This window comes from Amborella trichopoda, chromosome 8 (genome assembly GCF_054954075.1).
Source record: "Amborella trichopoda isolate Santa Cruz 75 chromosome 8, AtrichopodaSantaCruz75HAP2 v2.0, whole genome shotgun sequence".
Taxonomy (NCBI): domain Eukaryota; kingdom Viridiplantae; phylum Streptophyta; class Magnoliopsida; order Amborellales; family Amborellaceae; genus Amborella; species Amborella trichopoda.
In genome coordinates this window covers 32057054-32118298 of record NC_142343.1, presented here as the reverse complement: position 1 = coordinate 32118298, position 61245 = coordinate 32057054, and the positions used below count along the sequence as shown (strand labels likewise).

The following is a 61245-nucleotide window of genomic DNA, read 5'->3' as shown; positions in this document are numbered from 1 at the left end:
TAAATTTTAATACGTGTATTTATAGATGCACAAAGTTTGTTATACTTTTGCTTATAAAGTGCAGTACTTGCCCTTGTCTCAAATTTTTGGCATTAATTCTTTTGATAGCTTGTATTTATTTGCAGCAGTATAGGATTGCTCACAATGAGGCAAGATGCTTATAAATCCGGTACATACAAATATTTAGATGTGAGCATCAATGAAGACAACATAGATGGACCTATTGAAATTAATATCGAAAATATAGTGCCTAATGAACTAGTTTAAAAAACAATGGATCTATAGAGGGTGCAAGGGGTAATGTTTATATGATTTTAGATAAATATATTAGGACCCTATTCAAAAAAGGGTGCCATATTTTGAATTTATTAGCTAACAATTTTAACTTTTTCCATGTTGTTGTGACGCAACCCTAGATTAGAATATGATAAATTTTTTATGAATAAAATAAAGATTCACAAAGTAACACATTTTGTATTATTAATTTAATTTATGTTTTTACATTTTACTATTGTTGTGACGTATGAATGATTGAATATGTAAATTCATATGTAAACTAAAAATAAATTTCCATATATGTATTCATAAATGTGTGCATATATGTGAACACCTATATATTTTACGGATGTGTCGTGTCTACATGGCATTTTTTGGGGTTAGCATTTTTTACGCACATATGTTCTACAAATAGGCATACGTACCCATTTCTATGTAATATATCTTCCAAGTGAAAAAATGACATTTAAAACACTGTTTATCTTTGCTATTGTCAAAATTACAACAACTATCTTTTATGTTTTTTTACCCCCATCGTATAAATAGAATTTGAATACCTCCTTCAACCAACTTGTGAGATTTACTTGACGAGTGAGAGATATGAGGGTCTAAGGGGAGGTTGCAAAAGAGAGAGGTACGGAGAGGTTCGCGGGTGAGAAAGAAAGAGAAGGAATGGATAAGGTTTTATAGGGCTTTCATGAAATAGTCATTAGAAAAATAAAAATGATAAATGTTGTAACTTCGATGATGGAAAATGTACATAATGGGTTTAAACGTGATTCATTTTAACATGTAAGGGAACTATGGTCCTTCCATGAACCTGAGGGTTATTTGGGATTTTTATTTTCGATAGGCATATGCGTATATGGGTATATGTGTTATTGTATCTCTTTGGCAGTTATCAAAGATAAAAGGGAAACAATGCAACGTATGGTAGAAGTATGGTGCATCTTAAAACACTAGTATGGTGCGCCTTAATAAATTACTTTTTAACCCACTTGAAAAAGTTCATTATGATGTCGAAAAACTCTCTAATTGATCATTTTGAATGTATAAATACGAGAGAGAGAGGGAGAGGGGGGATATATATATATATATATATATATATATATATATATATATATATATATATATATATATATATATATATATATATATATATATATATATATATATATATATATATATATATATATATATAAAGAGAGAGAGAGAGGAAAAAAAAGTTTTAAAGTCATAAATACATTATTAGGACCATCCATTTCCAAGATTCCGAAGTGTTTATGATCTACTTGATGTGCATCCTTTTATGAACTTTACATTATATAGTTAGGCATAGAAATATATTTTTAGGTCGTCATAAGAGTTTTGGCTTTGGAACTGTATCTTCTGGTAGAGTTTGTAAGTGTGCCTTATTTTTGTTATTCAAGTTGGATGCCTTAAATAAACCTCACCCCTAACAAAAATACGAAGAATTTATCTACAAATTTTTGAAAATTATTTTACGTATTATCGCTTTATCCAATTTATAACTAATTTTGCACTAGGGTCTTATTTTCTTGTAGTGTTGTATCTTAAGTTTGCCCCTAATTTGATGTTAGCAATATTGAATCACAATTATTTTTATTCATTTTTTCATAATTTATTATTAATATGGCAATATGAAACCATTATAACTGAATCATTGCATGTCTAGGGCGGTGCAACTAGCAATTTCGAACCACCCCCACAAGTAATTTTGGGCCGATAATGGAATGCTTCTATGTTAGAAACATCGAAGTGCTCCACGGAATAACGTTAGCAACTTTGAAATGTTCCATACTTAGAAATCTTAATATGGACTTTCTCTACATTAGCATCTTCCAACCACTCCCCTACTCCATTTTACTTTAGATAAGTTTGATAAATATGGACCTATTCTATGATAGCATAGCATATTTGAACCGTTCCATACTTCACATTATCTATACTACATTTTTAAGCTAGAGTTAAGGGTTGGACGATGTCACAATAATAGGAGGGGACCCTATTGAAATAGATTGTAGAATAGGCAACTTTATTGTGTATGTCTTTAGGAGGAGAGAGGTATACCTATTGTTAGGTGGGAGAGAAAGATACAAGGGGAAGAGAGAGAGTAGATACGAGAGAAAGTGAATAATATGATGGAGGAATTTTTGGAGGATAATTTATGGATAGAGAAGTGTGTCTTAATTCACCCAAAAAAAGAAGAAGAAATTTTATTTGAGAGATTTGGATGTCCATCTATGTAGATAAGAGAGTGAGAGATACGTTGGGGGGGGGGACACACACAGAGAGAGGGATAGGAGAATATAAAAGAGAGAGTGATTGATATAAGGGAGAGATTTTTGGAGGAGAATTTATAGATAGAGAAGATAGTCATAATTCACTCAAAAAAAGAAAAGGAAATTTTATTTGAGAAATATATCCACAATTCTTTTCTTCTCTTTAAATCCTACCATCTTTATCCAAATTACAATAGAGATAATCATTAGAGACAAAATTGATTTTTTTTTTTTTTTTCCCTCTATACAAATTAGGAAATCAAAAAAATAAAAAATATAATTTTTAGAAAGAGATTGAGTTAGATATACACGTGTAACATGGAGAGAGAGAGAGAGGGAGAGAGATATATGGGATGAGAGTGGTAGACAGAGAGAGAGAGACAGAGAGAATGATAAGTGGGAGAGATTTTTAGAAGTGAATTTATGGATAGAGAAGGAAATTTTATAGATAGTGAAGGCAAGAGGTTTTAGAGAATTAGCCTGAAATAAAATAAAATGTTGGAAAAATTCTCTTTCTCTTTCCTTTTCCCCATTTTTAGGCAATTTTTTAGGTAAGATAAGGAGAAGTTAGTATACCTTTTCTTCCTACCTTCTCTCATATCTCTCTTATTAGTATTTTTTATTTTGATAAATACTTGTGTGTATTTCAAAATAACAATGTGGTTTTTATGGTTTTTTCTAAATAATATTTTATAGAGGGAGAAAGTTGTGGGTTTTTAGCCCCACATTCAAGAGGAGAGTATAGATTGAGTGATATTTAAGTCTAAGCATTATCATGCCTTATAAACACTTAGAATAATAAAGAGAATGATGATGCTTGTGCGGAGCACGCGAAACATGCGAGGTGCACGCGCATGAGTGCTTGGGGCAAGGGCACTTAATTGCGCACTTCCAATGTACTCGCATCAGCACATGAAACGACCCCCACTCGGGCACATGTACGGGTAGGGCTTGAGGCTCAATATCTTTTTGTGAGAGTGACATGTGTGTGTCATCCAACAGTCACTAGCCGTTAAAGAAATAGATGCTAGAAATGGAGGCTTGTAACAATAGACATCGAGCTAAGGGCATGCATAGAACTTATGACTGTTGGCAAGGCATCTAACCACTCCTACAATAATAAAATGAGTCATTTTTTCCATACAAAATACAATTGAACAACTCTTTTCTCATACCATTCTCTGTGAAATTCTAGAGAGCATAATTGATTGTTCCGAAAATGCATTAGGGGAATATGCTTAAGACATTATGACTCCATATCAGAGAAATAACCAGATGACTATCACAAACAGGGCCAAAGATGCCCTTAAATTTCATATCATGGAAACAACAAGGGTTTTTTACATATATGTTAGGTACGTGGGGAGTTTCAGGAACTTACAATTCTTGTTACAGTTTGCATCAACCCTCTATATGGGATTGAACACCCTTGATTCGAGTCTTTAAGCTTATACATTCACAGTTCTAAAAAGACAAATATACAAGAAAGTGGATAAAACATCAATACCAAGGGCGTGTGGTATCATTATACTAACTATGTGCAGGGTATTGTCCATGAGTCTGCTCCTCTTCGAGCTATGGCTTCAAGTGAATCTACATCAACAAATTTCTCTCTCTAAATAATTTTTACACCACATAACAGAAGATGATGATATCAAGAGCCTATCTCTTGACAGACGTTGCAATGAAGAATCGCTCTTCTTGTCTCTCTATCTCTCTATCACTCACAAAAATAGAAATGGGTGTATATCAATTTGTTTAAGCCAAATCCGAGAGAGTTTCCAATCGAGAGACCCTCTTTAATCTGAGCTCCGAATTAGTAAAAATATTAAAGTTAGTAGAGATTGCAGAGTCAGACAAATTACAATCTAAAAAAGAAAAGTCATTCTTAATAGATTGAGAAAAGTTATTCTTGATAGATCAATTTCCTCCTCAGATTGCTGGTAGCACCAATTGATTTTCTATACCAAATAAACTTCTAAACTAATGTAAACCGATATAAAAATAACTGAAAACCAAAAGAGAGAGGGAGATGGAGAACTCACTTGCCCAGGCCAGTCACCCTGGATCACCTGAAACCCGGAATTGGGACCGGTATCAAGACATCGAGTTGTTTACATCATTGCCTTCTCTCTTCACATTTGAAATTAGCTGAAATTTGATACTTGAAATTAACTTAAATTTGACTAAGAAATGTTTAATTTTGATATTGGCTTTTCTAGGGATTAATGGCCCAGATCTTGGGATTAGTGTATATGCTACTAGATTTCTAAGGTTGAAGGACTTGGGACTAGGGTTTAAGGTTTTCCTAAACTACGGTTTGCCGGAATTAAGATTTTTCTGATTTTTTTTTGGAATTTTCGGATTTATTTTTAAGTACATTTTATGAGATGACTTGAGATTTGCTAAGGGTGTTTAAATAGAAGTAAGTTAAGGATAATTAAAAAAAAAATCTAAAAAATGGTTATATTTGTCCTAAACATATTTTTACTTGTCCTAGGTAAATTTAGGTCAAAATCATGCTTATTAAAAAGCCAAAACCTGTCACAACAGCTTCCAGAAGATTCCATAAGATTCTAGGTGGTTCTGGAATTTCTATAAGGACCATTCTGAAATTTATGGTAAACAATTTTATTCGGATCATAACTTTCAACTCATAAATTGGATTCAGGCATGACTTGAACCAATGGAAAGATCTTGATATCCTATTCAATTAAAAATCAAATTTGGGCCAATTTGTATGAAATTTACGTACCGATTTCAAGTTTTAGGGGGGGATTGATGTTAAAGTTGGTTTCCTGTATTTATTAGGCTCAAAACTATCTAGCAAGACTACCCCAAAGCTTAAAGTTCAGGTTTTAAGTCTACTAGTTTGATGTGGTTCCTAGGATTGAAGAACTTAAGAAAAGTTGTCAATTTCAAAATTGGGCGTCTACAATTGCCCTCTGTGGCACTCATTGTCCTTCGAAGGATAGGCGGGCGGCAAAGAAGTAAATACTTGCAGACAATCTCTCTTAATCTCTTCACCTAATATTAACTGGTCAGAAGGCATACCAATCTATTTAGTAGAGCTATAACACGCGAAGTCGCATCGGGTATTTTGATATTAGTATTTTTAGATGAGGTTTTCTTAAGATGCTTTCTCACGCTAGTCCGAACTCCTGAGCTGGATTTTCGAATCATGACACTCGGTCTTAGACTTGACAATCTTTCGATTGTTGAACTTTTAAATTATGAAATTTGAATTTGGTTATTCTTCCATATTTTATTCTCCCTTTCCGGGTTTTCCTATAACTATTTTCCTATAACTATGTGTTTGGCTTAAGGTTTGGAATGGCTTAAGGCTAGGAAGGTTATCCTAAATTTCAGGTCACTTCTTGAAAAGATTTCAACTTATTTCCAAGAGAATAGAAAAGGTGACTAATGTGATAACATTATTTATGGGCATCCAACTCCTTTGTTTTAGAAAATATTTTAGAAGTTTTGTAAATAAAGAAATTTTTTGGAAATAGAACTAGGAATCGAGTGTACGATTTTGATAAAGAAATTAAAGTTTTTGAAAAAACAAAATACAATTGAAATTTTCTTTTATCAAAAAATATTTAAAAATTTTCAAAAATAGGTTTTGAAAGAAATTTTAGAAAAGATTTTAAAATTGTGGGGTCCTGACAGTTTAACCACTTGTGACCCCATTGGTGAACCCTATATGAGCTTATCGGATCCTTGTTGGGATCCTCTGGATGAGGAATCATCAAGTATATTTTCATCTTGTAATCTCGGCTCTTATGTTGCAATTTGAAGAGAGTTCTCTAAAGTTTTCAAGTAAACTGGAGGCTTAGAAAATACGAAATACTGCCCTTGGGTGCTCGGAATCTCCTTGGAATTCCAATTTTGTTCCTCCCCCACCAATCTTTCGAATGTCTTTAACTATGATCCATCACGCTAATACTCATTGACTTTTCTTTTGATACCATAATGACTAAGGAAAACGAAGGAGAAGATATTTAGAGAGAAAAGACTTTAGAGAAGAAACAGAAAGGAGAGATAACTTCTTTTATTCTATCGACTTGGGTCCCTTTTGAGTGTTCAGCCTAGTGGTATTTTTTTAACTTTCAGGGTTTTTTTCGAATTTTCTGCCCAACATATATCTTTTTTTCTTCTCTTTCTTTTTTATCCCTTTTTTTCAAAGTTTTTCCTTTGTCTCTCTTCTTTTTTGAAAAAGAAGAAGAAGAAGATGACGAAGAAGGATGAGGAGAAGATGCAGAGTCAGTGATGCTTATTGTGTTTTTTTTTTTTTTCTTTTCTTTTTTGCCCTCAGAACGAGATTGATACTCAATTATTCTCCCATTCTCTAGGTGGCAAGGAGACTATAATTTTTTTTAAGGTTGATATCCAATATCTCTTTGATAATGCTTGTCGAATTCCCATTGTACTTTTCCTTTGAATTACTCCACTTGAACCCTTGATAAGCTCATTAGGTTTTTCTCGTCAATGAGATAACTTATGTTATTCATTAGGTTATAATGTTTTTTGAAGTATGAGGCGTAAATGCCCTACTTGGTTTTTGCAAGGGGTGAGTGATCACCATACATTTCAATTGTCTTTTTCAGTTAAGATTTTGTGTTGCTCTTCGAGAGTTAATTCCGTAGTCGGCTTTCTCTCTCTTAGTGCTTAAATTCAGGTGATACGCTCACATAAGAAGGGTAACTAGGTTAACATTTGATGACCTTATGGCAGGTTGGGAGTTAATAAATAGGGGTTCAATTTCGTCAATTGCACCTATAATGCTTTCAGCACCGGGAGAGGGTGCCCTCATTGACTGGTTTGATGGGATTACCCCCATAGGGTCTTCTGCATCAGCACCAACTTTTTCTTCTTTAAATGAAGTTTCTTAACTTGGGGGTGCCCTAGTAATTAGGATCAAGCCCTTGTTGTTAAAAACTTTTAAAAACATTTCCTTTTGATGATGTAACATGGATTGATTTTGAATGTCTAGCTCTTTATCCCAAATAGGTGGATCATCTAAGAAATCTTGCGAAGGTGGCTCAGGAGCTCCCCATGGAATTTCTAGAGGAGTGAGTTCTTCGACCTCTTCTCGAGAGAAGTTATCTTCTTTTAGGCTCACGTTTCTTTCCCATTCTTTCATATGCGCTTTCATTAATTGATCATGAGAGAGAGAGATACGTCAAAATCCTATGGATTGGGTTCACTTTCTACCACATCCACCTGGAAAATCGAGCCCTTCACATTTGTGGTGTTCTGTATAATGAGGAGTGCTTGGATCCCCTGTAGGCATACATCTTTAACCTCAATTGGGATTTTTTATAAGGCATTCATTTCTTGGGTTTCGATACCTGAGCTAGGGCAATCTTGTGGAGGGGACTATGACACAAATTTTTAAGAAATTCAGGCTCAAGTTTTTCCATATCTTGGGAACAATCATCTGGCGGTGGTCAAACTCTCACACAGTTTTCATAGCCACTGTTGTAGAGCTTGCCACTTTCTTATGCACTAATGATACGATGTCGCATTATCATGACTGATAGGGCATTTAGTAAAAAATCCAATGGTTTAGGTCCCATGAGAAAATCCTTATAGATTGAGAGAAATCTCAATTTTAGTGATCAGAGGTCATCATAGTAATCTGCCTGGCATACGACTCATCAAAATCTGACTGCCAATTAATCCAGATGATGGGTTAAGCCATCTTCGAATGACCTAAAGCTTTTGAATAAGGAATGCAGAGCTTCAAATATGACTTTCGAAGAGTTTCAAATCAATCCCAATAAAATCAAGTTCGGGCTGTCGATCAGGGCATATCTTGTCCGTTGGTGAATCAAGGCCAGAGTGCCAATTGATGCGTAACTTGTATGATTCTTGGACTAGAGGCATATAAGGTCTCATTGAACACATTTGCAAGGACACGCCTCATTTTTATATCATAAAATGAGGTTTCCTTGTGCTCCATCTATCAAATACTCCTTTAACAGACGATGGATCCAAAAGACACATCGTACCACATCAAACTCTTCCAATATTATGTGGAGAGGCATATCATGGCTTCAGGAGCATATGTCCCATAGCTTTTCTCGAATTGAGATGGTTTAATGGTCTTTTAGAATCGATCATTAGCCAAAGATGCACATATTTGACCACCAACATATTTGAAAGTGTATCGTGTCGTATCATATCCAAGTTCTTCTGATATTATGTGGGGAGACGTATCCCAGAGCTTGTCTAGAATTGAAATAGCTTAATACCTTTTTATGATTAGTCGTTAACCAAGATATATATATTTGATCGACAACGGACTTGAAAGTGTATAGTATTGTACCCAAACTTTTCGATAATACGTATCATGGCCTCAGGAGTATATGTCTTAGATTTTGTCTGGAATTGAGATGGTTTGATACCTTTTGCTATCATTGGTCGCTAGCTAGGATGTATGAGTTGACCAATGACCAAAACTCTTAAGGCATATTAGGGCCTTCACATAATGAGTGTCAGGTACATCATACTCTATTTCTCATATCATAAGTATGTCTTGCAAATGTCTTCAAGAATCATATCCATTGGATTTGCTTAATTATCCACCGGCTGACAAGATGTATCAAATTAGTGTACATTCAATACTTTTCTCATGATCACGCCTTTAGACTCATCAACGCATTTTTTCAAGTGTATTTAGTCTTGTATCATGACAAAAATACACCCAATAATAACACAACACTCATCTCTCTCTCTCTCTCTCTCTATTCTCGTTTTTCTCTCTTGCCCTCTCTTATCAACTCAAGACTCTAATATCAGGATTCAAGCATGGGTGCATAGAGCTTTGGAGTAACAAAAAATACCTTTTTATTTTTCTGTATCGCAAGGACGAGTTATCCTTCTTATGTACGCCTTTTACAATATCAGAGGGGGGCAAATATCGTATTGAGATAGCACTTCTGCGTGGCCGAAAACAAGAAAGATTCAATTTTTTATTTTCTTACTTTATACTATCTTTTTGCCTCCTTTTCACCTAATTGATTTCCCAACATCTCTATATGTCCTTCCTTTCTCTCTCTGTCTCTCTCTCTCTCTCACAGTACCTCTCTCTCCCTCCCTACCTTTCCCTTTATCTCTTCGATGATATCCTCTCTCTATCTTTTCTTCGTAACTCCTTTTCTGTACCACCTTTCTCTCTCTCTCCGAGTCCCTCTCTCTCCCTCCCTCCCTTCCCCCTTTCTCTCTTCGATGACATCCTCTCTCTCTATTTTTTCTTCGCAACCCCCTTTCTCTACTACCTTTCTCTATTATCTCTTTATTTTCTTTAAATTTCTCCATTTGTTTGTTACTATATGATTTTGTATTTTTGATTGATGAGTGATTTTTAATTTATTGTAGATATTTAAGCATGTGTGGAAATGTGTAAGAAGACTATAACAAGGTATGTTCCAACTCCGTGCGCAACATATGTTTATTGTTTGTCTATTTTGATTTTTTATCTTCTAATTTTTTTTAATAATATTGGTAATGATTAATTATGATTGTAGATTCGTAACATAATGGTTTATTATTTACATCCCATATTATGATTTAATTATATGTTTTTTGAGCTTTTTCCTATAGATTTTAGAAGTTTTAAATAAATAACACTGTCTTTGATATAAGATTCATCACTAAAAACTAAAATTCTTTGAAAATGTAAATTTTGAATTTCTATTCTCATTAATTTCATTTGTGACCAATCATTTAAAGAATTTTTAAAGTTATCAAAAGAAAATTTTCCACAATAAATAAATTTTTATTAACCTTTCCAGAAATAGCTTTGTTTGTAATTTAGTAATTTTAATTTTCTTAAAAAGTAAGCTTTTTTGTGTTGCTATGCTTTCTAAAATTATAGTAACTTTTAAATTTTATTATAAAATTTTAAATATTTGAAATTAAATACACCCCATAAAAAAAAGGGAAAATTACGTAAATATCCGTTTTATTTTTTTTATTACTAAAATACTGAAAACTTTCATTTATTACATATACATCCATTTTTTCCACTTTGTAATGTTTTTTTTAAAAAGGACCACCACTAATTTTTGGATTTTTAAAAATCGAAATTTTAATTATTGTGATTGTTCAAAAACCCGTATTCTGCATTCCAATAACTAGATGTATTATGTCTGAATTAACCATGATTTTCGGTTTTTTGAAAAACCGTATTCTGCATTCTAGTAATTTGGTGTGTTTTGTTTGAATTAACCTTGAAAAACCAAAAATCTTATATTTTTGATTTCTGAAAAACCAAAATTCGAATGTTTTTGGTTTTTTAAAACTAGTATTCTACATTCAAATAAGACATCACAAATTTGTGCGCTGTTTGAATGTTTTTGCCTGTATTCTCCTAGAAGTTTCGGGGCTAGGATATTTATGACTGGGTTTATTGAGCTGGAGTTCTACCTTGGTTTCAATGTTTGTGCTTCTAAGTTGGGTACCCTGTGCGGCTTTGGGCATTGTCAACATGAGGGAAGTAGACATCACAAATTCTCTCAAGGAATATCGCAGTTCACCCTCTGAATTGATGCTGGAGAAAATCACGTCTATGTATTCTACTGAGAAGGGTTGAGGGTAGTTGCTAACATGCAATTTTTTCTTCTTTTCTAATACCACCTTCATACTATGCACTCTTTTTTTGAACCCTCAACCATCCGAAATGGGAGGCCTGACGAGAGACAACATCCGCAAATGTGTCATAGATCATGACGATAAAACCAGCAAAGAAACATAGTTTAAAGTGAAGAATCAAAGCAATACTATAACAGTCTTCTTAAATCCGTCAAATGCTTCAAAAAATATGTCAAAAACCTTCACTTCAAATATAAAGCAACACTATAACAACCTTCTTAAATCTGTCAAATACCTTAAAAAATCCTTCAAATGCCGTTAAAATCCGTCAAAAACCTTCACGCCAAATATAATCCAAAGCTATAGAATGGGGTTTCTTGTGAGAGAGGTACGAGAGAGAAAAAATTGCAGAGAGAAGAGAGATGAGCCACAAAAGTTCGTGGTGAGAGACAAGCATAGTTCAAAGCAGTTAAACGGATGGGCCCGAAAACAGAAATTCAGCTCATTTTGGTTTTTGAAAAACCAAAATTCATCAATTTGGTCTTTAAAAAAAAAAAAGCGTTACAGAGTGGAAAAAGTAGACATATGTGTAATAACAAAAAGTTTTGGATATTTTGGTAATAACAAAAAATGAACGAATATTTACATAATTTTTTCCAAAAGAAAAGTATAAATTTCTTGGATTTTATAGTAATTTGCAAATTTGAAGTAAAAAGTTTTATATTGTATTTATTACAAAAGTAGACATTTGTATTTATATATTTTTACATTATTACTTTAAACCTTGGTTTACACATTTTCCCACTTTAAGAGCCATAAAAATTGAGTTCATCATTTAGCGAATTGTCCATGTTTTAAAAATAGTTTATTATCTATTCTCCCGATTATAATGATGTTGTGGCTTCTCTCTGGGTTACTTTTCTCTCATTCTCTTTTATAGTTGTATAATTGTAAGCTTTTTGTTATTAGTATGGTTTGTTTGTCGTTGATATCGTATGCATGTAATATGCTTTTGACAGAGGAAAACACAAAACATATTAATCATATGGTGTTGACTATTACAAAGTTGTTTGTTATGGTATTGCTTGTTTTCGTTTAATACCTATGAAGTATCATCCTTATACTTATGGTACAATGCTATGTTTATCATTCAAAAATTGATTAGGTCACAAGAGGTTAATAGCAAATAAAAAATAAAAAAATTACAGTCAGTTGAAATAAAGTCATTGCCTTTTTTCATAGAATATACATGCATATTGATGGATTGTGAGATGACTCGGAAAGCATATATAGATATGTATATGAAAGAATTGTGATTGCTTAATCTATTATTACGTGCAATACATATAATCCAACTAGTACATACACAAATATATATTTATTTTGGGCATTGAAACAGTTTCTTTTAGTGAATTTTTGAGGTGCGCTTTAGTTGATAGTTTAGCGCCTCGCCCTTATATAAAAATTTGCGATATATATATATATATATAATGCATTACGACTATTTTCTTTTAAAAATTTCTGAAAAGGTATATAAAAATTAAAGTTGCACACCAGCGATTGAAAAGTCGTCGAGTCAAACCTGAGTCGCTCGGTTCGACACGGTTTTTGAACACTCCGTGTCGCTTCACATAAAAGACGTAGAGGCACCCGCGTCTAGAGAGAGTCGCCTAGTTTTAAGTGAATCTAGAGAGAGTCGCCGAGTTTTAAGCGAAAACACGCCCATCCTACGGTAACACGGGTGGTTTCAATGGGTTCACTAGCAATTTCGTGCTACGGTAACACGGGTGGTAGTAATTCCGTGCTACGGTAACACTGGGTGGTTTCAATGGGTTCACTAGCAATTCCGTGCTACGATAACACGGGTGGTTTCAATGGGTTCACTAACAATTCCGTGCTACGGTAACACGGTTGGTAGCAATTCCCTGCTACGGTAACATGGGTGGTTTCAATGGGTTCACTAGCAATTCCATCCTACGGTAACACGGGTGGTTTCAATGGGTTCACTAACAATTTCGTGATACGGTAACATGGGTGATAGCAATTCCCTGCTACGGTAACACGGGTGATTTCAATGGGTTCACTAGCAATTCCATACTATGGTAACACGAGTGGTTTCAATGGGTTCACTAGCAATTCCATGTTACGGTAACACCGGTGGTTTCAATGGGTTCACTAGTGACTTTTCAACCGGTTCTCGCATATCACACATCATTACTTCCCAACTTTCCATCCTCATCATTCAAACCTGAGTCGCCCAGTTCGACACGGTTTTTGAACACTCTGTGTCGGTTCACATAAAAGACGTAGAGGCACCCGTGTCTAGAGAGAGTCGCCTAGTTTTAAGTGAATCTAAAGAGAGTCGTCGAGTTTTAAGCGAAAACACGCCCATCCTACAGTAACACGGGTGGTTTCAATGGGTTCACTAGCAATTCTGTGCTACGGTAACACTGGGTGGTTTCAATGGGTTCACTAGCAATTCCGTGCTACGGTAACACGGGTGGTTTCAATGGGTTCACTAACAATTCCGTGCTACGGTAACACGGGTGGTAGCAATTCCGTGCTACGGTAACACGGGTGGTTTCAATGGGTTCACTAGCAATTCCATCCTACGGTAACACGGGTGGTTTCAATGGGTTCACTAACAATTCCGTGATACGGTAACACGGGTGATAGCAATTCCGTGCTACGGTAAATTCACTAGCAAATTCCATACCCATCCTACGGTAACACGGGTGGTTTCAATGGGTTCACTAGCAATTCCGTGCTACGGTAACACGGGTGGTTTCAATGAGTTCACTAGCAATTCCGTGCTACGGTAACACGGGTGGTTTCAATGGGTTCACTAGCAATTCCGTGCTACGGTAACACGGGTGGTTTCAATGGGTTCACTAGTGAATTTTCAACCGGTTCTCGCATATCACACGTCATTACTTCCCAACTTTCCATCCTCATCATTCACTTTCTAACTTAGCAACATTCACTTCCCAACTTCCCATCCTCATATCATTCACTTCCCAACTTAGCACGTCACACATCATCACTTCCCAACTTCCCATCCTCATCATTAAACTTCGCCCATTCTCATCACTAGCAAATTCCATCCTACAGTAACACGGGTGGTAGCAAATTCCATCCTACGGTAACACAGGTGGTTTCAATGGGTTCACTAACAATTCCGTGATACGGTAACACGGGTGATAGCAATTCCGTGCTACGGTAACACGGGTGATTTCAATTCACTAGCAAATTCCATACCCATCCTACGGTAACACGGGTGGTTTCAATGGGTTCACTAGCAATTTCGTGCTACGGTAACACGGGTGGTTTCAATGGGTTCACTAGCAATTTCGTGCTACGGTAACACGGGTGGTTTCAATGGGTTCACTAGTGAATTTTCACCCGGTTCTCGCATATCACACGTCATTACTTCCCAACTTTCCATCCTCATCATTCACTTCCTAACTTAGCAACATTCACTTCCCAACTTCCCATCCTCATATCATTCACTTCCCAACTTAGCACGTCACACATCATCACTTCCCAACTTCCCATCCTTATCATTAAACTTCGCCCATTCTCATCACACTTCCCAACATCACTTCCCATCATCATCATTCACTTCCCAACTTCCCATCCTCATCAGTAAACTTCCCCCATCCTCATAACACTTCCGAATTTCCCATCCTCATCATTAAACTTCCCCCATCCTCATCGTACTTCCCAACTTCCCATCCTCATCAATAAAAACGTACCCATGTTGGGGCCACATCATCACTTCCCATGGATTCTCTACCGCGTTGAATTTTCTTCCCATTGAGATGCATTCTCTACCTTTTATAGGTAGATTTACTTCTCAATGAGAAGGATGTGGGACTAATTTCAGTTTCCCCATATTAACGCTTATTGATATAAAAATTGTAGTGTATATCTTATACTTTGCAAAATACTAGGATATATGATATGTATTTGTTTTTTCTTTTTAATTTTTTTTGAATTTAGACATTGTTAGTTTGTATTATTAGGTGAAAGTCTTTTCTTGAATAATTTTATAATGCCATAATATTCACATTTATAAGGGAATTTATTTTAATTTTTATCGTACGATATGGAAATGTTTTTTAATATTTTTTGAATCATAGTTGTTATAATATTATAAATAATAATTATATATTGATAATCAAATCTTGTATTTTATTTTTTAATTTCTTTGTGTCATAAAGTATTATAATGTATTATTTTTGTTATAATAGTAAAATAATTTGTTTGTATTATTACTTTATTTTAGTCCATGTATGATTATATATTTCATCCATGATAATTTAATGTTTCTTCTTTTGTGTGATATAAATTTAAGGGTTAATAGTAATTCGTACAGGGAAATAACATCTCAATATTCGTATATTGATGCAAAAAAATGAAAATTTTTATTGGAGTACCCCTATTTCTTATTGGATTTCTAAAAAACAACATTTGTAATGAATTTTAATAATTTTTTTGGATTTTTTTTAAGGCTTAATCCTACCGATTCCTAATCCGAATCGCCGATTCACTGATCCGAATCGGTTTTTGAGATGCCCGATCTGGATCACTGATCCGATTTTTAAACCACTGTTGCATACTATCAATGTACCCTATATTTACACGGTTTTGTTTATGTAATCCTATCGAGGATACGATTGTGACTAACACGTAAACTTTTCAAAGTTTTAAATGAGAAATTTAATTATGCAGTTTTTTTTGTTATTAATGTAGCAAAGCAATTTTATAATATTTGATATCTAAATCTTAATTTTCAAAGGCTTTTAAATTTTATTTATGACTCAACTCCTATTGTCATATTTTTTATAGGAAAACTTATTAAAATACACCCACCTTGTCAACCATATAAATTTTGCCAATTTTCAACTATTCCAATTAGGTATGTTTTGATAGAATATTTGAAATCTCCTAAGTGCATTTCGAAAAAATTCTCTGTTCATATTTTGCCAACATGAATTTTTATTTTGTCCAAAAATTTTATTTCTACACTCCTTGGAGATGTTTGCATATAAAGTACGAAAGACAATTAAATTATGAAGGTTTATGCTTATGAATTTTATTTATAGTTGACATTATGTAATAGAGAGTTTTAAAAAATTAATTAGATTGGGTGGGGTATAAGGTGCCCATCTTATAATATACAAGTAAGGCACACCTCTAAATTTTGTCAGAAGATGTAGTTACAGTGTTGAAAAAGCTTAAGATGGCTTGAAAATCCATGTTCACCCTTAATCATGAAATTTAAAGTTCTAAAAATGATGCAGATCAAGCATTTATAAACATTTGAAAATCTTAAAAATAGACGGTCCATATAACTTGTCACAAGATGAACTATTTGAAGGACTTTAAGTTCTTTTTTCTCAACATCTTGAGACCAAGATGATCAATTGGTTGCTTTTTCAACTTCAAAACACTATTTTCTAATGCATTTTTGATGTACACCTTACTTCTATAGTAAAGCTTGCAACCTTATAAAACTTTTCCAATTAATAATGTGTCTTTCTAAAAAACTTTCTAAAAAAAATACTTTGAAACCTCATTATGGTTTCTCACTTTTGATAGTTATATCCTTATTTTAAATTACTTAAAGCCTTAAATTTTAAATATCTATCCAAGTACATGTTATTCTCCTCATTATTCTGTTTTCTCATTATTTTTAATTTTATGTAGGCTTTTTGAACGAGTTCACTATATTTTCAGTTGTATATATTTTTATAATAAGTTTTTACTTATTGTTTTCTTACAGAATTTATATTGGGGTTTTTTGTAGGCATTAATTTTTTATCATCTATTGTTGCATGTTCTACTACAATTTGGAGGATATGATTTTATTTTATTTTTAGCTTTTTATAAAACATGCATTTTTCCTATTTGAATTGTTCCTTGTTTTAGTTAGTTGAGGTTTAGCAAAATGTACAAATATACATCTTTGATAGACTTTACTGACTTGCAGGTTAGCCTGCCTGATGAGTTCATCATTTGGATTGTTGCAGACTTTACTAACTTGGTTGGGCAAGATGATTGGTAGCCTTGAGACCTAAGTGACTAGCAATGACTCCATGTGGGTCCTTATATTTACCCTCATGGGTCTCGTGGTTTGAGGGTGCACCTTGGTGATGCTCCAAATACTGACCTGGCTCCCTAGACATAGGCTAGACTAAAGGGTTAGACCGCATCTGGGTTTGGTCCTAAGCCATGATTCTCATACTAAAAGGTTGGGCCTAACTTGGACTGGACCTGAACTTAAATTGAACTTAGACCTATAACTGGACATCAACTTGGGTCGAGGACTTGGGCCTGGACCAAGAGTAGGCCTGGGCCTGAGCTGAGCTTGAGCCTTAAAAGCGAACCTTGATGTGGGCCTAGGTTCAGACTTTAGATTCAGGCTTAGGGCTAGATACGTAGACCTAAACCAAGACTAGGACCTAACTAGGCTTAAATTTGAACCTTACTGGACCTACACTCGAACCTAGGTGAACTTAAATTTAGACCTCACTAGCTTAAACTCGGACTTTGATAGATCTATACCCAAACTTGGCTAGGCCTAGACTTGGCCTTGGATCTAGATTTGGACTTGGTTAAATCCTAGACTTAAACCTTGGTAGACCTAGGCTTGAGCCTGGATGAATCAAGACTTACAATGGGCTAGACCTAAACTTGAACCTGACTATACCTAGACTCGAACCTAGCTTAGTCATAGGCTCAAAACTGGATCAAAGCACACGAAAATGATTTGATGACAATTTTACCTACTTCACTATGGGTAAGCTAGGTCTAGTCAAGGGTTCGTAACTAAAAAAATGTTCGAAACGCGTATAGGTTTGATTGGGTGCCCACGTAAGGCCCAGGTATAATTCAACTGCGGAGGGTGCGCTTTACTATTGTGGATTTGGTTTGTGGTCAGCATTTCCTTGGAGGGGTGCTCGTTTCATTGTTGGCACATTCAATATCCTGTGCACAAAACTGAGTTCCCCCATGACTTAAATATCGGTATAGGGGGGTTTTAAAAAATATGAAAACTTTGTTGGGTGGGTCTGAACATGTGTGGTGTTGTGTATAAAATCAACAATTTAGTGGTCGGTGCAAGTGGTGTTATCAAGCGGGCCACATGCACTCAGCCTATTCTACTAGTGCAAAAGGTAGAGATGGAACAAAAAGACAAGGATCTCAAGGAAATCTAAGTTATAAGATACGATCAAGAATTCTAATATAAGCAGATAGGATAAGATTGAAAAGATCAAATCTACTCTAAACAAATAAGCCAAAGAAACCTTAATCTAAACCTAAGTCCCTTTTTTTTTTCCAAAATTAAAGATCACTGAAAATAGAAAACTTAGCAATCATAGGGAGCTTGAACAGGGCCGAAATCAGGATTGATGGAAAAAATTTCGATAGTTGTGCTGCACAACTCGGTTCGAGTCGTGTTGCACAAGCCCCAGATCGGACTTTGGGATATTTTTTTATGTTTGCTAGCTTTTGTGTTTTATTTTTTTATGAAAAATATAACTTAAATTTTACATAGCATTTTACAGTCCAAATAGAAGGATCTAGAGCTCGATGGCCCCTTAGTGGGCATCAAATTGTTTACACTTGAATTCGGATCGCTCTCTGAATAAGATCAACTCAAATCTCTTGTGAAACCAGTGTTTTTTTTTTTTTTTTTTTTTTAAAAATCTGTAAAGAGAGAGGGGTCACTCAAATTATAGATTTAGGGGCATCGTAGATTTTCATAGATCCGGTTCTCATTTAAATCTACTGGCAGCGCTAACTTCATAATCCATTTGTTGTACCTTAAAAAGCTTAAATTCTAACTAAATCTAAGAAATAAGTAAATAAAAAAACCAAAAACATAAAGAAATAAGTAAATAAATAAGAGAGAGAGAGAGAGAGAGAGAGAGAGAGAGAGATTACAAACCCGAAAGATCCCGACTTGCGGCGTATACCAGGATCGTGGTTTGATTTTCACCTTTGGATGCCTTCTTTTGCTTGCTTGAAGCATGGATTTAAGGTTTTTGGTTCAGATCTAGGAGATCTTGTTCATAAGATTTTGATGTTTAGAGGAATTTTGAGAGGATATGGACTTACAAGCTTTAGTCTAAGTTTTTTAGGAATTTTTCCTGTTTTTCTAAAAGTTTTCCCTAATTTTATAGGGGTTTTAAGATTTTTCCAAATTTCTTAGGGTTTTTTTGGATGAGTTTCCTATTTTGTTTAGACTTTTTAGGATTTTTTCTATTTTTCTCAGTTTTTTCCTAATTTTTAAAGGTTTTTCTAATTTTTTAGGATTTTTTAGGTTATTTTTTTATATTTCTAGGGATTTTTCTAACTACTTTTTTATTATGTTTTTAATGCTTTTTCCAGGGAATATGAGGAGGTATTTATAGGTTTAAGCTAGGGTTAGGCTTGAAATTAATTGAATCTTATAGTTCTAGTTCGATTCGGAATAGGATACTTTTTTTTTGGAATATTTTGAATTAAAATCAACTTTGAAATCCTAGTTTAAAGAGGACTTGGTGATCCTATCGGGTTGTGTTAAATATAGCATGTCGCATGGCCCGACTCACCGCGTGGCACGTGACCCGTGTGCGACACTGTTTGAGTCGCTCCCAGGGGCATTTTAGTAATTTTTCATGACAACTCCTTAAGTCTCTAACTTCTCAGTGGCACGTCCAATTTTAGTGATTCTTAGACCATTGGAAAGCTTTCAAGGTCTACTACAGCTTAATATAGGCTTTGGACATTTTTGATACAACACGTATGACTCACTAGGGATTGTGGTCCTTAGGACTTGGAATCAAAGTTTATAGGAATTCCCTTAGCTATAATTTCTATAGGATGTCTACATCAATGCACGACATTGTTAATTCTAGTATGAGAACTTTCAATAATTTTATAATGAACCATGGTTTAGTAAACATCCCCATCAGTGGCACTCACTATACTTGGAGAAATAACAGCATTGCAAATCTCATTACCCTAAACCCTAAACCATAAAGAGCAAATTCGACAGGCTCCTTATTTCTCAAGAGTGAGACAACTCTTTTTATTTTGGTTAGCGTTTCTGTTTTATCCAAATTATCCTTAGACCATACTCCCATTCCACTAAACAATGACAACACTATGTTGGGCCCAAGGCCTTTTTGTATGGAGTTAACATGGCTTGAGGACAAAAGAGGTCATTGAAGTTAAGAAGCGGATATGGGAGAATAGGATGGTTCATGCCTGGGCTGGTTATACAGTGCACAAGAAACGTTTGAATGTTAAGCATAAGCTATTCGGTTGGAAGAAGAACAATGGGTTTTATGTTAAAGAAAACCTGGATAACACTATGTGGAGACGCTGGAGATATGTAGCATGCAACAAACTGATCAAGCGATAGAATAATCTGACGTTGTTATTCTGCAACAACAACATGAGAGAAGGGAGTTGCAAGCCACTTTACATGAACTGCTGAGTTTAACGAGATCTATTGGCACCAAAGGTCGTGTGTGAAATGGTTAAGAGAAGGTGATCAGAACACAAAGTTCTTTTACGTTATTGCTAGCTCTCGTCATCGTCAAAATGACCTTTCTGATATTGCTTTTCAAGTATAGAGGAGGGGGATATAGCAAGATGGAAGAATGCTTTTGTTAGATATTTTCAGATGGTCTGAGCAATCCTTTGAAGTTTCCTTGGGTGGAATTCCTTTTAATGTGCTACCACAACATCTTGCTAATTTCTTGGAGGCACCTATTTCTTTGGAGGAATTGTGGTTAGCTATTTTTTCTTTGTCAGGAGGCAAATCATGGGTCAAGATGAATTTGTCTTGCTTTCTTTCATAAATTTTGGAAGTTGCTTAAATTTGACTTGCTTTGGATGGTGGAAAAGTTAATGGAAAGAGGGATTGTGGATAGAGGTCTAAATTCTACATACTTGCCCTTTTTCCTAAAAAAGATGTCATTTCGAATATTGGTGATGTGTGGCGTATGAGCTTGTTTGGTAGCCTTTATAAGATTATTGCTAAAATATTAGAGGAAAGACTAAAGGTGGTGCTTCGTTCAATTATCAAGGGGCCTCAGTTAGCATTTGTTAGGAACATGATCATAGCCGACAATACTTTTGTTGCTCAAGAGTGCATCTGCTCAAAAGTTGTAGAAAGGGAACTAAGAGTTTTGTTAAAACTTGATATAGAGAAGACATATGATAGAGTGGAGTGACAAATTTTGCATGAGATAACAAGGTATATGGGTTTGGTGACAAATGACATAGGTGGATTTGGGGTTGCCTTTCTAGTGCGCATTTTTGTGTCACTGTTAATGGTTCCCCAAATGGATTCTTTGCTGTTACTAGAGGAATTAGGCAAGGTAATCCCTTGTCGCATTTTCTTTTCATTTTGGTGAGGAAGATTTTAGTTTGATGGGTAAGATTTGCTTTAAGGTTGCTAGAGATGGTCCTTATGTCTCACATTTATAGTATGCAGACGACATTTTGATTTTTTGTGGCTCCAATACTCAACTTTTGGTTTATTTCACAAAGTTCCTTAGAAGTAAGATTTTATTGGGATTAAGGGTTAATTTTAAAAAAGACTTTAACAGTCGGGGTGAATTGTGGAAATGAGGTTTTAGAAGAGTTTGCTTCAAATTTTGGGTGCAAGTGTATTCTTTTCCTATTACTTATCTAGGGATGCCATCTCAGATTCAAGGCTTCCTCGATCGGTACGGAATTTGGTAGCGAAGAGAGTTCATGTTAAGCTTGATTTATGGAAAACTAACATTCTTTCTTTGGGTGGTCGAATCACTTTGATATGTCATATTTGGCAAACCTACCTACTAACCAAGAACTTGAGATGTTGATGAGGAATTTCATATGGAGAAATGTAGACCTTAAGATGACATATCATTTTGTGAGTTGGATTAAGGTGTGGGCTCAAGAAATGGAAGGAGGTTTGGCAATTAGGAAACTTAAACTCGTGAATTTATCACTATTGACGAAATGGTAGTAGCAGGCTATGCATTGTGAGGGCCAATTATAGCAGCAAATTATTGAAGCTAAATACAATTTAGCTTAAATTCCATCATGCTTGGTTGAGAAGGATGGAGTAAGGGAGAGGAGGGGGGGGGGGGGGGGGGGGGGGGGGTTCTCATATTTGGAAAGGCATTTTGGCAGTGAAAGACATTGTGCATAGGAATGTGAGATAGGTTGTTGGCAAAGGTGGTAAAATAAGTTTTTGGCACCACAAGTGCTTGAGAAACTATCATCTCAAGCTTTGTTATCCTCAGTTGTTTGATAGGGTTGCTAATCAGGCAACATCAATGGTTGATAACTTGGTTAGACAAGAGCAAAACTTTTATTGGAACGTTGGTTGTATATATAATAGATTACCAGATATGGTTTTTAATCAGTTATCATCATTGTTGCATGATCTTAATTCTATTTATATCTCTAGAAATGGGAGAGGATGAGGTGGTGTGGGAATGTGAGCAAGATGGAGTTTTTCGGTCAAATCTACCTATGGACTTCTTTATCATGACCAAAATAGAGAAGAACATAGTTCAATGAATGTGGTTTGGAGGTTTCCAGTACCACCTAAAATCCAAGCTTTATTGTGGATGCTTCTTCAAGGTATATCACTTACTATTGATAACTTGAGAAAAAGAGGCAAGATCTTCATAAATATTTGCTTATCGTGTAAAAAGTACGAGGAAAATGATAATCATATTTTTTTACATTGTCATTTTACTAGTGCCATTCGAAGATGGGCCTTTGGTTTAATAGGGTTTCATGTGATGTTACCTCAAGAACAAGCTCTAATCTTTGAACATTTGGATGTCATGGGATTACCACGGTGTGGTCAAATTGTTCGGAGGCTTTTTAGGGCAGCTATTTGGTGGGAACTTTGGAAGGAGAGGAATAGAAAAACATTTGATAGTGTTCTTAATATGGAGGAGGTGAAATGTAAAATTCTAAATGATTTGTGGGCTTGGTTCTCTATATCTAAGGAAGGTACTAATTTTTCGAATGTAGAAGTATGGATGAATCTAAAAAACATTGTCAACAATGTCAATTGGTGTTTGCGACCCAAAGGTAGATGGTACCTGCTTGTGCATAATTGCATTAAGTTTAATTTTGATGGGAGTTCTTTTGGAAACCCAAGATTGATATGAGTACGAGGTTTAATTCGAAACTCTTATTCTGATGTTCTTCTTTGTGTCGTGGGTCCTCTTGGGAATACAACTTTTAATGAGGTTGAGTTTCATGCAATGCTGCAAGGTTTAAAGCTTATATAAGAGATGTTTACAAATATGACTTGCATTGTAGAAGGAGACTCTTTGAATGATTATATGACATTTTCTTTTTGACATGTCTATTTGATGCTAATTCAATTGCGGATGGACTTACTAAGCTTGGAGTGGGTTTGGAGATGCTGAATTAATCCATGTACCAACGCTTTGTAATCCTTATCTTTATATTAATGAAATTTCATAAGATTGTTAAAAAAAAAAAAAAAAACTTGCTCCCACTGGAGCAAAATATAAGCCCTCGATTATACCACAATTTTGATCCTCTGTTATATACATAGAAAACAATACAACGATAGCAGCGGTGTATCATACGCACCACCGTTGTCTGATAGGGCTGTTTTCATCGAGAATTCGCCTTAACTTCGTTTCTCTCCTCTCCGAGCGTGTTTCTTGATGAATTTCTTAGCTTCTCTCTCAATCGGACATTGAATTTCAGTCTGTGAGGAGATGGGCGGCTTATTTCTAGGGTTTGTTGTGCAGCAACCATGGCTGCGATTGTTGCCCTGAAGTCATCACGACTTTGGCGACCCGCAATTTCAGTTTCTTTTTATTGTTCTCGTCGTGGTCGTTGCTTTTGCTCCTCTACAAACATGGCGACCAGCCGCACCTTTAAAGTGGGAGCTGTGCAGATGACTTCCATTAATGATCTCCACGCCAATTTCACCACTTGTTCCAGCTTGGTCAAGGTGTCTCCTCTCTCCCTCAACTTTTTCCTCGTTTTATCATGGTACAACATTTAACTGTTTCTCTCTGTCTCGCCATTTTCTCACTCTTAGTCTCTCTCTCTCTCTCGACTTTCATGTACTGTAATGGCATAAAGAGAGGCATGCCAAATCAACTAATAAAGAAAGTGTAGTATGTCAAATCATTTTATGAGGATTATGGACAATATCAAATTAGGTTCAGTAATTAGGAAGGCGTATATGCTAATTGATATTCCAAGAATAAAACGTGCAGGCGGTCAATTACGGGTTGTGTTTTCTGTATTTTCTTTTATGCTGGTATTTGTTGGTATTGGTTAGTCGCTAGAAGATCGAAATTGACATTGAGTTCTGTAAGGAGAGACAGACACTTGACCACCTACTTCGCATTGTTTCCCTTTCAGAGAGTGAAGAACTAGAGCAAGAGCTAATCCAAGTACCTAAGAGGATTCTAGTACACTTAAAGACATGCTGGCGTTAGTTGCTTCTGTAGACTGCGAACTTGATGCCATGTCTTCTTCCCTGGACCATGTTCAATGTGAGTTATGTCGGTTAAACAATACTATACTGGTTCCTCATACCATTTGCAACTTTCTCCTTCATTAGAATCCTCCCCTAAAAAGGGGTGCTCCATCTGGTAGTCTTCCATGCTTCATGCTTCCGTGAACAACTAAGTTAAACTTCCCTCACATAGAGGGTCCAACCAGCTGGATTTATAGCGCTGAGCATATTTTGCATTTAATCAAGTCCTTAAGGAGAATAAGGTATGTCTCGCCCCATTTTGTTTATAATAGGAAGTTGTACAATGGTACCAATGGTTCAAGAAGATCAATGGATTCCCCATTGAAATCTCTATATGTATGGTTTGGCCCGAGCCAATTGAGGATTTTATAGCTATGAAGTAGGTCTGGGTGAGGACCTTAAACTTTCCCTTAACCTATCCCTTAAACTTTCCCTTAACCTATCCCAAGCTCGAATAAAAGAGGTAGGTTGTGTTAGGTAGACAACCAATATAAAACTTTGCCAAAACTTTTGATGAATCCTGAATCTATGTTATGGTCTCATTGAGGGTAAATGGCCTTTAATATAGCAGAATGACACACTAGGATTCTTGTAGCCGATCCCAAATAGTTTGGAAAAGGCTATGATGATGATGATGATGATGATGATGAGCCATAAAGTAAGTTTTGTCAAAGTTCTTCGAGTGCCAACACCAATTTCAGAAATTGGCTAATTGGACAATTGGATTGTCAGATGCCTTTGGTACCTATCGTTTCTTTAGTGGGCTCAAGGAAGAAATTAGCCATGATATGCAAATGTTTAAGCTCTACAAGATGAGGTATTGTGGTGTATGTTATTTACGAATGACATAGTTTTGATCAATGAGACTGGAAAGGTGTCAATGCAAAGTCAAAACTAGAATCTAAAGGTTTTAAAATTATCTGGACTAAGATAAAATATTTGGAGTGCAATTTTAGTAATAGTAGGAGTAGAAAAGAGGAAGTAGTTGAGATTGATGGCCAAGAAATACCTAAAAGGGAGTATTTTTGATAACTTTTGTCAATAATCTAGGAAAATGAGAGATTGAAGAAGATATTGCACATAGAATTAGAGTTAGGTGGGCGAAGTGAAGATGTGTAACCAGAGTGTCGTGCGATCGTTGCATACCAATGAAGTTGAAGGGAAAGTTCTAAAGGACAGTTGTGAGACCAACTTTGCTTTATAAAACGGAATATTAAGCGGTCAAGAAACAACATACTTGTAAGATGAGTGTAGCAGAGATGAGAATGTTATGATGGATGAGTGGCAAGACAAGAAAATGATAGAATTTGGAATGAGTGTATGCGAGGGAACTTAGGGGTGGCTAAAGGCTACAAGATAAGGGAAGGTAGAGTTAGGTGGGCTGACACAATACAACACCGGTTAGGAGGTGCGACGTGGTTCAAGTGGAAGGCTTTAAAAGGTCAAGGAGAAGCCCCAAAAGGATATGGATGAAAGTAGTGAGAAAAGAGATGGAGACTTATGGTCTTACTGAGGGTATGGCCCTTGATAGAGCAGAATAGCGAAATATGATTCACATAGCCCAAATAGAAGGCTCTGATGTCATGACGATGCAAATGTTTAAGCTAACATCAATGCTGCAAGCGGTGTGCTTGATACACTTGCAAGAAGATAAGTTAGTAGCTCAACAACGACGAAATGAATTTGTTGTCTCACCAAAACAACTCCACCAACATAGTGGCAAAAGCACACGACCTTTGGAACCCCTTGTTAAAAAGTTCACTAGATGAGATGCGTGAATGTCGAGGGAAGGGCCTCCATTACAATTCTCATGAGCAGTACTACCTGAGCATGGTCGTGATATGCAAAAGTTATATTTTTTAGGTGGGAACATTTTTGAGGAATCACTTGAAGATGATAAGAATGAGGATGGCCAACCTTCACAAGTCATTAAGGCGAACTAAAAAATCTTGAAGCATGCTTTAGCCCAGGGTAATCTCTTCTGAAACTATGCAAGTGCAAGGGTATTTAAAGAAGCGTCTTGTCATCATTCTCAACCATTTCGGTAGTGCCATAACTTTGTAGACCATAAAGTCACAAAGCAAGGCGCCCTTTATATTTACCCTTGTGAAAATTGTGGTTACAGTGGCTAATTGAGGGAAGCTAGAAATATATCTATAACCATGGGTTTTATTAATCAAAACTTGATCACTATGTTTGCCCTTGGGAGGATGTGACATGGTTTTAGGAGCTTAGTGGCTCAGAACATAGGGACCAATGTAATGGGATTTCTTTGATTTGTGGATGCATTTCACGGTCAAGGAACATTAATATGCACTAAAGGCAGCGCAGGCTGTCCCAAGAACGATTATTAGTTTGCATCGCATGGAGAAATTGGTTCATGAGGGCTCTCATGGCATTGTGCTGCAAATATTCTCCTTGTCAGCAACGGCAGAATCTCTAGAAGATCCTGAGGCACGTATTTGGTAGAACAATATAGTGATGTGTTTGAGGAACCCAAGGAGGTACCACCTGAACGATCTCATGATCTTTGTATTCCACTTACATTAGGCAGGAAGTCAACCACCAACTGTTGGAACCTTATCGGTACCCATATGTGTAGAAGACAAAAATAGAGAAGCTTACTCAAGAACTGATGGAAGTGGGTATCGTTTATTCTTGCACCAATTCTTACTTCTCGCTTGTTCTTCTAGTATGCAATAGAATGGTTCATGGAGAATGTGCATAAATCATAGGGCTTTAACGTATCTTACAGTTAAGGACAAATTGCCTATACCTATAATTGATGAGAATATGTTAGATGAGTGCATGGGGCAATGTACTTTTCTAAACTTCATATGTCATTAGGCTATCACCAGATCCTAGTAAAAGAAAAAGATGTTCCTAAGATGGCATTCCGAACCCATGAGGGTGATATGAGATATTAGTAATGCCCTTTGGCCTCACCAATGCACCATCAACCATTTAAAGCTTGATGAATGAGGTATTCTGATTCTATCTAAGAAAATTTATTTTAGTATTCTTTGATGACATTTTGATTTACAACCATTTTCGATAGGAGCATTTGGATCAATTATCTTATGATTTAAGATCCTCGATATCCTTCACATTATCCCCTATCATAGCAATATTATTGATACTATTAGGGCTGTAATCCCAACACTTTTCTTCTTTACAAAAGAGCATATGATCAGCTTGACTTCTTCTAAACCCAAAGTTCAACAGTGCCTTAATGAATTTTTCAAACCATGCTCCAAGAGACTGTTTAAGTCCATAAATCACCTTCTTTAACTCACACCTTTCTTGTATCCTCCTTATTCTGAAAACCTGGAGGCATAGCTATAAAGATTTCTTATTGGAGGTCTCCATGCTAGAAAGCGTTCTTTACATCTAGTTGGTGGAGAGGCCAAGATTTATTAGCAAGTAGAGAATGAATGATCCTCACAATGTTCAAGTTGGCCACATGAGCAAATGTTTCTTGGTAGACTATACTAGGAGTCTGAGCGAAACCCTTTGCAATCAATCTAGCCTTGTACCTTTCAATGGTGCCATCAGCCTTGTACTTCACAATGTGGACTCACCAATATCCTACGACCTTCTTCCCTTTAGGAAGGTTGGTGATTTCCCATGTATTCTTTTGCGCAACATCGTGCATCTCATCACCCATGGCAGCCTCCGGTTGAGGTTGTGAAAGGGCCTCTACAACATAGGAAGTTATTCGAGCAAAAGATAATCCAAGGGGTTGATGCTGGAACTGAGTGTGGTCTCCTTAGTTATCTAGATATAAGATACCGTCAAACCTGTTGTTCATAGGTTTATGACAAACAATGTCTCTATGAACATAATGAAGGCATCCCTGATGCTTTGTATAGTTGTATCATGCCATGCAATATTGTGCTTGATCACCTTGGCTTGATCACATGAATTTTCAAATGATTGTTCTCTAAAAGATTGCAAATGAGCAGGATATTTTTACCAGTTAAGCTCTATGAATTCCTTTAAACCTTCTTAACTATTGGTATATTGGCCCATGATTATAGCTTCATAGAGGGCAAAGGTTAGGCCTTAATATAGAATTAGTTTTTTCTCGGCTTCAGGTGAAAGTTTTAATGGAAAGATGTTGGCTGCATACCAGTAAGCTCGCTAAATGAAATGATCTTTCCTTATTGGCAAGATACTTAATAGGTTAGACTTTACTTGGTATATCAATTGACCCAATGGATAATGTATTATTGGCATCACGTTTTTTTTATTTTTTATTTTTTATTTTTATTATTTATTTATTTATATATATATATTGTTATTGGCATTCAGTAATTCATTTTTTTATTTGTTTGAATTACTTGCATGTTTTCACATAGAATTCATATTTATCATTAAATGCGCTGTAGGGAGCTTTGCATATTTCTTTTTTATAAGTTCCAGTCATCGAATACTTGCCATGTGGGATTGGTGCAGGAGGCTGTTGCGGCTGGTGTGAACTTACTTTGTTTTCCTGAGAACTTCTCTTTTATGGGTGCCAAACTTGGGGAGTCCCTTGAGATAGCTGAGATGTTAGATGGGCCCATAATGCAACAATATCGTTCTCTTGCAAGGTATGTGAGTGATATCTTCCTTTGGTGTTTATTTCATGAACTTTATGGATCAATATATGATTGAAAAATGAGTTTGTTCTAGTGAAAAGAATTATTAAATAATTTAGTCTTGGTTTATCTTCTTCATGCATGCAAGAAGAGTTTCTGTCCCTATGTTTTCTAATGACATGTAAGGCTTAAATTGGTGTTCTTGGTGAGTCCGACTCAGATTTGCCTAACCTCCAAGCCGGGAAGCCCTTGTACTTGCCCAGGGGTTACTGTACACAGTCACTCGAGTTATTGTAGTAACTTGGGTGAGTTTCATCAGGCATAATGACTTTTTTGATAGATGCGGTGAGTATGTCGGAACTTGTTGAATCCAACGCATTTCAGTAAAAAAGTGGGTGGACTTGCATTTTGTCTTCAATCAGTAATCCACTTGCTCTGAAATTTCACTCTTTCCCATAATTTTGCATCCCCAGCTTTTGAAAAAATTGGATTTGAGACAAAAATGGAAATCATGGATTTGTGAGATTCTGATTTCAAACAAGGGTTTGGCTGAAGTTTGAAAACTCGCATTTCTTTGTAGCCTTGGGTTAATCTTGGATGAAATTTCTTCCCTAATCCTAATTTTGAATCTCTATTGAATCAAAGGCTTAGTTTCCACAAAACACGCTCAGGATTTTGGATTTGTGAGATTCTTGAATATTGAAACACCAAGAGCGGCAAGTAGATGTGAACCTGAATCGGTATCTAGTTTAGGGCCCCGTTTGGATCCTTAGAAAAAATTGTCTTGAAAAACTATTTCATGAGAAATCTCTTGCAGTGTTTTAAAATGCGGGATGCGGCCAAAAACGGTTGGGGGGGGGGGAGATGTGGCCCGGATGCGGGTGCATTGCGACGATGCAGTCAATAAATGTAAAAAAATAGGTTAATGCATAGAAAAAAATATGGAGGTGATATATGTGATAGTAGGTATTTTAGTTTAATGATTAACTTCAAAATTATTAGCTGTCGGAGATTCTGTATCCAGTTATCCACTATCCCTTGATAGAAACTAGAAACTTGAAACTAGCTTCATAAAACATTCAACAATCAACAACCATAAGCACAAATTTGCACCATAAGTACAACCATCAACAACCATAAGTACAACCATAAGCACAACTATAAACAACCATAAGCACAGAATAGTGATATTACAAAACAAAAGTCAAGCTCAAGAAGAGTTAATAGTTAATAATTCAATACAATCATCCATTTTGAGAGTTAATTTTGAAATTTGAAGTCAAATTTTGCCCCCCAATTTCTTATCACAAATTCACCCTAACATCCCCAAATTAACAATCAAAAGCATCAAATCAACATCGAAATATCAAACAACTGCCAAATCGAAGATTTGAATGAAAAATAAATTTTTGCCAAATTTTTTTCCTTGATTTGATGCAAAAAAAGCCACAAAAGTGGCTGGAAATCATCATTCAGGGGGTTTAATAACCCCCTCCAAAACAGTTTCCCCCATTTTTGGATGGTCAAAAAGACCATTTTGCCCCTCCCTAAGGGGCAAAATCAAAAACTTTTTTGGCAGAAGGGGATGCGGTGTAATGCAAGATGCGGCTACGATGCGGTCTGAAGCGGCCGCATAGGTCAAAAGCACATATGCGGTCAGTCTGATGCGGAGCCCACCACATACCGCATGATGCGGCCGCATTCTAAAACACTGATCTCTTGTGAAGAACATTTCCTGTAAAATAAAATTTTGCTATTTGGATGGTATATGGATGCAACCTGAAAGATACATTTCTACCATGAAAAGAGGCTAAAATGTAATGAATCTCTAGAAAGGAAAGTATAGTAGAGATAGAGAGAGAAGGAAATGGGTAGAGCAAGATAGAAGTAGATATTTCTATGAATGGGGAGAGATTGAGAGAAACGAGAAACAAAGATATAAGGTTTTTTTTTTTTGAGAGAGAGAGTTGGGTTAGCGATGAGAGAGTGAAAGGGTGCAGGAGAGAGATGGGAACATATTGCCCCTTTTGTTCCAGCCCCAACTTGCTATACCCCTGTTTTTAATTATTTTATTCAGCTTTTCAAGGAAATCAGACAGGGAAATTATTTTTTTAGCTTGTAGTAGGGAGGAGAAACAATTTCTCTGTTTTGGGCTCAAAATAGAGAAGAATTTCTAACATAAAACATCATCGACACAGATTTTAGATCCAAACAGCGGTAATGAGCAATCTTCCTTGAAAACTATTTCGCGAAATATTTTTCCAGAGATCCAAATGGCCCCTAGGGGTTTCGATTTGTGGATTTGAGGACCTTTCATAGAGATTAGGGGGCTTCGATTGGTACCAAGTGCAAAGATTGGAGGTCATCTTCAACATTTGGGGTGAGCAAAATTGGGTTCCATGTTTTCAATTTAAATTCTTATAAACAATTTTTTTGGAGGAATACAAATCAAGTTATTTTTTAGTTTGTATTTTGGTTGCATTCTCTCAAAAAAATCAGTAAGGTTTACTTTTTGTTTTTTTTGTTTTCATGATATTACATGCATACAAAGATAGTTTTATTTTTTTACATTGTTTTTTTTCCCTGTTAATCTGATGATGATTGTCTGCTGTTGTATTTATGTCACGTATATGGTTGTTTGTAAATAATATATTATTATAAAAAAAATTCCCTCTTCTGTTTTTTTTGTTTTGATAATATATTGTGCTAGTAGAGTGGACAAAGCTTTGAATTTTGGCAATAATTTCTTCTCTGCATACAGTTTAATATGTTTTAGTTTTCATGATTGAGCAGGGACCACCATATTTGGTTGTCACTAGGTGGTTTCCAAGAGAAAGGACCAGATGATAAGCACTTGTGTAACACTCATGTTTTACTAGATGAAGCGGGAAATATCATAAGCACATACCGAAAGATACATCTGTAAGTTAAAATCTTGGCTCATAGTCATATTTTGTGTCGATTGTGAACAAAACTATATGGAAAAAAACCAAAAAAAGAAAATAAAAAAGAAGGGAAACTATATGTAGCATATACATCCTTGCAACAAAAGCATGCATTGTTTAATCTGCACTTGTTTAGCTCCACCTATTTAACCCATCCAACTCACTTATGGAGAGTTGTAGACACACAAACCTACAAAAGCATGTGTACATAAATGCATAAAGGAAGACAAACTATACTATTTGTATAATTTGATTTTTTGTTCTTTCGAAGATCAGTTATAAGATTCTCTTTGAAAAAAACTCATAAGATTAGTTTGTCATGTGGCACTGTTATAAGAGTTGAAATAGTTGAGGATACAGTTATAAGACTCTGGAACTTTGTTTGTGAGAGTTTAGAGAACTGAGAAGGAGAGGGTTTTATTTGAAAATTCAAGTTTTTGAAGTCTGAACTTGTTGAACCTGATTGTTGGATTTTAGCCATGTGAGCCTATAGGAAAATTTGGCTTTTCGAGGAACTTAAAGTGTTGGTCAGGTTGGTTGGTAATTATTTGTGCATTAGAGATTTTTTATATGCATGAAAAATATGAGGAAAAGTGAGGTGACCATTCTATTTAGGAATGCATGAAAGTCATCATCATCATTTTAACCTTTTCTCACTTAATTGGGGTCGGCTACATGAATCCTGATTCTCATTTATGCTCTATCAAAGGCCATATCCTCAGTGAGGCCATAAGTCCCCATATATTTTCGGACTACTTCCAACCATGTCCTTTTGGGCCTACCCCATATCCTTTTCAGTCTTTCCACTTGAACTAATTCGCACCTCTTAATAGGTGCTATACTTGGTCGGCGCCACACATGGCCATCCCACCTAAGTCTGTTCTCTCTCATGTTATCGCCTATTGGTGCCATGCCTAATTCTCTCGAATAGATTCATTTTTGAATTTTGTCCCTTCTTTTCTTGCAACTCATCCATCTCAACATTCTCATCTCCACCACACTCATTCTATGGGTATATTGTTTTTTGTCCGTCAAACATTCCGCCTCTTAGAGCAAAGCTGGTCTCACCACTGTCTCCTATAGAACTTGCCTTTCAGCCTCATTGGTATGCGGTGATCACAAAAAATTCTAGTTGCACATCTCTATTTCGCCCACCCTGCTCTAATTCTGTGTGTGTCGTCTTCCTCGATCTCTCCATTTTTCTGGAGTATCAATCCAAGATATCGAAAGTGCGGTCTTTTTTGTACTTCTTGGCTGTCAATCTTGACTACTTCCTCATCTCTACGCTTATTATTACTAAACTTGTACTCCATATACTCTGTCTTAGTCCGACTAATTTTAAAACCTTTGAATTCTAGAGCATCCATCCTAAGTTCTAACTTTGTGTTGACGTTGTTTTGGGTCTTATCAATCAAAACTATGTCATCTGCGAACAACATGCACCATGGTACCTTATCCTGTAGGTGCCTAGTTAATTCATCCATAACTAAAACAAAGAGGTACGGGCTCAATGTTGACCTGACCTTTGTTGTAGACCTATTGTTACTGAAAACTCTCACTAGTTCATCATACACTAGTTAGCGCTCCATTGTCCATATCTCTCACCAAGTCAATGTAGTGTTTAGAGATGCCTTTCTTTTCCAACACTCGTCAAATCAAATCTCGATGTACTTTATCATAAGCTTTCTCTAGATCAATAAAGACCATGTAGAGGTCTTTTCCCTTCACCCTAAATTTCTCAATCAGTTGCCTAAATTGGAAAATAGCCTCCGTCGTTGACCTTCATGGCATAAAACCAAATTGATTTTCAGATACACTCGTTTCATGCCTTAGTCGTTGCTCAATGACTTTCTCCAAGAGCTTCATAATATGGCTCGTAAGCTTGATCCTTCGATAGTTTGCACATTTCTGTACATCTCCTTTGTTCTTGTAAATAGATACTACAATACTTTTCTTCCATTCATCTGGCATTTTCTTTGTTCTCAACACCTTGTTGAACAACTTCGTCAGCCAGTCAATGCCAATTTCCCCCATGCACTTCCAAACGTTTATCGGGATACCATTTAGTCCTAAAGCTTTTCCTATCTTCATCCTTGTAAAAGCTTCTTTCACTTCCGACATCCTAATCCTATGAATGTATCTATGACTTCTGCAGTGATTTGTACCAACAATCCCTTCTACCACTATATTCTCATTGCGTTCGTCATTTAATACTTTTTTAAAATAGATACTCAACCATTCGTTGACCTATTTGGGAATAGATGAGAGTATAGCTTAAAAATGGTCAACTGGGGATAAATGTCTCGTTGTATGTTGAATGCGTGGTGTTTTTGTTTCTCAGTGCGGGACTATTTTGTGCATAATTCTCTCTCTCTTTCAAGAATGGTTGACTTTGTATTAAATAAAAGAAGAAAATCTACACAATTACAGAAAATGGCAGCCCACAACCACAAAATAAGAAAGTTTACACAACTACAAAAAAATGGCAACCCACAACCTGGGTGCTCAGTCAGAGTCATAAACAACAAAAGGTGGGGACTTTACATTCCCACAATAACAAAAATGGTGGGGTAGGGTGCTCATCGGTGTAATAGATACCTATAGACTCCCAGAATGAGAAAAAAGGTGGGAACAAACTCCTTCAAAGGGAGTGAATGAGTTTTCTTTCCTTTTTTGTTTTACAAGTAACTTATTATTTTTTGACATTAGAATCCATATGTTTTTCTTTTATGACATATGCGTTTGTCATACAAGCATTTGTTAACAATGTGTATTAGGTTGTGATTCGTGTCGTAGTTTTGTGATGGAGTTCTAGTGGGATGCTATATTTGTCTATGTCAAGGACTTTAGTGTCTTTTCCCCTACTCTTGAGGTCTATTTGGATGTGCATGTATGCATGTATTCGTGTGTGTATGCACTTGTATGGATATATCCATACAATTAAGGTTTAAATAGTATACAATACAGTTCTCTTGTTTCTTTGTTCTCATTCAGATTAACATGGTGTTGGAGCCATCAAAATATGGTTTGTTTTAACTTTGGATTGGTCGGCAGTGGAATTTGATCCTTGGACATTGCGTTGTGGTTCCCAAATGGCCTAATCATCGAGCCAACCCTTTACATCGCATCAAAACTTTGTTTTTTGAAACCATAATCTACCAATTCATCTGATAGGCAAAGCAAGCAATTTCATGGTTCTTTATATTTGATTACTAAAAACAAGTACGCTTTTCAAGTCATATTTCTTCACTTCACTCTTTTTTTCATTTTGTGAGGTCTTTCTGCAAGTATCATTGTGAGTTGAACTTGCATTATGGTCTAGGAAGTGGTAGCTTTTTTCCCATGTCAGTAAAATTTGTTTGTTTTAGAATGCTTGCATGCCTATTTGACATTACCAACACTGGCAATATCTGACAATATCTACTGTGTATTTCTGTCGTTTTCTTTGTCTCTGTCATATACTACCCAAAGAGGTGGGCTTGTTATACTAGTAACAAAATGTGTGTTGCACGTTTAATCCACGTGTTATTGTCATAAGTAAGATACTGTTAAGAAACTATTGTTAAAGTGTGATTCATATTTCTTTAGTTTGTTTCATTTCTTGTGCACTTTTACATAGACATTTAAATATACCTGCCAATATTATACAAATTTGAAGTTCTTAATGCAAACTAATAAGTTAGTGAAGGTAAAGATAATTTTGGACTCTAATTCCCTCTCTTTTCTCTTAAAAGATCCTCTCTCTCTTTTTATGTTTTCTTTTTTACCCCTCTCTTCAATGGTGAAATCCCAATGAAACGAACAATAGATTTTCTTTCATTTCTCTTTTTGTGCTTTGTTTTTTTATTTTCTCTCTCTCTTTCTCTCTCTCTCTCTCTCTGCATTTTTTTAAGGTTACCTAAAAGAGCTACCTTTTTTTTTTATACAAAGAGAAGTTTCATAACTATTCTAGAGAAATCAATTACTAAAAGCCTTATTTATTTGGTAACATGTTGACAGAGCATCGTAGTCATTTTTTTGATAACTTAGGGAGTTACATGCGAAATCGAGAGTACATTTAAGGTAGAATTTAAACTTTGCTTGTGTTTTTATGTGTGTAAGATAACAAAATCAAACATGTTGTGTATGTGTATGAAAACAATAACAATCTAATATGGAATATAAACCATCCAGGTTTTGATCATTGAGCATGGAATTGATTTACATAAATAGACATATAAATGGCCATGAAGTTGATATTACGCACAGCCAAGAAAAAACAATAATTTACAGCGTTTCTTATGTGGATATAGTACAGTAGGTTAAGCCTAAAATATGGTCGTAAGGTGTTAGCCAAGCGAACTACAACCCTAAGAAACCATAGGAATAGAATCCATCGAAAAAACAATAACCATATTTGCTTCTCTCTCTCTCTCTCTCTTAAACCCTATCTCTCTTTAAAAAGGGAAATTTAAGCTCTCTCTTGCTCTAAACCCCGGCTCTCTCTGTCTTTCCCCCTTAAGCCCATACTCTCTCTCTCTCTGTCGCCCGAGTCCATCCTAGGAGGTGAAATTATATTCTTCATTTCTTTGATGAAAGCTATACTCGAGGAAATTCATTACTGACACAATCTCTCTCTCTCTCTCTCTCTCTTTCTCTATCGATCTATCTATCTATGTATATATATATATACATAGACACAAGCATCGACTTATATACTTGAAATTTAAAAGATTAAAATATTAATTAATATAAAAGCAAGTGAAATGTAAGTTTACACATAAATAGAGCTTTATAAATTTAGTTAACATGAATGCAAGTTAGATCCAAGTTCACACAAGTAAAACTTTAGATTGATGGGAGAATGAAAAAGCAATAAAATATACATAATTAATAAAATCATAAATAAAATTTGTTAAAAGACCCGTTGTACTATATGATAATTAAGAGACTTATTGGAGTTCTTGTGAGATATAGTAAATTAGGCCTTTATGATCAAATCATTTCATGCATCTTATAGTGTAACATACCATGTTTTCCATTCAAAACAATATAATAAAATAACGACCCATTATAATTTCCAAAAGAAAATTTTAAATTTTCATCTGATTTTGGCATTTTTATTGATATATAAAATTAGTTGAATTTAATTTAAAACAAAATTAATGCCCATTTTTTTAACTAAATGCTCTTAGTCAACTTTACTGGATTCAATGTTTAATTATCATTATATTGTAAATTACAAAGAAACATTAAAGCACAAACAAAAATTAACATTTTACTAATTAAAATAATGATAGCCGCTCATTATTTTAATATTTATTTCCATTCCAAATGGCAAATACAAACGAAACTACTAATTTGACTACTTAAAAGTGGTGGGTAGACAATTGAAAATGCGAGTGACCCTATGTTCTCCCTTAACAATTACAAATAATTATCATTTAAAATTCATTTTTATTGATGAATTAATGATATTACATAATTATATTGTTAGGTTCATGATTACAATTTTAAACTAATAGAAATACCTAAAATCATAAAGCATTTGACAATTATACCTAAAAGCATAATGCATAAAGTATTTGACAATTATACCAAAAAGCATAATTATATTATTTTAGTGAATAATTACAATTTTAAAATAAAGAATGAACAATTTATTATTAAATTTAAAAAGTGATATTAATGTTATTAAAATTATTAATTAAGATAAGCTGTCAAAAAAAAAATGTTAATTAGGATAAAAATTTAACATTATATTGATGTGAGTTCTTCTAGCCACTCTTTCTGGTTGTTGCTTTTGATTATGGGATCATATCTGGGAATATGACTTACTACCACAAAAACCTAACGTGCTTAGTACATTATCGTAAACGCGAATTACCCTATTTACTCACTCAATAAAAAAATAGGTATAATTTAAATATAATTTGTTGACTTAAATAATAACGTTCCTCTGTTACAATTTTTAATTTGTACTTAATGTTAAATTAAGTTAGATTTACTCTCCATATTTAATCTGATAAAAAATCTATTTAGGAGTACTTTTTGAATACAAAATTTTGGAATTCACTTTAAAATAACCAAATGAGTGTAAAAGATTTTTTTTTTGTTCGATATTCTAAATACTCAGATATTACTATCAAATTCTTTTGGTATATATAAAATTAGTATACACTTTTTGATTTTGAGTATTGTCTGGTTGAGGAAGTTATGAAATTGGGATCCAAAAAATACTTTTGTGTCTGGTTGAGGAAGTTATGAAATTGGGATCCAAAAAATACTTTTGTGCATGACTTTCACCTGAGGGATTATATACCTCAAGGAGCATCCATAGTATATATTAGATTATTAAATACAATATATGATATGTTGGACTATCAATTGGTTTCTTAGAAAAAATAGGGTTTAATGATATGAAAATAGCTTGTCCAAATTTTGCCTTTTATGAACCTAACCTCTAAGTGCCTTTCTTGAGTGCAATTACGTTAATTTGAAATAATATTTATGACAAACTTGTAGACAAAAATGTTATATACTTCCCGTATTATGGAAAGGAAAAAGTTTATATAAGTGCGATGCCCTAAACAATCAAATTAAGGCACACCTCCAAAATTTCACTAGAAGAGGTTGTTTTGATACCCAAAAATCCTCAAATTGATCATCTCGACTTCAAGATGTATGAATTGACAAAAAATGGATTTCAAGTTTTGGAAATAGAGCATCTTGTAATGCATTTTTAGACCGTCAATTTTCAAGATTTTCAAGTATTCATAGATCTGCTTAATATACACTAGTTTTGAAGCTTTAAATTTTATAGTTACGGATGAAAATAAATTTTCAGGCCATCACAAAGATTTCTAGTATTGAAACAACATCTTGTAATACTATTTGAAGGTGCGCCTTACTTTGATTGTTTAGGGCCTCGGCCTTGTACAAACCATACCCTTATGGAAATTATTTATTATTTAAATTTATTTTGTTTATTAATTAAAGATATTTTCAATTATAAATTTTAATTGATAGTTATTATAACTACAAATTAAATTTACAAATTTTTTGTCCTTTTATATAAAATTTTATTTTTTTAAAATAATGGGAAATAATACATTATATAAATTGGATATTTTGCTTCTTTATCTGATTTAAAGTTTTTTAGTAAAATGATATATTTTAAGAAATTACAAAATTTATAAAATACTTTATTAAATTCATAAGGGATTATATTGCCTTTTTATATAAAGAATTGGGTATTTTAGAAAAAGTAAAACGTATCATTTATGATGCATTTAATGCTAGACATGTGTGTATAAAAGTGGGCTCGGCATTTTCATGAGTGAAACAAAGTATAGATTAAAATGTTCCCAAAGGAGAATACTAAATCTCATTAATAAAAACCTATTTATTAGCAATTTATAAATAAAAAATTTAAATATTCTCTTTTGAATTACATGAGTATTTAGAAAAAAAAGCAGTACATTTTTAAATTTCTAAAAGCCAACAAATTGTGTACCTTAGGGAACCTATGATCAATGAACTTTCTCATGGTAGTTGTATTATAACTTTAGTGGTGTTCATCACCTCTCCTTAAGTTCCCTTAAAAAGGTTGCGTATATAGTTTTGAAAAGAGCCAAATTGCCTAGAGAAAAGATAGATCTCTGTACCTTATCTAGACACGACGTTAAACGTGTGAGGCAATTCTTGATTGCAACGTAACACGCGAGCTATATTGTAATTTATGTATAGAAGACTGCAGATTCATGTACGTATACATAGCATGTTTGGCACCTCAATTCCATTCACTACAATTCAATGATCTCTTAGACTTAATTTGTTACGAAAATGTGTTTGACCCAGATCAAATTACCATTCTACAAAGCCTATTCCACATTTTCTAAGGCTTTTCATAGCCAGTATATGCTGGTTTCGCATTTCAGAAACTCTTAGTTCGATGTAGGGAAATATGAGAAAGCAGTAAAAATAAGCAAGAAAATATACCAAACAAAAGCAATAACTAGGAGAAACCTACAGTTTCCTCTGCCCCCAAGCTAGTTCCAAAGCTTAAGCTTTTTTATTTTTTTCAATTCTGAAAATCATATGCATGGCCCTCTCAAGGCCCCACGCACCTCTTATACGTTAGAATTCAATGTTTAAAGATATTAAATGTCGATACAATAATTAAAATGACTTGAAAATTCAAACTTAAACAAAAAATTTATAATGACGATTTTACCCCTATGAACAGTAACCTATTTACAATACTCATGAAGTAAATAACAAATAAAAAAATGCTACAATCCCTAAAAAAACCCTAAAAAACTCAGTAGCCCTAAAAATAAACCCTAAAACTAAAACTAAAATATACATTATTTGAAATCAAATACATTTCAAAAATAAAAATAAATTTGCCTTGCATCATTCTCCTTTGGTTGGAGAAAACTCATCCTCGAGTTTTGATAAGAGGAAATTTACATGTCCTGCAACCTTCTTAAACCTGAGTATTTGCAAACACGATCTTGGGACTTGTTGGTTATCAAAACACAATGATTGTGCATTGAAAATGAGTATTTGCAATCAGTTGATATATCTATAAATACTGTCGAGAAACCCTCAAGGAAAGGGTCACTGTATGTCGATAAAAGTCCTTTCAACCGAATGAATTTATTGAGATTGCATCACTTCAGCTCTATAACCTTGCTGAAATGGCCTTGGTTCAGCCCTAGAATAGACCCATGGAGCAACTCCGAGATGATTAATGGATTCAATGACTGAACCGACAACTTCACCTATTGATTCTCCTTGGAGTTCTTCATCTTTTTCTTCATCAAAGATAGGTTTTAACCACAAAATCTTGATCATCATCTTAGATTGGATTTCCTACAAGATCTATTTTTCATCTATGTATGTGTCAAAGATTGGTGGCAGATCCCAATCTACAACTTGCTGATTTTCAATACAAACTACGCCAAATTAAAAATGTCGTTCAAATCGAAAACCCTAGAGTGATGTTCCCCATGTCTAGATGTTCTATTGCTTTCCGCTTCACGCGACTCTTCACACGGATCATGGAGATGAAAATGGTGGTACTCAACATCTTCTTGGCAGAAAGATCACTGTTTGCTCATGAACTATGCTCGCAAACTGCTAAGCTAGCAGCTGAACTTGCTTTTTAAGTTACTCAATTTCTTCATCTTTGGGATCACGAAGTGGATCTGCTAAAATCCCCCTTCCATGGCCTCTTCTCGCTATCAATCACAAACCCTAGATAGATAATCAACAAAAACTCATTGAAAAGAACAAGATTTAGGTTAATTTGACAAAACTTGGCCCAAAGTCAGCAAAACCTAGTCTTGGCTGTAGTTTCCAGGCTTTATTGTTGAAGAAAAGTTGAGTTATGATACCAAATTGATATAAGGAAAATTGAAGGAAAGCAGTAAAGTCAGCAAGGAAACATGCCAAGCATAAGCAATAACTAGGAGAAACCCAGAGTTTTCTCCTCATTCCAAGCTAGGGTTCCAAAAGCTTAAGGTTTTATGTCTCTTTCAATTTTGAAAATCATGTGGATGACCCTCTTAAGGACACACCTCTTAGATATTATAATTCGATATTAAAAGACATTAAGGGTCTGTTTGATAGCAATCAAATATCCTGATATTCCAGGATATTATAGAATCTAATATGATTTTAATTCTAAAAGTTCGTAGACATGTTTGGTAGGCTCGTATCCTATTAAGATATATCCAAACAAACCCCATATATCTGAATCCTCAAAAATTCTACTCTGACTTGAATTTTTGGGGATACTAAAATTTTTAACGAGCATCATTCCATGTAGTTGACGCTCTCTCTCTCTCTCACCTCGACCTTTTTTCTTGATGCTCTCTTTCTCTCTCACCTCAAAAAAGGCGATGAGTTATCCAAGAAACAAGGGGATTTGGTTACGGGTGTTGATGGAGAAGATGAGCAGCTTGAATCCGTTCAAACAAAGTGTGTTTCATTGCAATAGAAGGCCATTGCTGCTTCAATTGCTGCTGAAGACCTTGCTCGGAGGTTTGAAACCATCAATTTTGCAGATGTTTCTAGGGCTTTTGTCAAAGATCAAAATGGAGATGATTGTGATCGTTTTGCAGTCATGGTTATGTGTCAGATGTGCTTCTCTACTGAAAGTGAAGGGAGTAGTAGAGCGGCCCGGATGCTATCGTGCAATACTTGCAACAAGAAGCATCACATGAACTGCTTGAAATCTTGGGCAAATCACAAGAATTTTTTTTTTTTATTCTTCGTCAAAAAAAAAAGAAAAATTGTTGTTGCACAGTGCAAGTATCATCGATAGAGGCAGAAGAACCAGGGATGGAGCTACTTGTAAAAGCGATCAAGATAGCATAGATAGAGAGAAAGATGAGACATTTAGTTAGCCAGTATCTTACCTTTGCCCAATTTCTTGAAGGAGGGTTGGATTTTCACTAAAAAACCGGGCTTTTTTTGCAAGGGACTCATTCATTATTCTTTCCAAAGTTATCAGTAGTCCAAGACAGTCAAACATGTACAGAAAAACACATGTACAGATAATTTATAATTCATATATGGCAATCTCTTTATTTAGATTTTTAAAATTGTGAATATTCAGATTCTGTTTTGTCAAATAGACCCTAAATGTCTATACAATAATTAAACTAATCCAAGAAGTCGTAACTTAAACACAAAATTTGTAATATCAATTTGACCTCTATTAATAGCAACCCGTGAATAGTACTCATGACGCAAATAAAAAAATAAAAAAAATCTAGAATCCCTAAAAATAAACGCTAAAACCTAAAACTAAAACTAAAATATACATCCTTTGAATTTATACGAACATTAACAATAAGAGTAATTTTGCCCTGCATCATCAGATCGCTTCCCATAATGCGGCTATCATGTGTGCTTGCCAAGTGGTGGTTGTTGAGGATGTGGCCCTTGCCCTCACAAACCTCTAACTGCATGCAGGAGATCACCAACCTCTTGGCTTTGGAAAAAAAAAAAAAATTCCTTAGGAATTTCTCTGACCTCAATGAGGGATTACCCTACAATGAAACCCTCTCATGTTGAAAAAAATATTTCACACCCCTGAAAGCCCTTCCCCCCTCAAAGAGGGGGGGAAATAACAAAAAATGACTTGGCAGGGGCATTTTCCTGCTCTCTCGCCAAGGGCTTTGAGGCGCTACCTTGGCAAAGGCGGGCACCTAGGTACGTGGTGGAGCACTTAGGTGGATTCCTTGGCACCTCTACATCTAGGCACCCCGCCAAGCCCATTGTGGTTTGGAATCCCAGCCGCCTAGGCGTCCAGGCAGACGAATTTTCAAACACAGTTTATAACTGTTTTCCTATCCAACAAAAATTCATGCTTCCATTTTACAAAAAAGTTATTGTCCTTTGACTCTGATCTATACGAACATAAGCATGGCATCCAAATGATCGAGGAAATGAGAAATCTACTTGCTTTCTATAAAACATTTCATAAGGATTTCGGCCATTCAAAATATTAGAGGGCAATCTATTTGACATAAACAGCCGTGTGTTAAGCTTCAGTCCGTAGGTATTTTAGTGAATATCAAGGAAAGGGTAACCTCGCCAATATGGCAGTGCTTTTGTTCTGCTACTCTGTTTTATTGTGGAATTTGTCGGCAGAAAATTTGTTGCTCAATCTCATTGTTCTTTAAGTAGTTCTTAAATGCATGATATGAGAAGTCACATCCCCCATCATTGTGAAAAATAAGATTGCTCCACAAAAATGGTTCTTAACAAATTTTTAAGTTGTAGAAATGTTTCAACTACTTGAGATTTTTCTTTTGAGGAAAGAAATCCAAGTATACCGTGAAAACATCCATAAAGATCAGATAACACTTGGTATGAAAGAAGAAGCGATGGGTGCATGTCCCTGCACATCATAATGGGTTAATTCAAAAGGCGAGGAAGCTCTTTTATTTGAATAGTAAAAGGGAATTTGGGAATGTTTACCCAACTGACAAGCATGACATAAAAACAAGTTCTGGCTCTTAGATAATGATGGGATCAAACTCTCTTTACATAACCTCATGACTGACTCATGGCTGCAATGACCTTGATGTGATGGCTAACATTGGCATCCTCATTTGTTTAAAATGAAGATACTAATAATGAGAGCATCCTCAATTCATCATTCAAGACGTGTGGTCGTCCTTGTGGAATGATCTAAATGAATGTTGTCCTCAATAAATAGATCCTTTAAAAAAACTTAAGAACGGTGTAAAAACAAAGTTTGACCTATTTTCTTGAGTCAATAGAGAGACAGAAATGAGGCCATGCTTGATTTTAGGGACTAAAAATACATTATTCAAAAGAATGGTACCTTTGGAGCAATTTACAAGAACATTTCATAAGAATGATACCTTTGTCTTCATTATTATTTGAGCTTTATCGCTTATGATTTTATCGATTGTAACAGTCTCTACTATAGGATGATCTCAATGACCATATATTTGATATGCCACCCTGTTATACCTTGGTCTGTATTCTGTGGGCTGTAAGTGGCTGCTCTTTGACGACCTCTATAGCTACCGACCACGTCTGCCATTAAATGTTACAGGGTTGTTAGCTGTGATTAGCACGTCATGAGAACGTTGATTTTGGGTGTGTTCGGTGTAGGTTGGCTATGGAAGAGGCTCATGTTGTAGTAAGATTGGTTGTACCTCTGAAAATGTGGGAAATATTGGAATGGCAGTGACTGGGTGATGAACATTTTGTATTCATAACAGTTAACAGCATTAAAAAAAAAAACATTTTGCATTCATTGTTCAGGCCAGCAATGACATAGTCTACTTTCTCTTTATCACTGACAGCTTGTTGGGTCATGACAAGCTAATTGCAAAGTCCTTTAATTTTGTTATTACATTCCATGATCATTATCTTTTCTTGCCCACGATGCTAAAGTACAAGCTTCAAGTGCATCAATCGTGCCACTGATTCCTGTGAGAAGGTTCCTGTAGAGCCTGCAGCTATGGGCATTCTAATGACTTATAGGATTCATTCAGATAGAGATGCATTGATCCATCTGATGAGTTGTTTATCTGTAGCAACCAATTCTTCATATGCGGGTTTTGTGAATGAGACTTCTTTTGTTTTTCCAGTCTCATCAAGCTCACTTTTGATAAGTAGTTTAGAAGGGGGTTTTGAAGAACCATCTAAATGTCCCATAAGTTTCTGACCACGATGGTTTGATGATGGCTTTGCATGTTGTGAATTTGGACGAATTCAACTTTGTAGTGACCATAAAAATGGGTTGGAAGGAGGCTCTATATTCGGCTAGAAATTGAGAAGAAAGGAGAAGATTGCTGGAATTTCAGGAATGGTTGCTGGAATTTCAGGTGTGTCATGGCCTATAGAAAGAAAAATGAGCACGTGGTGCCCCAGAGGAAGAAAATTGGGCACATGATACCCGATAGGGATGTCATGGACTAAATCTTAATCGGTCTACTCTAACGGAAGATATGTGCACTAAATCTAATAAATCTTTTCTCGCACTAAATCTAATAAATCTTTTCTCCTTGAGGGAGGATTTATTCCTAAGAGAGAATTTGTAGACTAAATCATGTAAATCTAGCATTCAGAGGGAGGATTTTGGGATTTTGATTATGAAACACTAAAAGAAAGGATAACTAGGGCTTCAAAGATATATAGGGTTTTGAAAAAGAAAATCGGAGCAATAGAAGAAAAGGGGTGCATAAAGATAAAATTGGGGTTGAGAGGAGGAGATGTTTAACCTTGTCTAAGAGTCAGAATGACTGTTGTTTGCTGAGAGAACTTTGAAGAAAGTGGTAGCTGTTTGTTGAGAGAAGAATGAAGAATATGTTGGCAGAATATTCTTGAGGGCCTTGAAGATCTAGGGTTTTTGAACTCGCTTTGATACTGCTCTGCCCTTTGTTTTCCCTCATTTGTTTTTTTTTTTTGGAATCTAATAGGCCCAGCCTGGCCATTGCCACTTTGGCTTGATCCGGGCCCGGCCAGACTCCCACCTATGTGAGAGACGTGCTATGCGGGGGCATAATACCGGCCCACATAGGTGGGGATATGTGGTGTGCTCAAGGGCACATCAGCTTTGATGAGGGGGCATAAAGCGTTATGTGGCTGCATTTGATTATTATGATTTGGAACATATCCTTGCAGGGTCTTATTCTCCTTGGGCTGGTTGGTCCGACTCTTAATGGGGAATGACTAGCTTTTGTCTATCTTTTATCCCATCATTAAGCTCTTGGAGATGTAAGATAATATTGCTGTCCAATGCAGTGCAGAAGCAGCATTCATCATTGTGCTTGTGACATGTAGTGGGCCAGTTGGCTTCTAAACCTACTTCAAGATGTTGACTTGAAATTCACCATCTTCTATATATGGTAACAGCAATTGCTCATTTGGTTTGCTTTAGTTTTATAGAAAATGTGGCATTAGGCATTGAATTTCATTTTCGTAGGCAGAAGTTGTTACTTGCATTGTCACACTTCTCCATATTCTCATGACCAAACAAATATTAAGGAAAGCCATTGCTTCTGATCCTGCTGGTCACACTCTCTCATCATAATGGTGATCTTCCATATTGAATTATGAGGAAGTGTCAATGGCATATGTGTATGTGCGATAATGTAATTTGTTATATACATGAAGGGTTTTTTCATCTCTTGTACTTGGCTGATATTTTGGTAATGTTCCCTCATGGGTAAGATGTATATAAGCAATAACACATTTTTTCTGTTCTCTTATGATTTAGTGAATTTCACCTTCATCTCCATTATTCTGCGATCAAATCTGTCATTCATAAAAGTATGGATAAATCCATTTATCAGAAGGAAGTCTGGGTAAGCGTAATGATATGTGACAAAATCACATATCTTACATTGAAAGCAGAAAGTCAACTTGAGAACTAGTTTCAATATTTCTCCATGAACCTCAAGATGCTCAAATTGGAAGCTTTTTGTCCCCTAAAGTAGCAACCCAATTTTTAGATATCTCTGAGCTTGTTAAATTTTTTTGTTCCAATAATGTTCTTTCACTGTGGGGTAGTGTTTGAGTTGCATACTGTTTCTATCGTTGTAAGTATTCACATGGGCATGCATAACTGAAGGTATTTTGGTGTCCCATAAGAATTGCTTATGTATTTATGCATGTGTGTATGCGTATGCAGTGTGTATACTGTATAGTGTATATTATATTGTACATATAACATGGTATAAACAAGAATATATCGATATACTTGTGGAGAAGTATTAAATGTATTACTTGGCAGTATGTGACTTTTCTTGACAATATGTAAGGTTTGATGTTGATGTTCCTGGTGGCATGGTATACAAAGAGAGTGATTTTACCACGCCAGGTACGTTTTTTTTTATTGATCTGGATATGAACTTTAATGGGAATGCATTTTTATGATCATAGTCATTATTCCTTTATTATATTATGTCAGTTAGCTATGTGAAACTACCACGCCCAAGATAGTGTAATAATCACTTTTGGAAAGCGTGGTTTATTATTGTTCTCCTATTTATTTCCTTCATAATTTACACAAGTGAAGAAATCTGAACTAGACCGAGGGTAGGCTGGTTTGAAATGGGACTTTACATCCATGTCGACACTCCTAGTTTGTTGATTCCTATCTCATGTTCAATATCAACTTCATGTGCCTACTAAAAGAAGTGATAATGTGGAATTCAAGGCAATAAAATAAAAAAAAATTGTTTTTCTTTTATTAGTCAATCCGAATTCCACTTACAAGTGCTACAAAACACTGCTGTAAATAAGAAACAAAACCTTGAATACAGCCTAAGACCTTTTCCATTTACTGCGACATTGAATAGACACAATCTAGGAATTAAATTCAAGCTTCCACTAACAATTTCAATACAAATAATGTTCATGGAAATTTAAGAAAAAATGCAAATATGACTAAAAAAATAAAAGCTAAAAGCCAGGATGACTTACGCGAACTTGCCTAGGGTTACCCCTATAGGACTTAGTACACCCACACTTGATTTCTTGACCGATGACATACTTCAATCTTATTGGTCTTGCTGAATTTTCAGAGCCAGGAAGCTTCCTTAGGCAATGCTTCTTAAATTATGGTTTTAGAGAGCATAAAACACAAGTAGGGTTTATTGGAACCCCTTTTAGAACAATTAGGGCATGCCAAAAAGGCACCTCCCTTTTCTAAGGCTTGGTGTGCCCCCTATCTTCAAACCAATGGTTTAAAAAGCGGATCGGTGACCCTGATCGGGCATCTCAAAAATCGATCCGGATCGGTGAATCGGCGATCCGGATTGGGAATCGACTGAATCGGTCTGATTAAAGCTTCAAAAAAATCCAAAAAAATTATTAAAATTCATTATAAATATTGTTTTTTAGGAATCCAATAAGAAATGAAGGTACTACATTATTAACTTTCATTTTTTTCATCAATTTGTGAATATTGAGATGCTCTTTCCCTGTATAAACTTATGTTAACCATTAAATTTGCATCACATAAAAGAAAAATCATAGAATTATCATAGATAAAATATATAATTATACATGGACTATTATAAAGAGTAGACTAATCAATGAAAGAATGGGCATTAAAATCTCGTTTTGGCGAAAAACCCTAATCCGCTAAAAAAATCCAAATTATTACAGCCTAACTAACTATAATCCAAAATTATTAAAACCTAACTAATTATAATATTATATACTGAAATTATAATTATTAGTTTACATTTTATAATTATTTTATTAGACAAATAATAACAAATTAAAAATATTTTATAATATTATCTAATTTAAAATGTATTATTGACAACTGTAAGAAAAATAGTACATTACATGATTTATAATGTAAAAATTAATAAATAAAATAAAAGATTTGGTTATTAATGTAAAAATTAATAAAATGCGTTTTGGAAATAACTCTTCAATTTTTCAAAAATTTATTTTTTTAGGTTTCTATAATAAATTTAGTGAAAGAGATTGTTAGTAGAAAGGTGAAGATTTCAAATAGAATAAACTTTTTATGTTTTATTTTTTTATGCCTTTCATATTATTTAAAAAAATAATTATACCACTATATACAACAAAAATTAATTGCTATACAAAAAGTTAACTTTTTTATTTTTCATTTTTTTATGCTTTTTATATTATTTACAAAAATATTTATACAATATATACAACAAAAACTATACAACATAAAAAAGTAACGCCCACGGGGAGACTCGACCTTGAGACGTCACATAAAGAAGCAAAGGTCTTAACCACCACGCCACCTCACCATATGTGGTTATAACTTGATGATTAATAAAATATATTTAAATTCCCTTTTCATTTAATGATGTTTGAGAATTATCCCACATCGAAAGATGGGTATTCCACTTTGGTATATAAAACCTATGTAATATAGATTAAAATGTTTGTGTAGAAATATTAGGGTAACTTCACACGTGTAGCACGCATGCACGTACGTGTCGAGGGAAACGGGAACCAATCTAAACCGGGTAGAACCGGACAAAACGGGATTGGAATCGACGGTTCTTCTCTAGAACCGAGATTTTCCCGGTTTTGTATGGGAACCGGCACGGGTTGTGCTGGTTCTCGAGTCGAACCGGGCGACTCCTGTTCGACTCGCCGCCTTTTTAAACACTGCTTCAAACTATAACTTGAGTTAGGCGTGCGACTCCTTTTTCTCATGGATGTCATGCCACCTAGAGATAGAGAGAGAGGGGAGAGAGATAGAAGTGAGATGAGAGAGGGTGGGGCATGGGAGAGAGAAATCAAGAGAGAGAGAGATCAAGATAGAGAGAGACGCTTGGGAATTGTGTAGAGATTGGAGGGGGACGGGATCCCCTCCAATATATACCTCAATCCCCCAAGTATGCCTAGCCAATTATGACTCATCTTGACCACTAGGAATTATGTGATGTGTGAGAGAATTATATCTGAGCCATCTATCCCATCAATCAACCATCATGATTTAGGGAGGAATATTAGGAACATTATCTCTTTATTCTTTGACTCATATCCACTTCTAGTCTAATTAGGATAAGACCAAACTAAAAGCCTTCTTAAACTTCCCTTTTTTATATCTTTGAAATTTTAGGAAGTCAAAATAAAATATTTTGATCAAATCTAATTTTTTTTTTTTTTAAAAAAAGCCATAAACAAGGACAACTTTATTTTAAAAGATTACCTTAACCAAACTAAATTTTTTTTTTAATTAAAATATAACATAGAGATCAGAGGGGAGGGGAGGGGAGCGTGCCACCCCATGTGGGAGGTGTGGGCCCACCACGGGCTCCATGCCCCACCCATGTGGTGTAGCACACATGTGGGGCTAGATCCAAGTGCCCCACATGTGCCCCTCCATACTTACTAAAATTACAGAACAACTTTTGTCAATATTTGACTACTGCAATTAATTTTTAAAAATTATTAAAAATTTCGAAAATTCACAGAAACATTTCTAACACTGAAAATAAAATTTCTAGAAGTGGAACCTCACCCGACTTGATAACCGTGATCCACAACTGTCTTATCAAAATGATCCAATGAGACTCATGTAGGGACTCATGATTGGCTCGTTAAGTCGTTAAGCTGGCCAATAAATAGTGGAACTACTATCTCGGAATGTGGATTACAATTCCCTTCTTAAGAGCAAGTCAAGCACACATCACTATAGTGCAAGGGGGATTCTTTTTATGCATATGTACACTATCTCTTTCCAGTGTTGCTTTCCATAAATGATGCTGTCATGTGTACAGGTCGTGTGGAAGTTTGTTGAGGATTTAGTCCTTTCTCTCACAGGCCTACGTCCGCACACAGGAGACCACACAATTTTCTTGATCTGCAATCTATCCATGGACATCTCTCCAACCTCAACAAGGGATAACCCTTTATTTGATAGTGCCATATGCCTAGGACAAGGGTTTTAGACATTACTAGGGCCACAGATCGCCTAACCCATGGTCAGTTAATGCACAATCTCACTGAAGTACATAACTCCACTATAAATGATATATACAAGCTCTCACATCCTTCAAAGGCCACAACCCCCAATATACATGGAACATCGACCACATAGATCTCTTTAGATTCATTATCACATAAACCATTTTAGCATAGTATTAAAAATTTCTACCAATGGCAATGATCCTCACATGGATCTATGACTTGATTATCTCATTTAGTTTAGATACCAACACATTTTGTTTAGACCAGCAGGATGTGATAGACTACTGGTGCATCAATTATAAGCTATGCTTAGTTGACTTTTGGAGGAGAATTGGATTTTATCATCATGTTCAAATCTTCAGCTTGAATTCAGTATGGGATGTGGTCCAGATCAATGTTATTAAATTCGCTTCGCTTCGGCTGAAGAGGCTAAAGCCTTTGGATTTTAAACATAAACTGAAGTGAAGAGAAGCGTGGTGCTGCCGCTTCGGTCAGATTCGGCCGCTTCGGTCTGCTTTGGCCGAAGCTTCGGGCTGCTTCGATCATAAAAGGAATATCTATATAAAAGTATTTTTTTGATTTTAAATTTTAAATTTTTTCTATTATTTTATATATTTTATATTTAAATATCTAATTTATTTATATTAAATTAAAACAAAGTCTCAAGTCTTCCCCCGAATTGGCCAAAGAACCAAATTGCTTCATTTTTCTCACCAAACCGAAGAAGACTCCGAAGTAAATCTAACAACATTGATCCAGATACATGATACCCTAGGATGGCTATCAAATATTTCTTGGAGACTTGTTTCTTGGCACAATAAACAGCTCTATGGTACTTGAAACTCATAGAGCTATGTCATTAACCAACAATGTGATAATGTTTGTGCATTATTGCCACATTCAGATGTAAGAAACTCATATAATCTGTTCACTGTTGAGGTAATCTTAGTGCTATGTTGGTTGTTTCTGACATGGCATTCCTTGATAGGATGAAACATGTTTAGATGGATTGTTGTTTTGCTTGAAAAGATTTGCTTGGTGGTGTTATTTCTCTTCCATGTATCACCTTGTCTATGCAGATTACACATCTTAGAGTATTTTTGTTAGGGTGCGGTTTCTATAAGGTTGCAACCTTAAACAATCCAATTAAGGCGCACCTCCAAATTTTATCGTCGCATGTAATTTTGTTGTAAATTGTTTTTAGGGTTATCTTAAAAACTATTTGCATATCTAATTAGGAAATTTTAAACTCCAAAATGGCTAAAATCAAACATATGAAAATCTTGAAAATGGACGGTCTAGATGATGTGTTGCAAGATGCACTATTTTTGGGACTCAAAAACTTTTTTTTTTTTAATATTCATACATCTCGATTTCGAGATGATCAATTAGAGATTTTTCAACATTAAAACAGCCTTTCCGATAGATTTTTGAGGTGCATCTGTGATTCTACATTTTAAGGTTGCAACCTTATATAAACTTTTCCCTTGTTATATGTTTATATTTTGTCAAAAGTATATATATATTTTTTGTCTAAGTCATGTCTATATTTCTTATAAAGAATATCTAGTCATTGAATGCATATGACATACATATTCATACTACTTTTTAATTGTCTTGTGTGGTTTACACACGACAATGACAGCTGTCATCTATCTATCCTATTAAGAGAAATATGATGCAGGATAGGATGCTTTTTACATTGAATTTTCACATTAAATGTTAGGGATGTATTTTTTGGGATTTTCAGATTTTATATTAGGCTTTTTAAGTTTTTAGGGATTTTAGTTTGGTTTTTAGGATTTTAGCATTGTTAGAAAAACTAGTTAGAGTCCTATAATTATTTATTTTATCTGGGACAAAAAATGTCATTATGAATTTTAATTAGGACTTTTGATTCAATTAGAATTAGGATTTCTTGGGTTCTAAGTAAGGTGTTTTATTAGAAGAGGGGTTATCGTAGGGTTTTTCTTTAGGGTTGATTATTGTTATTTCAGAAAATTGTTCTTAAGAATTTTATTGAATTCACGGAACCATTGAAGCTAGGCATCTTAGCTTCGATTAACTTTCAATCAATACATTATTTCATTGATTTCTTTTGTGTTAGATGAATTTGCATCAAAAGATGCATCTCAGCATTTGATTTTCTATAAGGAAATAGCTAACTATAGTTTCTCTCCCCCTGCCCATCTGTATTTCTATGCCTCTAGGTAAATCTAGTGCCACAAAAAATGGTTGTTTTCCACAGAACAGTGAATTTGTTATTTCCTCAAACCCATTGGTTGTTTTTTCTATAAGGAATCAGAGCTCGCCATATCTCTCTTGATACCATTATTTGTATGCCTCTTTGTAAATCTATAACCATAAAAAGGAGGGGATTATTATCTTCTCATACCCATCTTAATCTCTCTCTAGAGTCTCCCACAAGATAAGGATTCATGATCCTCTCTTGCCTTTCTCTATTCCTCTCTATTCCTCATTTCCTCTTAGTCTAAATGCCACATGAAAAGGGATTTGGTATCTCCTCAACTCCATCTATCTATACAGATTCCCACCAAAAAAAAAAAAAAGGACCAATGATCCTCCCTCTCCTTTGCGTCCGTCCATGGAACATACAGACTGTAGACTAGTAAGAAATTATATTCTCATCATTAAAAGAAGGAATTTAATTCTATTTTTAGTACAAGTTAACAACACTCATGATCAGGTCAAGGGATACACTTAATGGAGGCAGTGTGTTTTCAAGAACTTGTAATCGGGACAGTCATCTCTTTAAAACTGAATCTCCTTTGACTAATGAGTAGGTATGTTATCAAATTATAGATTTTTAAGTGATCCAGTTGTGGGGTATTTGAGAAACAGTTCTTTCTTTAGGTTGTTTCTCTCCCATTGTTGTCTTCTGTACTAAATTTTTTTTTGAGAGAACTCTTCTGTACTAATTTTTATTTTTACCGTCCTACAAGACATAAATATGGATTACTTAAATAAGCTTGATGTAGGATCTCTGAAGCCATTGCCAGTCCCATGCCCACATGAGAAAGGAGGAGGTTTGTAGCTAGTGAAAAACTTTTGCAGCATCCCTATCATGATGACATAGGATCTTTGGAGCTTGTGAAACTTGTTATATGTCAAATCTACTTTTGGAATATATTACTTCATTCCTTCCTGGTTTGTATCCAGGGTTTCTAAAAGTCTTTAGGAAGCGTGACTTGCTGTTAAATATTCAATATGCACATTTTGGTTCTGATTTCTCCTTCTCTTCTCATTTTGGGTGAAATTTGACTTTCATACTTGTAGGAATAGGTCTGCTTTCCTTGTACCATTTTGTTGCTCCATACATGATGTTTATTTTTTCTTAATTGTCTTCTGTATTATTGGTAGAACTGATTTGTGTGTTAAATTCAAGTCATCTTCATAATATTTGTCTGTCCAGTCTTATTAACATAATGTAATACTTTCAAATAATCTTCTGGAATTTGGTTCTCTATCTCAAAATGGCTATATATATAATTTCAGTGTACACATAATTAAAGCTAGTGGGGTTTTCAGGGGACAATATTGTTGTGGTGGAGAGCCCTTTTGGACGTCTTGGTCTAACAGTTTGCTATGACTTGAGGTTCCCTGAGCTTTACCAGGAGCTAAGATTTCAACACCTGGCACAAGTATGTGTTGTTGTTGAGCTTAATGTTCTCCAGTTCTATTAGATTATTTGTATAAGATAGTAAATACTCACGTGATCCTTTTGTTGCATTTTATGGGCATTTAAAGGCCATTAGCTCTGAGGTATTTATTTATTTCTTCTACCCCTGTAAATTCTTGTATATAAGTACTTGTGTTTCTTCGGAATTTCTGGTTTTTGAGATCTACAGCTTTAGATTTTGATATGAAATTTATGACCAGGTGTTGTTGGTGCCTTCAGCTTTTACCAGGGTAACTGGTGAGGCACATTGGGAGATTCTTCTTCGAGCACGGGCAATCGAAACACAATGTTATGTACGTGAACAATATGAGTATGCCTGTATTTTCTTGATGTTCTTTGTGAACCTGGAAAAAGTTTATGATGAGTTGTTCCATTTTAGTTTTGTGAAAGTTTCCTGGATGATATCATTTTTAAAGTTGTCATAGGAACATGGTCAGTTCTAAAATGTTTGGGATAAAACCTATAGAACTTCTATCACTCTGGTCTGCATTCAAGTTTTCTTAGTTCTGGAATAAATGCTTTATGTAAGACTGTGAGGATTAAAATTTAAATGTGCATACTGTGTAAGTTCATTATGCCCTAATGGTAGAAAGACCTTACATTCATTGCACTGACATGAGAATATTGGAGTTTTTGGTACTGTGAGATTGATTCAGTCATAAATGCAATCTGTTTTGGTTGTGTATTACTAGTATTCTATCTATAAGTCACCGTTGTCTTTACCATCAAAATTTCAGATCATGGTCATGGTTTTGTTTTTGTAACCTGATTCTTTTAGATCATAATATTATTAAGGCCAGATGGTACTTTATTGTATGTCTATGTCTTGTATGTCTTTTATGATATTTTTCCGATTCTCGAAATGATATTATTACAAATTGCTGGTGTGTTTTCCATTGGAGTTTCTGATCATGGTCATGGATTTGTTTTTATAATCTGATTCTATTTATAGTAATATTAAGAAGCGCAGATGGTACTTCATTGTATCTGTTTGTCTTCTATGTCTTTTATGTGATTTTTCCTATCCTTTATGGGTGTCGACAATACATGCCAGGTGATGGAAACCCTAAGTGAACAAATTTTTGTCTAAAGCTTGTGTGGCGTATTGGTTTTTCCTTATGCTCTTCTTTTTATGATATTTCCTCATCAGTTCTAAACATAAAGTGTATGTGTGTGTATATATATATATAGGAAAATTCTTCCCATCGCCTATAGGCGAAAATGAACAGTGATTTCACCTACCCTCATCACCGTCCAAAGTTTATCGCACGGTCATGATTGTCCGGTAGTGTTTTATTTTTCATTTTTTTTCTACAAATCAGAATGATCTGAAATTTGGAGTGTGCGTACATCTTAGTGAGGCGCACCTAATAAAAATATAAAAAAATAATTCGCGAAACAAAAAATGACCAAAATATCCTCGAAAAATTTCGGGGGTATTTTGGTTGATTTATATTTTGTGAATTATTTTTTTATATTTTTATTAAGTGCGCTTCACTAAGATGTACATACGTTCCAAATTTCAAGTAATTTGTATTTGTAGAAAAAAATAAAAATTGAAACACTACCGGACAACTGTGACTGTGTGATGAAGCTTGGATGGCGATGATGGTAGGTGAATCACTGTTCATTTTCGCCTATAGGAGTTGGGAAGAGTTTTTCATATATATATATAGGAAGCTACTATGCAACGCCTACAGGCGAAAATGAGCAGTGTTTTCGCCCATAGGTTCCGCGCCGATTGAGTTTTTTGGACGGCATGGATTAAAAGACCGCAATAGACCTACATTGGACATAGCATGTCCGTGGCAGTATTTTTTCACGCAAAAAAATGGGAAACCGCCACGGCTCCTGTAGATCCTGGGCGAAATACTATTAATTTTTTCCTATAGGTGTTTTTAAGAGTTTTCCATATGTATATATAGGGCTGGAATGCTTGATGATGATTTGGCATACCTCCTTATGTTAATAGGTTATTGCACCAACACAAGCTGGGTGGCATGACACAAAAAGAGAAAGCTTTGGCGATGCCTTGGTTATTGATCCATGGGGAACTGTTATTGCTAGGCTTCCAGGTTGGTTTGATCTTTTGAACTTTCTGCTTTACATTTGAGTCAATATTGCTTGTCTGCTCTATAAACCCATAATCTGAATCAGCTTCAATCTCTGAATCATCTGGTCTGAGCCAGGATAAGCTAGGGCTAACTCATGTCTGATTCTACCTTTACTGACCAAGTCAGGAGAGTCCTGAAAATTGTTTTCACTTTTGATTCTTGGTCTGCCAGAATTGTCAACTTGGGCAAGTTCCAAGTTGATTCATTGTGTTCCAAACTATTGGTTGTTAACAAAATAATAACAGTTAAGACTTCAAAACTGCTTCTGATATCATGAAAATGTTCAGTGAATATTTTCGTTGGCAAATAGAGCAAAATGAGCATCAAAGCAGCCTGATTGAACTCATCCCTTAGCATAGCAGAATTCAGAATTTGCCGATAAACCTACTGTGGAAGAATTTACTCTAGCTAAATGATTTTTGGTTATAATTTGCATTGGCTAAGCTTTTATCAAAAAAGGAAGTATGAAAAAAAGGGAATATATATGGACTTTTGGAGAATGATTTAGCATTTGTAGAGGTGGGAAAGATAAAGAGCTTTAGCCAAAATTAACGAGCATGAATTAAGTAAGAATTGAAATGGGGTGCATGTAAAACAGAAATGAACTGTCAAGGGTCGCTACCTTATTTAACTGTCTGACTGAACACAAATCTGGGATGTCAGTGATTTCCTTGTCTGGTTGTCTAACCTTATTTCAACACTTTTTAAGTCATTTATCTTATATTCTTTTGTTTGAATGAAACTAAAGTGTTGGGGAAAGAAGGAGAGTTGCTCCAATATTCGCTTGCTGGAGGGCTAAGGGTAAACTTTCTTATTGAATCAGCTTGTCATATCTAACGAATTGTAATCTGCTATCTCAGATCGACTGTCAACTGGAATCGCAATAGCTGAAATTGACTTGTCCATGTTAGATTCAGTGCGGATGAAAATGCCAATATCTGAGGTAGTCCACCCTCTTGTGGGTCTTATCTTGTAGAGAATTTAGTACTTCCTCACACACTTGCATGTACATTACAAAATATATTTGTTTTTATGGTAATCTTTTTCTCCAGCATTGTAAGCCCCAAATTGCAAAATATATTTTAGCTGATGAGGCTAATTGTTTGTCCTTTCAGCATCGTAAGCCCAATATCTACAGGAAATCTGCTTGTTTGTAGATAACAGAGCTTTTTCGATTCCAGCGCATAAAAAATGTGGAGACTGCAACCATTACGACATTACATTGTTTCCTTTGTAATATGATTTCTGATTGTTGATATTCAATAAGAACCTTTCAAGCTTTAGTACTTCAACTCGCCGATGGATGGTTCTATTTTTAGCATCAATGATATGCTGCCCGATGTCTGAGAATCAAGAAACATTGTCCTGGCTTGCTTTCTTTAAGTTGCAACTGGATGGTGGTTAATTATTTCAAATTCTTTTGTCTTGCTTTACATTTTTTATGATTATTTGAGTTGTTTTACATTTTTTATGAGGGCGCGATTTGCATAGGCCCCAAGCTTTATCATAAAAAGGGAAGTTGTGCCTCAAAACCCCACAGGGAAATGCAGTTCAGACCCCAAAAATCCTTGTATAGCGTGAAAATCTTGTCCTGATTATAAAATTTGAAACTCCAAAAATAGTGCAGATCTATGATAACTTTAAAATTGACAAGGTCTAGATAGTGTCTTGCTAAACACACTATTTCTAGGGTTTGAAATACATTTTCTTTTCAGATTCATAGTTGTCAAGTCTAGATGATTAATTTGAGGGTTTTCTGGTGCTGGAACTATAATTTTGATTGAGATTTGAGGAGCGGTTTTAGTTTTTATCACAAAGTACCTTAATTACTTCCCATTGAGATTTGAGGAGTGGTTTTACTTTTTCTCACAAAGTATGGAGCTTAATATATGTTATTTAAGAAGGAATTTTTGAATGATTATCAATTAAGCTGCTCTGTTTCCTCATGTTCCAGTTTACATGGCATTACACAAAGGCACCATGGTCTCCTCCTTGTAAAAGGCAATGGCATTTTTGTATTATTGTGTTTGGAAAACATCATCTTAGTTATTGAAGGAATCTTGTCATTTTCCTTTTGATGGATATACATAAGACTAGACACTGATGGAGCAAGCAGATACAAGGCTCCAAACAGTGCCCGATATCTTTTGATGCATTGGCATCCTTCCAAATGAATCAATTTAGAGCCGGCTTTTGTCATAGAAAGGTGTTAGAGAAAATTGTCTGTCCAAATATTTACAAAATCAGAGCCCAAAAAATTCTGATTTATTTATTTTCTTTACTACTCCACTTAAAACTTTTTTTTAGATAAGTTAGTGTTTTGTGTAGAGAGAGAAAGAAAGACCCATGTGAAGCGAGGGACAAGGGGCTATTGGGAGGCAGCACTTGTCATTTCTCTCTCTACATGTGTCTATCAATTCTCTATTTTTGTAGTTATCTTTATGGAAAGGGTTTTGGGAGGCTGGGGCACCATGCACGAGCTCTCCTTCTCTCCCAAAAATCTCTTTCTCTCTCTTATGCTTCATGGTGAGCTGGATGCGGGGACGTGCCTCTCATATTTATGAGAGCGTTCAAGAATCACAAGATCAACCCAAGCACCGTGTTGCATCTCGAAGGAGCTCTCTCTCTCTCTCTCTATATATATATATATATTATTGTTAACAAATGTTTGTAGGAAAGTTGTGTTTCATCTTAGGTTAAATCTTGTTGGAAAACTCATTTTCAGCCACTTTCTCTCTCTAAAAGGCTATCAAACTGTGCTTGCAAGAAGGTTGGGAAGTATTCTATGAGCAAGGAAAATAGTTATTTGGTATTTTCTTATATCATTGGAATGATTTTTAATGGGTGCATGCTTGTTGGAAATTTCTTTTAGATTGCTTAGAAGAGTTTATCAATAGCTGCAATTGATTTTTGCTTAAAGATCTTTTAGTGGATTACAAGCTTAGGGATATTTGTACATCCTCTTGAGTTCCAAAAAATTTACAGCAACTTGTTGTGGGTATTTTGATAAGAATAGCATGCCATATGTTTGTGGAGAATTCTGATTGAGTTCAAAATTCATCTTGCATGTTGATATAGCTCTATTTACTTCTGAAAATTTAAAGATCCACTGTATTTGGGCCAACAATTGGTATCGGAGCTTAGCGGTTTTCAAATTGCATCGAAAATGGCTAATCCTAGAGCTGTATTGACTGATTTGGTAAAGATTGATAAGCTTGATGGCTATAATTTCTCACTTTGGAAAAATAAAGTATTTTATTTGCTTCATACTATGGTTTTGTTGTATGTTATTGAAGAAGAAGTCATAACTGAACCTGATGATGACTCTACAATTTGAGAGAGACAAAGATACTTGAAATGGAAAAATGCTAATTTTACATTCTAAGGTGCTATTTTGAATTGCCTTAGTGATAGATTGCATGAGGTCTTTGAACCCTCCACTAATTTTAAAGACTTATGGGAGGCTATTGAGAAAAGGCACATTGAGGACAATTATATGGCAAAACATGAACTTTATGAAAGAGATAACCAACAAAAAATCAGAGAGAACCAATAGGAGCTGGAATTTTTTAATGACATAATTGTTATGGCTAACTAACTTGCTGGTCATGGAGAACCCATATCCGTGCGTTATCAAATCATGAAGATAATTGAAAATCTCCCTTTTTCATGAAAAGACTTTAAGAAAAACTTGCGTCACAATGGTACCATCCACACCCTTGATGATTTAAGAGGATATCTTAGGATGGAAGAAAATGATAGGGCTAAAGAGAAAAATGAAAGAGCCCATCGGCAGGCTTATTTGGCTACTCAAAAAGGGTATGCTAGACCCAATCATAAGAAGAGAAAAGAAAATAACGAAAATAATGAGGAGACAAAGAAAGAAGACAAGAGAAAGGAAAAATTCTTTAAAATGTTAAGATGTTTTAATTGTAACAAATTTGGTCATATTGCCAAAGTTTGTAGGGCCCCACCAAAGAAGATGGAGAGGAGAAGCCAATCACCCAAAGGATGTTGCAGTCGTAGTAGAAGAGTATCTCATGGTTACCCCATCTGATGGATGTTGGATTGAAACGGGTACAATAAGGCATATCACCACAGGCAAGGAACGCGTGTTGGTCTTCAGGGAGAAGAAGGTTGGTGATTGGAAGCTCTATATGGGAAACTCCTCTTGGGTCCACAATGTTGGCGAGGCGACCGTGAAGCTTTCTCTTCCTAATGGG

General features: G+C 35.2%; 1 protein-coding gene across 4 annotated transcripts; it reads left to right on the top strand.

Annotated features, from left to right (window-relative positions):
- Positions 1-23899: 23899 nt before the first annotated feature.
- Positions 23900-58380, top strand: LOC18423587 (Nitrilase/cyanide hydratase and apolipoprotein N-acyltransferase family protein). Of its 4 annotated transcripts, XM_020674301.2 has the most exons (11): positions 23900-24186; positions 24606-24739; positions 29182-29318; positions 32100-32228; positions 47554-47612; positions 54758-54870; positions 54977-54991; positions 55109-55201; positions 56881-56983; positions 57883-57965; positions 58138-58380. In XM_020674301.2, the coding sequence occupies exons 2-11, from the start codon at positions 24707-24709 to the stop codon at positions 58177-58179; spliced, it is 807 nt and encodes a 268-aa protein (XP_020529960.1). In that variant the 5' UTR covers positions 23900-24186; positions 24606-24706; the 3' UTR covers positions 58180-58380. The 4 variants fall into 4 exon arrangements, with proteins under 4 accessions (XP_020529960.1, XP_011627274.1, XP_088729832.1 ...); XM_011628972.3 differs by lacking the exon at positions 24606-24739; XM_088873706.1 differs by lacking the exon at positions 54977-54991.
- The last annotated feature ends 2865 nt before the right edge of the window (positions 58381-61245 follow it).

Excerpts from the sequence above, each read along its gene's own strand:
- LOC18423587 (XM_011628972.3), top strand. The coding sequence starts at position 23,986 with ATGGCTGCGATTGTTGCCCTGAAGTCATCACGACTTTGGCGACCCGCA. Across the intron at positions 32,229-47,553 it reads ACATACCGAAAGATACATCT|GTTTGATGTTGATGTTCCTG; the intron begins GTAAGTTAAAAT and ends ACAATATGTAAG. Across the intron at positions 47,613-54,757 it reads GAGTGATTTTACCACGCCAG|GGGACAATATTGTTGTGGTG; the intron begins GTACGTTTTTTT and ends TGGGGTTTTCAG.